Below are 72,089 nucleotides of genomic sequence, written 5' to 3' on the forward strand. Positions count from 1 at the left end.
GCAACAGGAAAAAGGCTGGTGCACTAACCAATGCATATGGCACTATTAGATACTCATACTGCCCGTGGCCATTTGAAATTCCAATTATCTGCCATCTTAATGTTTATTGCATTTTATATACTGTGCCACACATGTGTAATGAAGGACTTCCTCGAAGGCTCAGTCGAGGTATATAATAACCTGCTGAGACAAGAGGTTTTGCTGCCGCAAACGCTGTCATCCTCTTCCTTCCCCACATTGCCATGAAGCGACCCAGTGAAGGCCTTTAACCCCATCCCTTCTGATTCAGTTACCATAAAGCCCAGAATGTCCTGGAAGGAGGTGTCATTACTGGCTAGAGCAACCACAACTCCAATTCCATTTGTTCAATTCCATTACTTTCTTTAGTTTTTGTTTGATTTTGTTGTCCACAAACAATGAAAGGGACGACTTGGTTGGCACCACAAAATTGCCTTGTGTTTTCCAGACCTGTCATACCAGCACTCAGCCACAACTGCTGAAAGTTTTCTGAAAATTGTTTTTACTTGATTTCTTGAAGTTCAATTAAGGAGACAGTGAAATTATTTTGTGGCTCTTTAAATCGAAGCCATAAAATGAGTGCACAATCTCAGTGATTCTACCTTTCATTAAAAATTGACAAGATTTTCTTGTAATTATTTGCACTACTGCTTCATAGGTCCATCTCGTTCTGAGCTTTGCTGCCTTCCATCAATAATACACATGGACCACCCTTGTTCAAAACCTTAATTACTGTCTTGCAACACTACAATTATGTTCCATGCTCCAGCAGACCCCCGTGACCCTGTGTTCGGATTCAGCGGGTTGGAAAATGGATGGATGGATGGAAAGGAATCCTCATAACACATTTTCATGTGTTAGGCAACAAATATATTATTCATACAATTCTATAGAAGACTGTTGTTTTATATTCTGCATTGTGCAAGGGTCTTACTTGTTAATCCAATTTTCACAATATATCACAACTCAGCTAGCTTAGTTGCTTCCGCTGCTACCTGGCTCCCCTCTGTCATTTCATGGACAAGATTGTGATGAGCAATTAGAAAGCATAGAATTTCAAACCATATGACCAATGACCAGAGGAGGATTAAGTAACTTGGGGGCCCTTAGGCTGAGGTCAGCCTTGAGCCCCCTATGACTTTACTGCTAATACAAATGCCCCACCTCTGCCTTCAGGTAGTGATGCCTGAAGCATGAAATGCAAATCACTGTGTGGTCCCTGAAGCATATAAGCTTGTTTTTAACATACCAATGTAACATTATATTATAAACCATAAACATGTGCACTACAAAAGAACAATTTGGCTTTTACACCAACAATATATCAGCAAGAGTGACTGAAGGAATAAGCAGTGAGAATCAGTTGCAATGAACACAGTATGAGTAGCAAGGTCACTTCCACCAGTCTACACAGTGGCCTACTGCTGTCTGCCCAATTGACCCACAACATCCGCAGAATCCCAGGTGAATGCACAACACAACATATCATAACAGCAAAATACATTATACTGTATGTCCCTGCCTTATAACTTTTTCATTCTGGTGTTTTTTGTAACAAACTCCTTTATGATTCCTGTGAAATCCAGTTGTTGAAGGGACTGAGTTTTAATAGACATCAGAGTTAGACAGTTGAGTTCTTTCCTGTTGCACTACAGGCTTCAGTCTATTTTTTGATATTTATAAAAAAAATGAATGAGGGTCTAATATGAACAAAGTAAGGTTTTAGTCTGACCTAAACATCTGTTCATGGCTTACCAGCTAATGTTAACTCCATTTCACGCGTTTGAAAGTTGGCTTCCCCATAAATTAAAGGGTAAAACAGTTTAAATACTTCAAAAGAGAAATGTTCTGTCTATGGTGTTGTCTTATTAACACCAGATATTTTAATCTTTCTGGTTACCCTTTTCAGCTGTGGTCACTGATTATAAATTAGTTATTTTATATTAAGAATTTTCTGCATTGTATTTTTATCAACTGTTCTCAGGAGATGTTCAAGAATGAATGTCATTGTACTGATTGCTACACACTGACATATTGCTGTTCTTGTGATTAAATCACTAATTTGTTTATTTAATTAAAAAAATGACATTTTCTATCTGTGCTTGCCACTAATGCTGTTTTCTTATTTGCATCAGCATCAGTGTAGGCTGGATGAGATTTAGTATACAGTGATCCCCAGCCTATCGTGGAAGTTATGTTTCAGACCGACCCGCAATAGGTGAAAATCCACGATATAGAAAAACCACATTTTTTTTTATAGTTTAAGCCTTAAAATACCCCTCCCACATGTTTTAAACACATTTAAACTTATTAAAACACACTTTATAAACACATATGTTATGTGGAATGTTGGGCTAAGGATATGAGTAACATCTCTCTATTATAAAACATTTTAACGTCACGCAAGACAAGGCAGTGAGACAGAAGGACAGCTGCTGTACAGGCTTTTAAATGATTGACACGCAGAGCGACAAGCAGAACAAACATCTTGGCAGAAGCAGCACAAAGCCAGCACAAAGTCCACTTTTCCTTAGCGTGCATTCAGCTGCCCCCTTCACAACGTGAAGTGGCAGGAGCATAGCGTGCCTCCGTGGACCGGAAGGGGAGGGGGGGTTTGAGTGAAGCAATCGAGACCGGATCATCTCAGACAGACACTTTGATGACACGCCCTACTTACAAACAATTTAAAACAAATTCATTGACATCTAACCTAGCAGTTGTTGGAATGCTTTTGGCGAGAAGCAGAACACACAGCTTGCCAGCAGCAGCTGCAGAAACCGCAGCAGATGATCCAAGCACTTCTCCTTAGCGTGCATTCAGCCCTTCCCCCTCTTCCTCCTCCTTCTCCTTCAGAATGAGCAACAAGCAGAACAGGCATCTTGGTAGAAGCAGCACAAAGCCAGTAGCTGATCTGTCCACTTCTGCTTAGCGTGCGTTCAGCTCCCCCCCTTCACTAAGCGAATGGCAGAGACGCGAAGTGGCAAAAGGACAGCTGCTGTACAGGCTTTTAGGTGATTGACGGAAAAGCGCGACAAGCACAACACACAGCTGGCCAGCAGCAGCAGCAAGACACCAGCTGAACTGATCGCATCTCTTTAGCGTGTGTTCAGACCCCCCTTCACAACGCAAGCAGCGTTATAAGTGCCGCGAGAAAGAGATTTAACCATGCCTGGGGCAGGGAATAAAGGACAAATATTGTTTTTACAAAAGTTTTTAACATCCACTTAATGTTAGGTACACTTGTAAAATAACAAAAGTTCCATTTTCCTAAGTAGATATAGAACTACTATAGAGCTACTACTATAGAAATTTTAACTGGAGCTGTCACTGATATAATGGTTTGAAACTGTATGCATTCAAACCATTGATTTCAATCTTGATCACACATGCTTGCTGCATGGATTGGTAAACATGAAACAGTATGAATTTTTGGAAAAAAAGGAAAGAGCTTATGCCCACTCTACATGGTTGCTTTGCCACTGCCCCAGTCCAATGCTTTCTGTGCAAAAATTTTCTAATAAACAACTTACAAGAAACAAACGTGACTTAGACATGTTTAATATGCATATTCTTAGGACCATATACTGTATACTTTGTGGCATTATTCTATTTGTCTCTTAATATGTTCAGAAAATTTTCAGTTAAGGAAGACGAGTTTAAAGCTAAAATAGTTCTACTCATTAAGCATTGAGGTAGAGAGTGGTAAAATGTTACATGGTAATTTTCACTTGTAAGTAATTGCTAGTGTGCAGGGCAGGGCGGTAGAGGTTTAATGTGTGCAGGGCAATAACATTGGGGTTAAAGCGCATTACAGTGAGAAGTGTTTTTTTGAAAAGTAGTGAACTTATCATGGGTGGCAGATGAGAGTTTCATGTGTGCATGGTAATCTTAAGACACATTTGTGTTTTAAAATGCTGTGTATTGGCCAGGCACAGACTCAGACTGTCTGGAAACCTTGAATGCAGCTGAGTAGGGGGTGTTACATTGCTGGGTTTCACTTTCAGCATTAGTTTGCTGTAATTAGTATGTCATTCCAGTGTTTAGTGTCGATTATAAAACTTATTTTTCTGTACTTTTTTATTGTTCGTAATTAGCATTGATTTGCATATAGCATGGGTGGAAGCGCTACAAAGGACCTTGGAGGGTAAGTGGTAGGTCCCTAGATGAGGGAAATTAGGGTGATAATCAAACCTATTTTAAAAGGGTCTTAGGTGTAAGGAGAGGTGAGCTTTTTTTGTTTCTCATTGTCAGCTGATGGAATATGAAAAAAGATAGTGGGCTAGGTGCGTGTTGTGTGGGAGAGCACGTAAATCAGTACCATCTGAAGAATAGGAGGTTCAAATATTCTCCTATTAGACTTGATCTTCTTCTTCTTCTTTTGGCTGCTTCTGTTAGAGGTCGCCACAGCAGATCATCTTGTTCCATATCTTCTTGTCCTCTTTGTCTTGCTCTGTCACACCTACCACCTGCATGATCTCTCTCACCACATTCATAAACGTTCTCTTAGGCCTTCCTCTTTTCCTCTTGCCTGGCAGCTTCATCTCTAAAAAACTTCTCCCAATATACCCAGCATCTCTGCTTTGCACATGTCCAAGCCAGTGCAATCTCGCCTCTCTGGCTTTGTCTCCAAACCTTCCAACCTAAGCTGACTCTCTAATGTACTCATTCCTTCTCCTGTCCATCCTCATCACACCCAATGCAAACCTTAACATCTTTAACACTGCATACTCCAGATCTGTCTCCTGTCTTTTTGTCAGAGCCACTGTCTCCAACCCTTATAACATAGCTGGTCTCACTACCATCTTGTAGACCTTCCCTTTCACTCTTGCTGATACCCATCTGTCACAAATCTCTCCTGACACTCTTCTCCACCCACTCCACCCTGCCTGCACTCTCTTCTTCACTTCTCTTCCACACTCCCTGTTGCTCAGTACTGTTGATCCCAAGTATTTAAGATCATCAACATTTGCCAGCTCTACTCCCTGCATCCTCACCATTCCTCTGACCTCCCTCTCATTCACAAAGTTGTATTCTCTCTTGCTCCTACTGACCTTCAATCCTCTCCTCTCTAGAGCATATCTCCACCTCTCCATGGTCTCATCAACCTGCTCTCTACTCTCGTTACAGATCACAATATCATCTTCAAACATCATAGTCCACAGGTACTCCTGCCTAATCTCATCTGTCAACCATTGCAAATAAGAAAGGGCTCAGAGCCGATCCCTGATGTAATCCCACCTCCACCTTGAATGCATTCATCACTCCTACCACAGACCTCACCACAGTCACACTTCCCTCGTACATTTCCTGTACCAATCTTACATTCTTCTCTGCCACTCCCAACTTTCTTATGCAATACCACAACTCCTCTCTAGGCACCCTGTCAATTGCTTTCTCCACGTCCACAAAGACACAATGCAACTCCTTCTGGCCTTCTCTATACTTCTCTGTTAACATCCTCAGTGCAAACATTGCATGTGTAGTGCTCTTGCCCAGCATGAAACCATACTGCTGCTCACTAATCATCAAATGCCTTCTTAACCTAGCTTCCACTACTCTTTCCCATAACTTAATTCTGTGGCTGATTGTTTTTATCTCTTTGTAGTTACTGAAGTTCTGCACATCACTTTTCTTCTTAAAAATTGGTACCAGTACATTTCTTCTCCACTCCTCAGTCAGCCTCCAACTTTCCAAGATTGCATTAAACAATCTGGTTAAAAACTCCACTGCCATCTTTCCTAAACACCTCCATGCTTCTACAGGTATGTCATTTGCACCAACACCCTTCCAATTTTTCATCCTCTTCATAGCTGTCCTTATGTCCTCCTTGCTAATCCGTTGCACTTCCTGGTTCACTATCTCCATATCATTCAACCATCTCTCTCTCTCATTCTCTTCATTCATCAACCTCTCAAAGTACTCCTTCCGTCTGCTCAACACACCCTACTCACTTCTGAGTATGTTTCCATATTTATCCTTTATCACCCTAACCTGCTGTTCATCTTTTCCAGCTTGGTTCCTCTGTCTAGCCAATTGGTACAGGTCCTTTTCTTCCTCCTTAGTGTCAAACCTCTCATACAATTCATCATAAGCCTTTTCTTTAGTCTTCACCACCTCTCTCTTCACCTTACGCCTTCTTTCTTTGTACTCTTGTCTACTTTCTGCATCTCTTTCACTGTCCCACTTCTTCATCACCATGCTCTTTCTTTGTATACTCTCCTGTATTTCCCCATTTCACCATCAGGTTTCTTTGTCCTCCTTCCTCTGTCCAAGTGTCACACCAAGCACTCTTCTAGCTATCTCCCTTACCGCTTATGCTGTAGTTGCCCAACTATCTGGTAATCTGGTAACTCTTCACTACCATCTAGTGCCTGTCTCACTTCCTCCCTAAACTTTCAGTCTTCTTTTTTCAACTTCCACCATTTGATCATTGGCCCTGCTCTCACTCTTCTCCTCTTCTTGATCTCCAATGTCTCCCTGCAGACCACCATCCTATGCTACCTATCTACACTTTCCCTTGCCACCACTTTGTAGTCTCCAATCTCCTTCAGACTGACCCACCTGCATAGGATATAATCCACCTGTGAGCATCTTCTTCCAGTCTTGTACATCACCCTGTGTTCCTTTATGTTTGTATTAGACTTGATTCTCTTGAATATTTGGAGTAGAGGTGAACAGTGTTAGAGAGGGTTGCATTAGAGGCCAAATTGTTTTTTAAGGAAGAGAAAGTACCCAAGGACTAAGTCTGAAACTATTTAAGGGTCGTGGATTTTTGTTTTGCTTATTGCGTTTATTGTCTTGCCACACGGGAAAAATTATTTTCATTTCTATATACATTTTTCACTGGGAAATATTTTTTCACTGTAATCATTAATTGCCATCAGAATTGTGAATCCTTTGTGCTTTAAAGACTGTCGATTAAATCTACCTTTTTGAACATCTGTCATCTTTAACACCTTCGGCCCCTTTTTGTCCTGACTACTAGCAGGGCATCTGCATCCGCAGACAGCCTATGGCACTCTGTACACTTGACAAAAATTGCCATCTAAACCTCTAACTAGCTGTATAAGCAGAACTTTTCAAACACTGAAACAATGATATCTATGAATTGTGTTCCCTATGTAACGCAATTGCAATTGCTGCAGAGGGATGGTGACCTGTGACTGAAGTTCATGAAAAAAATGATGCAGCCTTTTTGCCCCAATCAGAGAATCATTCGGAGATTCACAGTATATGAGAGAACTGGAAAAGTGCTTTATAGGTTAATGCCACTTGGTCCTGTTCTGGTAAATTTTTACATTTTTGCTTGTAAAAAAATAGCTTTTTATCATTCTGTATTTTTTACTCATATACCTATAATATCTGAGGAAAAAGTACAGCCATAAATTGATTATAACAAAATACAATTCAACCACTAACTCATATTGAGTCTTACTCCTACTGTACAGTTGAGACTTCGGGCTATAATAAAATGCATACAGTATCTTCAGATACTAAAGACACTATCCATCCATCCATTATCCAACCTGCTATATCCTAACTAAAGGGTAACGGGGTCTGCTGGAGCCAATCCCAGCCAACACAGGGCACAAGGCAGGAAACAAACCCCGGGCAGGGTACCAGCCCACCAGAGACTAAAGACACTATTTGTAATAAAATATAATGTATAATGTATAAATATAATGTATAAAATATATATATTACTGCTTATGTACAGTATAACAAATATTGGTGATTATATAAACGGAAAAAAATAGTAAAATCTATGGAATGATTCTTGGATCAAATTTAAGAAATAAACAAAAAGGAGATATTTCAGGTATATTCAATGTTTATTAATCTAAAGAATACAGATGCCAACAAAGCATGTTCATAAATCTAAACATATGATGAAAGGAAACCACTTAGGTTACTAGCATTATTTGGAAAATTTCACCAACAACAAAGCATTATACACTGTTTTAAGTTATCAGCACTAACATTTTAAAGATTTGCCGAATGTATTCTTTGAAGAAATGTTTTTATAATATGTGCGATAATACAAAGAGAAACATTTAAATTTAATCTGGTAATCTTTTCTAATCTTGGCACTGGACAGCCCATACACAGGGGTTTCAAAGAGTAACAGTGAATTAGATTTTTTTTGTTTCTTTTTTACTAGGAACAGTTGGACATTATTGACAAGTTTGTCAAGTGATACTAAAGACTTTAAATTTATTTTGATTGATTAATTCGAAAATTGAAGGCAAGTTATAAAAGCATAAAATAAGGAATTAAACTCATCATGTAGTATATTACATTATCATTGCCTCCCATTTCTATTTGGATATTTAGAGTCTTGTTATACTTCCTTAAGGATTTAGTGAACAGAAAAATTTCAAGTGAAATAATCATATGTTCTAAGAATGGATGGGAGTAAGTGAAGGTTCTGAGTAGCTATTTTATATTTTGGAGACTCAACTATTTTTCATTATTTTCATTTCTTTGATTGTTGCCTGCACACTCTGCAGATGGGAGAGCTCCACCTTTGTTTCACATGAATGTAATTTCTGCTGCAATCTCTGTACCATACAGTATTAATACAGTGTGTTTAATGACTGACACTTGCCCAACAGTTAGTGATCCAAATTTGTGATGATGCCCCCATGTTAAGAACCCTTTAATACATAACTTTAATTTGCAGAAATAATACAAAACTTGCATCAGTTTAAAATGTTTTAATTTTAATGTGCAACAACCATTAAAAAATGTGAAGATTGCAGACTATTGCTCAGAGGTTTGTAATGATAGGAGCTTGGGTTGCCTTTCTTAGGAGCCTTTGTCGTTTTTTAGGTGCTGATAGTTTTTTGTTTGGGGAGGTTTAGCTGTTTTCAGAACCTTTGTTGCTGCTGGAACCTTTGTTTCCTTTGGACATTTGGTCATTGCTGGAGCTGTCTTTGGAGCCTTTGCTGTTTTGGGAGGTTTAGTTTTGTTTGGGAGGCTTTGGTTTTTTGGGAATCTTAGCTGTCACTGGTGCCTTGGTTGTTTTGGGTGATTTAGTTGTTTTGGGACGTTTAGTTGTTTTGGGACGTTTAGTTGTCATTGGAGTGTTGGTTGTCAGTGGAGTCGCTGTTGTTTCAGGAGGGCTAGTCGTTGGTTCTGGTTCTCCTTGATATAGTGTAGGAATTATTATGATTATTGGACTATCTGAAGGAGGGGATGAAGCAGGTAATGGTGGTGTGGCCATAGATTCAGGTATGATACGTGAGTCTATGATGGTTGATTCCGCAGGCAGGGAAGATTTATAAAATACTTCAGTAGGAACATTAGACGGAGGTAACATTTTTCCTGAAGGACTTGCAAAAGTTGAGGGTGGGAAACTTTGCGATGGAAACGTAAAATGTGGAGCAGGATTCTTAATGTTGACTGCTGGTTTGAATGGTGACAATACGTTTATTGGAGAAATCCTGAAAGCAGCAGGTTTAGAGAAAGAGCCAGAAGTAGATAATTTAAACATCATAGTTTCCAATCCAGTGGCAGAAGGTTGAGAAGGAAGCACAAAAACAAAAGGCAGTTGTCTGTGAGCCTTTAAAGGTGCAGGCTGAGCTGGTGAATTAGGTAGAATGGATTTTTGTTCATTATCCCCTCTCCTTGAATTCCAACTGGTTGAAAAAGGTGTAACAAGGAATCTTCTTGCAGGCCATTGTGCATTGAATGACTGAAAAGGGGATTGCTGAGATCCAGGAGTTAAAGATAAACTTTGCAAAGATACAGAGTGTGGGGTGAAGACCTTAATCTAGAAGAGGACATAAATCAGATTTTAAAAAGAAAAAATGTAATTAATATTATGTGCTGTACAAGTTATCTTTCTAGTCACTACATAATATCTGTCATAAGACTTTGACTTCATTGCCATATTTATTATTAGCATTTTTGTGTTATGTTATCCTTGAATAATTAAAAAAATGAATTTTATTCATGTACTAAAATGACATAGAAAAATGAAGATGATTTGAATTATTCTAAAATGCTAAAAAGAATAGCTAGAAAAAGTGTGCGTTAACTATATAATTTATTCATAATACTTAACATTTTATTGACATAGCTATCACTATAAATAGAATAATTACAAATAAGTAGTATCAGTGCAGTCATAAAATGTGAATATTGTATTACTATGAATTAGACACATGTTACAAATAAAAATAAAATAAAATAGCTCTTTACAATCATTGTATTATACTGTATATAGAGAATAGAAATGAAAGTAATACTTACAGGAGCAGCACAGGTTGAGCCCAGAAGGCATACAAATAAAAGGACTATCTTCATATTAAAAATGAGTAAGTGTTCACAGCTAAAGCTTATTTAAAGCTTAAAATCTGAAATAGCATTTACTGTAGGATTAATAATTGCTCGTGGTTAACAGTTAGTTACCATTTATAATATGTAGCTGTTACTCTTCTTGTAACACCAGAAATCAGATTAAAGAAATGTTCTTCACCACCTTTGTTATCTTGAGTAGGCGTAAACTGTTAGGAATTTACACTTCCCTATCCATCAATTATGTACTAACATTTCATCATCGTGATTTGCCTACTGGCACTGTTTACGTTATGTAATGCATATTTTTTATTCTTTCGAAAGTTGCACATGTAGGGAAAAGGAATTATGTTTCTATTGTATTATTTTCTCTGATGTTAACAAAATACATTTCCTGCTGAGAGTATACTGAAATTTCTTTTATTGTAAATGGCAACATCAGTTAAAACAGTAATAAGCAGACCAACAAACAGCTATTGTTCCAAAATGGTGTTCTATCTTATTCAGATAGATATTTCAAACTGGAAACCAAGTTTTCATGTGACGATTAGGCTAGTTGAATGTTGTACGATCTTGTAAATTTAGATTTCAAAGTCAAATTAGTGCTTGTTTTTACATGTTTTCTGTTCTACAAATCATATTTCTTTTCATTTTTTTGAATGCATTGCAATCTCATATTGCTTCCTGGGTTAAAGCAAACAGATTAATTCATGACAATGTTTATTGTCTAATTGATTGATTGATTAATTTTCTAGTGCACATTACTAATATTTTGGAAAAGTTTGCCCATTGTTTCTTTGTTTTGCCAGTAACATTTATGAATCTCATTTACAAAACAGCTAAAACATGTATTGTTCTTGTTTTCGTCAGTAATTAATGAAGACCCATGGTAAGTATTATGCCACTTGCTCCAAAATTATCCTTCCTTATTTTGCCTATACTAAATGGAGTGGAACATTGAGAAAACTGCAGACAAACATTTGGTATCCTTTATGAACTGCTCTGCCACAGATGTCAAACTGTCCAGCTCCGTGCCTACAACAGAGCTTGCCTTCCTCACGTTTGTCCAGGCATGAGGTGTCCCTCTTCTTTATGCTGCCTCCCCAGCACACCACTGCATAGAAGAGGGTGCTCACCACAACCATCTGATAGAACATCTGCAGCATCTTATTGCAGATGTTGAAGGATGCCAGCCTTCTAAGGAAGTATAGTCGGCTCTGTCCTTTCTTGCACAGAGCATCAGTATTGGCAGTCCAGTCCAATTTATCATCCAGCTGCACTCCCAGGTATTTATAGGTCTGTACCCTCTGCACACAGTCACCTCTGATAATCACAGGGTCTGGGAGGGGCCTGGTATTCAGGTGTAGGTGGTTTGAGTCGCACCATTTAACAAAGTCCTTGATTAGGTTCCTATACTCCTCCTTCTGCCCACTCCTGATGCTGCCCACGATAGCAGTGTCATCAGCGAACTTTTGCATGTGGCAGGACTCCGAGTTGTATTGGAAGTCCGATGTATATAGGCTGAACAAGACCGGAGAAAGAACAGTCCCATGCCGAGCTCCTGTGCTGCTGACCACAATGTCAGACCTGCAGTTCCCGAGACACACATACTGAGGTCTGTCTGTAAGATAGTCCACGATCCATGCCACCAGGTATGAATCTACTCCCATCTCTGTCAGCTTGTCACTAAGGAGCCGAGGTTGGATGGTTTTGAAGGCGCTAGAGAAGTCCAGAAACATAATTCTTACAGCACCACTGCCTCTGTCCAAGTGGGAGAGTGATCGGTGTAGCATATAGATGATGGCATCCTCCACTCCCACCTTCTCCTGGTATGCGAACTGCAGAGGGTCGAGGGCGTGGCCTCAGGTGGTGAAGCAGCAGCTTGTATGTATACAAGCTTTCAAGCAAAAGTTGATAGTAGAACTTGCATATATGCACAGGAACTCTGACTTATTCATTTACAACATTTTAGAGAAACTGGGAAGTGATGACACCCTTGATAAAGTAGGGAAGTGCAGCCAAACCGGCTAAATGAGGACTCACATGTATAATTCATATCTCTGAACCATTATTATAAGCTCAAAAGTGTTGAACATGATGTATAGACTGTTGTCACTTCTTGGGATTAGAAACTAAAGTGTAGTAAAAACAGGCGTGATTAACTTCCTGCATGCAGAAATCTCTAAATATCATGCCCTATAGCCAGTGTTGCTCAAAGTATTTAAATACTGAATACTGAATATACAGTCCTTAATGTATTCAAATTTGTCTTCCAATCGAATACTCAAAATATACAACTTATTATGAATACTTTATGAATTCTTTTCGAATGCTTTCAGGAACCTATATATAGTCTAGTCCATAAAAATGGTATAACAAGTTTAACATATTTAAATTAAATTATGACCTGAAAATGCACTTTAATCTCACATAAAGCACAATCTATGTTTTTGCTGTTCATCAAAAGCAACTTTTTCAGATACACTTGAATATTTGGAAAAAATTGCTGAAGCTTAGAGTGCGTCTTAGCCATTTTCAAATTATTGAGTTATTCTTTTATGGAACAAACTTAACAAACAAACAAAAAAACAAAGTCAAGTTATGCATTTTTCATGTGGCATACCTAACACTTAACTAACCTGACGACTAAATGATTCACTAAAATATTAGTATTTGCATATACCTTGCACGTTCAAATCAAGCGAAATGGCACTTTTTAAAAGATCTAAGATTCTTATCTTCTTGTTGATTACTTTGACTGCTTAATTGTTAATTTGAGCCATTTTTTTCACAGGAACTAAAAGTGCATATGTAACCCCTCTCTGGCATCTTCCTTAATAAGAAGCAAGCATGTGTGCGTGTAAATTCCAGATAAAGTGCTCTGCATTATGTAACTATGTTCTATCTGGCTAAGTCAAGTCAACCACAGATCAAAATTCAAGTCCTCTATTCACTTTATTGCCCATTTCAGTAGCACTAGGGTATTGTACCGTGTATGTAGTGAGAAGTCAAGCAAAATGACACCTTGCCCGTTTCAAGAAGTTAGGCTGAAGAGGCTGAAAAGCCAACACAATAGCTAGAATGAGCAGCATGTCACAAACCATTTTACATTTCCTCTACATGCTTCTTATACTTAAAACATCGATAATTACTTAAGTGCTACTCATTAAAGTGCAAACAAATATAAAGCAACAACACTTGACGAAGAGAATAAAATTTATGAAAGAGTTTACTTTCATCAAAAAAGCAAACCGAAAAAGAAAACATTTTGAACTCAGTTTGCGAATACTTGAAAATTAACATAACCAATTACACACACAGCACACGTACCAAAAGAATGAGACTTGAGGTGATTGATGCTCAAACAGCAAGTACTGGAGAGAGACTGAGGATCCGTGAAATTCCTGGAGGCTACAGCAGGGTCTGACTATACAGTACATGACTTCATATGGTTGCATTCAGCATGGTGTTCAGTGCATGGCAAATTAAAGTTTTGCTTTTTCAAGTTTTCTTTTTTCTTTTTTTTTTTTATTCACCGTTGATTGAATTCTGGGATATGGAGGGAGGCTGTACGAGATTTTTGGGAGATGTGGTTTAAAAGCATTCAGTATTAAATTTCATAAAGTAACGGTATGCATATTTACATAGTTTGACACTATATGGCTTGTTTGATGCTTAATCAAGAAAATGCAGATGGTTTTATATAAAGGAAAAGAGCATTTTGGGACCAGCAGGTTTTTTCTTTCAACAAATGACTGGCTTAAGAGCTGAGTTAGTAATTGGGGCAACTGACAGCACACATATTGCACTCATATTACAGTACAAGCTGTGTAAGCCCATGCTGTAAAATGCCTGGCCTCCTAGAAACTATTGAAATCATCAGAAAAAAAATTGAAATGCAGAGTCGGTGGTTTCACTTTGTAGACATTCTCGCTCCACTTGTCTATCAGCGGCTAAGCGAGTTTCTCTCTCGTTTGCCTTTCCTCGCAGCTTTCTTTCAGCTTCATGCTGTAGCCTCGTTCTTCTTTCTTCTTTCAACTCGTTAACTTGGGGCCCTCTTGCCAGCTCTTTGAACTTCATGCTATAGCCTCGTGCTTCTGGGCCACCTCGCAGTTCTGGGCCAGACAGACATATATATACACACACTTCCATGCATAGACATTTATATATAAGAAGGGCACCTAGCAAGAATGCTGATGCTTTTGTTAATCATAAGTAGTTACATTCCATTAACACACAAGTCATTTCTGATACCAGGCTGAGACTGACAAACATTGTGGCTCGGTGACCTGGGTCAGCCCAAGATTCACTTATTTTGAGGCAAAGTAGCTTTGGCTGACAAATTGCTGTTGGTGCTCTATGTGATGGCTGAATAACTGTCTGAACCCTCAGTCTTTGATATGCTCTACACTATTCATTGTAACAGCAATAATGTCATTGCACCTTTCAGATTGGTGACTACCTCCTCAGACACTGGTAACGTATGCCTTTTCCCAACTTCAGAGAGCAGAGGAGAGGAGCTACAATGCCATATGGAGTGCACCACAGGACTCCTCAAATGTAAGAGGCAGTATCTGGATGTATCAGGTGGGAGACTGCTCTGTTAGCCAATGAAGTTCTGCTGCATTGTGATGGCATAGTTATAAGGGTGATTAGCACAGTCCATATATGGTTGTTTCATGGAAACATTCAGGTGGGGTTTGAGGCATGTTCTCATATGCCCATTTATAAGATGATTGTTATTTATAAATTGTGTACAAATGTGCGTTTACCATGTTTTAAAAATCATATTTGCATATGCATTTTCTTGTTTTTCCACGCAAAGTTTTATAAATGAGATTGCTGGATGATGAACATAAGGGCTATGAAACAGACATTTCCTGAAGAATAAACTCTTTCTCTGCTGAAAGTAATAGTATGAATGTACCCTTATGTCAAAAATCTTGCAGCTAGGATTTGTGTAGCTTGTGTAGGCACAATTTTGCTGTAATGCCAAATGCCAAGCTGTACAATTTTTAAAATTGTTTATATATGATGATTCTACAGATGACATTCAAGGCCTACACAAAATCAATCCCATTTACAAATGCTGCTTGGATAAGGTCTAACACCTCATGACACTGCAGTAGATTCAGTAGATTTGAAAATGTATAGATGGATGGATGGATGGAAAAAATCAAAAGAGGTCAGTGAAATGCCTTTTATACTTTTATTAGAATTAGTCCTTTTTATTAATTTTTACTCTTTTCAAACTTATTAAGAGTGATATGAGAAGAGTAGGTGTAAAAATGGGCAAGGCAAACAATATAGTTTTGGTTCAAGGAAATGAGCTAAAAAGAGAAAGTGTAACCAAAAGTTTGCAGTAGCAGCACTCAAAGTGTTAGCTTCTGTTTGTGAGTCAGGAGAGTTTTTGAAAAAGTACAATTTGTAAAAAACACATTTCTTGCAGTAACTATCTCTTCAGAATTGGAAAAAGACCTTGACGGCATCAACTCTTGTAAGCAATGTCTGAGTGATTTATGTTTAGGGTGAACTCAAGTATATAGCTTAAAACAATGAGTAATGACTACAGAAATCATCCATATTACTAACCAAGAATGGTAAACCAGATGGCATGGACACAGGTACACGGCGATGGGACCATGAGACGTACTGCGCAGGTGCGTACAGCTCAACTAATGGAAATAGCAAATAAAAGAACCGCCATATTGTGAGTGGCACTACTGCGGAGTGAGTTTAGGAATAATGTGCTGCTTGGGATTGTACAAACTGCTGAACGCTTTACACCAAATTCAAACATAATACAGATCAACGATACACACATGAGCCCACCAGGATAAGATCAATGAATGCAGGCGCCTACAACAGGCGTCAGAAACTGCGGAAGCAAAGCAGGCACAGATTAAGACACTACGGGGTCCGCAAAGGTCCACAAAGATAGTACGGAATATATAAGAGCACACCGATCAAAAAAAAATCAATTGTGTAAAAGCACATAGTACACACAAATCATGTGCTCTCAGCGCATAGAAAGAGTATAAGGAGAATACGGAGAATAGAGACCCAAAGGCATTGGATAGAAAAAAAGGCAGATAAGAGATTATGAAAACAGTGGAATTCGAAAGGCTTAAACAAACGATGGCGCGATACACATGCAGACAAAGGTACAGAATATGGAAGCAGTAAAATTCAAAAGTATTGTAGCGTCCCACCCAGGTTGAGGGCTTTTTGGTTTTAAGTGACTGTTAGGTCCGATTGAGGGAAGGTGGAGTACAGCACGGAGGACTGATAGCGGGGTATTGATTTCATGCGGTAATAGGGGGGGGCATTGGAGAGGGTGCTAGAAAGTTGTGTTTGGGGTTAGGAACTCAGCGATTGTTCAGGTAAAACTTTTGTGACACTTTGTCATGTCAGTCACTACAGTATCAAAGAGAAGATAGAAACGATTGCATTACCGCAAACAAAAGGTGATTAATCATCAGAACCAGGTGTAATTGAAAAAATACCAGGCCAAATTGAGGTCTTAAAAAAAGAGTAGACAACAAAGTCTTTTCGCATTCGCATCATTCAATGAACAAAATGTGGATTTACACAATAATGGACCATATGCTATGAGAATCTGTGGTCCCACAACAGTTAAAGGAACGACAAGTTAAATTTCAAAGAGTACACAATTCGGTCGGGTGTATATTGATGATCTCGGAGAAGTGATGCAAATTTTAACAGGCAAAACAGAAAGGTGATGTATATATTCCGCGAGTGACATTACACACCAAAGGAGATCGTGATATGCCATTCGTAGTAAAATGTTTACAGTTTACCGTGAGAATAGCTTTTGCTATGACAATCAATAAATCACATGGACAAACAGAAAAACTCGAATTATTTATTACAGAAACAGAAACAGTATTATACGTTGCATTGTCACAATGTGTCTCCAGAAAATATTGTTTTTAATGAAGCTTTAAAGTAAAAGTGAAGATAATGAAGTTGAAAGAATTCCAACACACAAATCATGTGCTCTCAGCGCATAGAAAGCGTATAAGCACAATGCGGAGAATAGACACCCAAAGGCATTGGAGAGAAAAAAAGGCAGATAAGAGATTATGAAAGCAGTGGAATTCAAAAGGCTCAAACGAACGATGGCGCGATACACATGCAGACAAAGGTACACAATATGAAAGCAGTAAAATTAGAAAGTATTGTAGCGTCCCACCCAGGTTGACGGCTTTTTGGTTTTAAGTGCATCCACTATTAATGAACATTCATTAGGATTAATGAATATCATTTGCTATCATTGTCATTCACTTAACTTCCCTGAAGAAACAACTGGCAATACAACTAATGAGTTTACACGTTGTTGTCAAAGGGGTCAGGTTAGACTGCCTCCTTTAGATGAATATCCTTAATATCTACGGATGTTTCTAACTAACACTGTACCCGAAAGTAAAAATATTATGGACTGCATTAGATCCTACAATAGTTCATTTGCTTTTACATCTACCGGGGTAAATATCAGGCCACCAGCTGGCAATGGCCCATACTGCTTTACGCGTATGTAGACAAATATTGCATCGGATTGGAACAGTGCACCCTGAGCCAAATCACGAACGCAAATATGCACAGATCTACGTGTTAGATCCAGATGACACACTCTATCAACGATTTTACTACAAATGTTGTGTATAAAGAAGTATTCCAATAGATCCTTCTAATGTGCCATGCTATGGATTCTTTACTTCCTTTGTTTGTCATCTACACCTTTACAATTCGATATATCTCAGACATTCATCAATGTATTTCAGGTTACCCAACCCCGGGTGTAGGCGAGTGAAGCGAGCAGGGGGCGGAGCCCCCTTGTGACTACAGAAATCATAAAGGATCTAATAAGTGACTAGACTGGTTCCACCACTGTAAGGAATGAGCTATAAGGAAGAACTGCCATATTTGAACCATTTCAGCATAATCAAAGAGATGAAATGACTGAAGTGTTCAAAGTTATGCATAGATTTAGTGGATCCAAGCTTTTATTTTAAAGTGTTTCTACACCAAGTTCATTTGGAACAGCTTTTTGAACAGTGCAATGATTTCATCCATAGTCTGGATCATTTAGTTATGTGTAAACATAGCAAATACTACCCTGTTGTGGACCAAAGCAACAGAAATTAGATCCTTTAGAAATGTTTATCCATTAGAAACGTCAGCGTGGTACCAGGCAAACTCTGGAGTGGTTTGTATGAGGTATGAATGTCATCTGAAACAGGGTAAATATAACTAAAGGAAATACTGTACATTATAGACAAAATGTGTGTGTGCTGTAGTAGTCACTGTACACCATTGCTCTCAGAATAAAAACGAATACATACAAATTCACATAAAATAACTTACACAAGAAACAGTCTATCAAAACAAGGGTAACACCTGTTTCAGCCTCGGAGCTTTTGTTTCTTAAATAAATAGTACAAATGTTTCTTCATTTGTGGAGATCAAATATTAGAGCTTAAATTACTTTTAAGCTTAGAAGTGAGAGTTGGTGGAAACATTTTCAGCGATTTTTTTTTACATTTTTTTTTCTTGTTGGAGTATTGTAATTGGCCTTGTCAAAAATAAAGATGTTTTTCTGAGTAAATTTGTAGATATTGAGACAAAAAGCAAAATAATGGATGTAATACTCTGTGTGGTGAAGGTATGCCAATGGAAAGCGTTATCTCTGCTGTGCTTCTTACTGCCTCCCTGACCACCCAAACAATCTGTTTGATACCTGAGGCCTGTTGTCATCTTCTCCTCACTATACTCTTTCCTCTTTTCTCTCCTTCCTTATAACTATTACCACTTTCAGCCAGGTGTCTAGTGCTGTCTCAAACTTTTGATCAGAATCAGAGAAATCAAGCTACAGAGTTCCTTTTTTTGCCCTTGAAAACGAACTGCTGTTTTGGCTACCATTTGCTTTAATGGCAGGTCATAATATATTCCACAAGTGTCACAAATGCATCAATTAAATTACAACTATAGACTGATAATTATGTAGTACAAGCTCACCTGGGAAGAACCTCAGGTTTAGTTTTATTCATTAAAAGTCAAATAAGGAACTGCAACCTGCCTTATGCTGTGTTTAATTGCTCAAATCAGTTGTGTGTCAGGTAATCTGAAAGGAAGCTTAGTAGTGTTCATTGTTTTTTTTATCACATTCCTAAAAATTAAACACAGTTATTCAATTCACAGTCTCATCTATATAAATAGAATTGTAATAATGTCTGTATGTCTTTAGAATTTTTTTCAGTTTTGTTCAGTTTATAACCATGGTTCACCTCATTCTGTCTACCTCACACAACTGTATTTGACTTGTTCATCACACGCCTACCTGCACAATTACACTTTATACTTCTATTCTGTTTTTATACTTTATGTTGCCTCTGTTACTTATTATCTATCTGCTACTTATGATTTATGTTTATCTTTATACTGGTGTTGACAGCAAAGAAAGAATTTCATTGTACAGAGAAACATGTTTCCTTACTGTGCACATGACAATAAACTTTGAACTTGAACTTGATGTGATGTATTCATTTTCCACACTAAAGATGTCTGTTTGTTTGTTTACCACTTATGCAAGAATGGAAATTTTGTGATGTAGTCTTCTGCTGGTCCAGCTTTAAGTATATCAGATGTTTCAAACGTTTCATCCAGGAATGGGTTGTAATGGAGGACAACCAAAAAAATGCATATTATTCTAAAATGACTGAGTGGATCTGAGTGAAATTTTGCATGTATAATAATGTTGGACCAACTTAAAGTTCAGGGTACATGATGTTTCTGAAATGTAATGGGTAATGGTGGTTGTAATGGCTGTAGGGCACAAAAGAAGAGTCAAAGTTCATGAAATTTTGCATGCATATTACAGTTGATATAACTTAAAATCTAGACTTTATGGATTTTCAAAACTTCCATTGAGAAATTGGTTTCTAATGGTGGCTGCAAAACCAAAACCCCATTATCACGCCAAAGTGCTTCACATGATGATAATGAATGATCTGACATCCAGCTGTTTCTCTTATTGGAAGCTGTATGTGCTTTGTTCTTGGGACAGCAGCTGTAAGAATCTGTTCATATGTGCACTCAACCAAAAAAATAAAAAAATTGTCTTAAATGGAAACCTTAATGTGATTACAAATATTCCAACATTAGGAGGAAAGTACCATTCATACTATCATCATAATTCTCTCTTTATATATAAAGAGCCTTGCAAAGAAGATGCATGATGCAAACATATAGGAGGAAATTGTTATACCAGAACAAAATATTTTTTTGAACAAGAGTAATAAGAAATATCTTAAAATGATGATGATGGTGGGGAGCATGTGAATAACTCCAAGAATGGTTCTTCTCCACCTAGACTAAAAGAATGTGAGTAGCTTACAGTTTTTCTCAGTTGCTTTGGTGCATTTCTCACAACAGAATTGCAGTTCTCAAAACTGCTCGTTCAATTCCCACAACCTTTAGTCAGTTGTGCACATCATAACAGCAATTTCTGGGTGTTTTCGTCATTTTGCAATTGCTTTAGTTCACTCAGACAGATGCTTATGTGCAATTCTCAGCTATATCATGCATCAGCGGTTGCTTATGTCATGATGATCAAAATGCATTGTGTAGCCCTCTTTTGCACAGTCTTACACTCCAGACAAACTTGTCATTTTTTCATTGTGTAAGTCATTGCAGTCAAAAGTGTTCAACAAGATATCATTGGCTGTCAAGTGTATTTTATAGGTTTCTACAAAACTTTTTTTGGTTTGTATTCACAATACTAATGATTCCTGCACCACCTTAAATTGCTCTCAGGTGACACATTATTCGGGGCAGGTGTGAGATCTTAGATCAATCAAGCAACTAATCACTGAGCAGTCCCCTAAAATTGCTCCTGAACGTGCAGCTGGCAAGCATATAAAGACAAAGCACAATGCAGCGTGGAAGCACATCAAGGAGGACAACCTGAAAATGGAAGAACAGCAAGAAAATGAACAGGGCCAACAGCCCAGACCAAGAAGAGTAGGGGTGTGTGGTGTAAGGAAACAAAACAGAAGAGGTAGAAGAGGTTCAACACATAGGTCAGTTTCTGATGAAATAAGGGCCACAATTGTGGACCATGTTATAAATCAGGGCCTTTCAATGGCTGAAGCAGGTCAAAGGGTGCAGCCAAATTTGGGGAGCACAACCGTATCCTCGATTGTTCAGACATTTCGCAGAGAGAACAGGTGTGTAAATCAACGATTTTACTCTGTGTGTATTACTTTAAAATGTTACAGTTTCTCATATATTTACAATAGTCCACACTAGACAATATGTATGTTACTGTTGTCCATTCAGTGTTGTATTTTACTGTGACACATAGGACTTCCTGGAAGAGGTGGCAGGGGGCCTATTTGCACTCCTCGACAGGAAGAGGCTATTTGTGCTATGGTCATAGCAAATAATGCCATAAGACTCAAGGAAATACAAACTGCTATTATTGCTGACAACGATGTGTTTGAGAATGTCCAGTCTGTCAGCATCTCGACTATTGACAGAGTGCTGAGGAGAAACCAAATGAGTATGAAGCAGTTATATTATGTACCATTTGGAATAGTGAAGAAGTGAAGGAACGTTGGTACCAGTATGTGCAGGTAAGACTGAACATGTGCAGTAATACTGTAACTGTAATCTACTGTACAGCAAATGGTCCAACATTGTATATCGACATGCAGTACAGTTGATTTCACCTTGACACATTTGCTACCGCTGTGAAAGCAACATGAATATGTTAGATTTGACTCTATTGTCTCCAAAATGAAAATGCATTTTACAACAAACTTACTGTAGTATCTTGTTTGATACAGCGTATAATGGACCTGGAATCAAGTGAACCACCACATATTTTCATATACATGGATGAGGCTGGCTTCAACTTGGCCAAAGGAAGAAGACGTGGGCGTAATCTGATTGGACAGAGAGCTACTGTTGACGTGCCAGGCCAGTGGGCTGGGAACATCACTATGTGTGTGGCTATTTCGGACAATTGGGTCCACACTCATATTCCTCTTGTGGGGCCATACAACACCCAACATCTGCTGACCTTCCTGAACACCCTCTACAGGGATCTCATTCCTGAAGAGGAGATTGGTCAAGAAAATGTACCACAGTATGTGATCATTTGTGATAACGTGAGTTTTCATCACTCCAACCTAATCAGACAATGGTTTGCCAACCACCCCAGGATGCTGATGGAATTCCTACCTCCATATTCCCCATTCCTCAATCCAATTGAGGTGTTCTTCTCAGCTTGGAGGTGGAAGGTATATGAGCGTAACCCACACACACAAATGACACTGCTTGCTGCCATGGAAGCTGCGTGTGGGGATATAACAGCAGACGCCTGCAGAGGCTGGATAAGACATTCTAGGAGGTTCTTTCCACGCTGCATTGCAAAGGAAGATATCCGTTGTGATGTGGATGAAAACATGTGGTCCAATATACAGGATCAGCAGCGATTGTAGAGAGAATTTAGAGTTTCAGTATGTATATATTGTTTTCGATGTTGTAATTTTTTTTCCTTCATTTCATATGTTATGCATAAAGTATTGAAATGCATTTTTTTGCTAGACTCCAAGTGCAGTGCATGGTATGTCACCATATACCTGTGCAATCAATAAAATATTCTTCTTGGATCAATCTCCCGCAATCGGTGTTTTGTATTTTTGTTTCCTGCCCTTGTCATTCAGATGTTTTGTGCATCAGAAAATGTTTAGATTGTGCCAATTTTATATTGATAACATGACTTTACATTTTGGCTGTCATGTCCATGGACGATGATTCATGGACTTGGCATTTTGATGGCACTGACATATTCAGTGATGTAAATACTTGCTTTTGAGGCATGGATTAAGGATTTTGAAGAGGTTACCTGCTTTTGCTGGTCATCCATGATGTTTTGCCATTTGCACTAAGTGTTTTGAGAAATACACTTGCTGTTATGCAAATGTTAAGTCTGTTGTGAGAAATGCACCAAAGCAACTGAGAAAAACTGTAATAGGGTAATCTCTTACATTTACCTGTGAACATACAGAGATAGGTGATTCTCATTCCATTGAGTGATAGATCTGGATGAAGATGGCAAAGTGATTAAAGAAGAAACCACCTACAATGTTGACTGTGCTGCTAAAGCGTATGTCCAATTGATAATGCTTTGGGTTCAGAAAGTAACAGTGATGGGCTACACCTTGCAATCACAGCAAACTTAAACAATTTCCGTCTGGGCACACAAACTTAAAAATGCTTACAATACAATTGCATTTCAATGTCAAAGATGTGATTTTCAAGTTCTGTTTATTCTTGTGATAAAATTCAGAAAGACTCAAGCAACATCCATCCATCCATTTTCCAACCCGCTGATTCCAAACATAGGGTCACGGGGGTCTGCTGGAGCCAATCCCAGCCAACACAGGGCACAAGGCAGGAACCAATCCCGGGCAGGGTGCCAACCCACCGCAGGACACACACAAACACACCAAGCACACACTAGGGCCAATTTAGAATCACCAATCCACCTAACCTGCATGTCTTTGGACTGTGGGAAGAAACCGGAGCGCCCCGGACACGGGGAGAACATGCAAACTCCACACAGGGAGGACCCGGGAAGCGAACCCAGGTCCCCAGATCTCCCAACTGCGAGGCAGCAGCGCTACCCACTGCGCCACCGTGCCGCCTCAAGCAACAAAAAACCTAAATTTATTTCATATATGTCAGTTTTAGTTTCTGGTGGTCAATTGCACAGAATGTAGCATTATCTACAATGTAGAACACCTTTTTGTGACATGCTGATGCCAAGCAGGTTATACTGATAGACATACAAGCATACATACATATACATAGATAGGAAACACGACGGACAGATTGACAGATAGATAGATAGATAGATGTCAGTTAACCTGACTCCTTGCCATTGGACTATAATAAAACTAGTGATAAATATTTAACTTATTTAATGATTTAGTAAGGTGTTTATTATTTTAACAGGTTATGCTGTATTATCAGACTACTTACAATATTTATATTTGTTAACTGTATTAGTATAAATTCAGGCATAATTACAATAATTACCTTCAGGTCAGGTTCAGGTCAGTTCAGGTCAGGTTAACTCTTTATTGTAATAACTTTCTTTTTAGAGGTTGAGTAATATTGTAAGTCTTAACCGCTAGTGCCAACATTTATATTATTTTATTATTTGCTTTCTTAGCTTTCAAACAGTCTTTAACAAGTCTTACTTGTTACCTTCAGGCTTTAAAGATTGACCTTTTGGCAGCTGTTACACAGGAGTTCATTATTAAAATTATCAAGATTAAAAATGACAGACAAATGCAAATAGCAAACATTGAAAAACAATAGTTTAATTTTGAGACTTTGAAGTAGTACTAGGGTGTTATACCGTGTTAGCCATTATGGATGTAATGAGAAGTCAAGCAAAATGACACCTTTTATTGGCTAACTAAAACGATTACAATATGCAAGCTTTCGAGGCAACTCAGGTCCCCCCTTCAGGTAAGATGTAGACTTTGAAGTTAAATTTTCAGTTATGTTTGTGTTTAATCCTCTGTTTTTGTGTTTTTCAGCTTCATTTCATATCCTTATACCATAGCTTTTATTGTCTCCTGATGTTTCTGTAAAATAAAAAAAAGAATTCCTAAATAAAGGTGTTCACCATTTAGTTTTATGTAATAAATTAACAATGTAAACAGGGTTGCTGTATAATTCCTGTTAAAACATCTAGCCTGACTATACCATGCCATTTTCTAAGTCTGCTTAATCCTGAGCTGGGTTGTGGATGTCTGGAGCCCATCCAGTAAGATCAAGGCACAAATCAGGAGTAATCCCCTGGGCATTGCAGAATAAACACACACACACATGTGCCAGTTTAGCATCACCAATCCACCTAAACTGCATATCTTTGGACTGTGGGAGTAAAAACCAGAGCATATGAAGAAAACCTAGGAAGACTCAGGGAGAACATACAGACTCCATGCAGGAAGGATCTGGGACATGATCTCACTGGTCTCTTTACTCTTTTAGCCACTATGCCACCAAGCACAACTATATTAAAAATAAAGTATATTTGTTTAATTGACATTACTAACAAAGACCCAGACTGACATAGGAAGAATGCACAAAATACTCTTAGGCCCAGGGTCTGAGCCCAAGACTATGCAGTGGTGAGGCTGCAGCAATGACTACTACATCACCATGCCACATCTGTATAAGAGCATATTTGTTGTAAATATAGAGTGTAATACCATACCATATCATTTTCCAACCCCACTTAGGTTTGTGGTGTGCTGAGGCCTAACCCAGCAAGCACAGGGTGCAAGGCAGGAACAAGCACTGGACAGTCCATTGCAGGGTGAAAACAAACACACATTAGGGATAATTTAGTGTTGCCAGTCCACCCAACCTGCATGTCTTTGAAATGTGGGAGGAAACCACAGAATACATAGGAAACAAACACAGCGAGAGCATGCAAACTCAATGCAGGATGTGAGGCGGCAGTGCTACCACTATGCATTCCAAATATTTATTCTAAAATATATCAAAATGTGAAGCGTATGTGATCAATACATTATTATTTCTTTACAAAGATTTACAGTAACTAATCTAAATGCTTTTTGAAATCATTAAAGAAGCTGAATAGAAAAAAAAAAACTGTGTGTGGGTTGTCACACACATGCGCATCGCAGGCAGCTAAAGGGTTTGAAAGATGGTAATACCACGGACCAGGGCTTGAGGGGTAGCATGTACTAACCCTTCCTCTTTTTCACCTGCCAACTACCCGAGGGAAATTCTGCATGGGCCTGTCAACATCACTTCTGTTTCTGGACCAATTATCGTTATTCTGGTTCTGGACCTGATGATGCCACTTCCAATTCTGGACCAAATAATGTCACTTCCGGTTCTGGGTCTGATCACGTCGCTTCCTCCACCCAACTTTAAAAATGCCATTGTGTTAGCCATGAATGAGTTCTGTTTTGGACTCAAGTCTGTAAAGACCTATTGATGATTTTTTGCACCTTTTCCAGCCAGATCTAGGAAGTATATGGGGTGGCTACCCCAAACCCTTTTCTGTGGTCTTGTACTCACAGGATGCATAAGTGAATGTAATTTACAATGGACTGGCACCCTGCTCAGGGTTGGTTCCTGCCTCGTGAATGATGCTGCCTTGAAAGGTGAAGCTTTCTGCAACCCAGACCTAGATTAAGCAGCTTTAATAATTGGTGGTAATACGACTTTCCCTCTTCTAAATCCCGTGGCTTTAATATACCATTTGAGAGAAATATCCCATTCTCAATGTATCTTAGTAGTAAGGTTTTTTCGTTCTACAAGATCTCTTAGGATTAGAATGAGCCTCTGAGTCTTTGATCAATTGTACTTTAGTTTGGGTACTGCCCAAATGCATGTATTACTCATATACTATTATGTAACAAGATCTCGACAAAGGCTTCTTTTGGTTTTTCTGACACTCATAATACATCAGGAAAGTGTTTCTTGTCTTTGTTGAAGTGAGGCATATTAAAAGGTTCTTATACCCTAGTAAATTTACTTGTGAATATGAATGCTTTACAGGTCTTATACTGATGTATACAATATCAAGAGAAATATGTCTCACTGCCGGCATGGTGGCGCAATGGGTAGCGCTGCTGCATCGCGGTTAGGAGACCTGGGTTCGCTTCCCGGGTCCTCCCTACGTGGAGTTTGCCTTTTCTCCCCATGTCTGCGTGGGTTTGCTCCGGTTTCATCCCACAGTCCAAAGACAATGCAGGTTTGGTGCATTTGCGATCCTAAATTGTCCCTAGTGTGTGCTTAGTGTGGGTGTGTGCCCTGCGGTGGGCTGGCGCCCTGCCTGGGGTTTGTTTCCTGCCTTGTGCCCTGTGTTGGCTGGGATTGGCTCCAGCAGACCCCCGTGACCCTGTAGTTAGGATATAGCGGGTTGGATAATGGATGGATGGATATGTCTCACTTAAGTAACTTCAGACCATTACAAAGTGATGTTACTTTAGCAGGCCACATTGCAGAGATGCATAACCACTTTAGTGGTGTTTTGTAAGTGCTATTAAGAGTGAAAGAAGCCTTTTTAAAGGTGTTGCTGTATAACAGTATATGACTAACAGATGCATTTTTTGCAGTACCTAAACTAAAGTGTTACCAATCAAAGGACATGTGACTCAGCCATAGCACTGTGCAGCTGCAATAGAAGGCAATGCTGAAGCTGGGGCCTTAAATTTACCAGTCAGTCTATGTCACGATTCTCAATCAGATGAAATATTGGAAAGATAAGTACAACCAGACAAAAGTAAGTTGCATCAGGCAGTTGTAAGGCTTAAGCCTCATCCAAACTACTATGTTTTCATTAAAAAACGTAGACATTGGTCTTCATTTCTGTCTTTTGTCCATACTACTACTCCGACGTTTTTAACCCCTGAAAAGAAACACTTTCAAAAACTCTCACCAGAGCCATATATTTCAGCATGGACTGATGAGAACTCTGTGCTTTTTTTTCCTTTCTAAAAATGCAGACTCTAACCACATTCTGATTTGCTTGTGCTTATCCTGATTGGATCATGCTTATTTAATGACAATATCTCATTCAGTGACTGGTCACCTTTCACAGCAGAAAACCATATTCCAACACGGCAGGCATAGAAGACTTGTGTTGCTTACTTGCAGGTATCTAAATTATGTTTTGTTGAATGCTACATACATGCACAAAAGTCAAATCATTTACCAGTTGCTACTGCTTTGTGATAGGTTCCATGGCCGGTGGCGATACCACCACAACAAAGATTTTTTCGTTGATGCAGATAAACCCAGCATAGGTGAACATCTATGTCTTAGGCATTTGCTGTTATTACATTTCATGGTTGGAGGCGTTACCATACCTACCAGGATTTTTCAGCTGGTGCATGTATGCCCAGTGTAGGTGAACGTCTGTGTCATATGCGTTTTTGGTCATTTTTGTGTGGAGATACCCACATAAACAATTTGAAAATGCTGTATGATCAGAGATCATTTTGGTTTTAATACCCATTCTTAAATTAAATCATAGTAATGTGGATATAACCTAAATCTCCATGTCAGAGTAAAGACTTGGACAATACTAGTAGACATGGAGTAAATCTGCTTATTTAAATTGAAAAAACCTTTGGATGTAGTTTGAGAAATGATAAAAAATTAACTCGGTGTGCATTTTTCTTATCTAGAAGAACTAGAACAAGTATTCAATTAATAAAGTATACTCTGTGTCAATAAAGCTGTCTTCTTAAATAAGAATCTGACTTCATATTAAAATTTAAAAGGATAAATTCTAAATCAACTGATGACTGATGATATTGAATATTTCCTACAGATATTTCAGGAAAGAACCACAATAAAAATGTATTAAAGTTTACATACCTGCTTTTAGTTAAGAGTTGATGAGAAGATTTGTATGCTCTCTGGGATTGTGGCGCCTTTAAATATTCAATAGGAATTACTGGATACTGTTCATTGTTTGGCCCTGTGTAAACATTATTACCATTACCATTATTATCACCATTTGGAAATATAAAAATTGGTGACTGTGCACCTGGATGCCCAGCTGATTTTGGGGGATCAAGTGCAGGAAAGTGCACAGGTCTCTGTGAAGATGCATCAGACTCTGATGTAGGAAAGATGAATATTGGTGGTGAGGGAACAGGGGAAGGAGGAAGTGGTTGAGGTGTGGCAGGAGGAGAATGTGCAGAATGGGAAGAATCAGAATCTGTTGGAAATATAAATATTGGTGGAGCTGGGAAATGTGGAGGTGAAGCCGGTGGCACTGCAGGAGGAAATGATACTGGTTTATGTGGCTCAGCTTCTGGGGGAAAAATAAATATTGATGGAGGTGGAGGTGGGAGTGAAGGTGGAGGAGGCGGTTTAGCATCTGTAGGCATCATGGTTGAAGGTGTTTGTGCTGGAGACATACCACCATCAGAAGGAAAAATAAATATTGGTGGTCCTGGAGCCGGTGGTATTACAGGAGGTGGAAATTGTGCCCCAGGATGTGGGCCAGTCTCTGGTGGAAAAATAAATATTGATGGAGGTTGGGATGGAGGTGGAGGAGGAGGTGGTTTGTCATCTCTAGGCATCATGGTTGAAGGTGTTTGTGCTGGAGACATACCACCATCAGAAGGAAAAATAAAAATTGGTGGTCCTTGAGCTGGTGATATTGGAGGAGCTGGATACTGTGCCCCAGGATATGGCCCAGTCTCTGGTGGAAAAATAAATATTGACGGTGGACTTGGTAGCTGTGGTGAAACAGAATTATCACCTGGTTTAGCGGCATCCGAGGCTGGTGGAAATATAAGTATTGGTGGACCTGGAACAGGTGAAGGTTTTTCCGGTGGTGCTGGAGAATCAGGTGGTTGTCTAGAATTTGGAGGAAAAATGAATACTGGAGGTATTGGAACTCCAGAAGATGAGGGAGGGGCAGGAGGTCTAGGTGGAAATACAGGAGGTGGGAATATTAGTATTGGAGAAGATGAGCCAGGTGTACCTGCAGGTTTTTCTGTTGGGGCAGGTGAAGGTACAAGCTTTTCTGCTGAGGCAGGTGAAGGAGGTGGAAATATGAATATAGATTGTGGTGAGGCTGGAGGAGCTCCAGAAAGAGTAGCAGGAGAAAGAGGTGGTTGTCCTGGTAAGATACCTGGAGGATATTGTGGTGTTTCTTTTGGTGTAGAAGGAAATATAAATATTGGAGAAGATGGAATGGGTGGTGGTGAAGGTGGGAAAGATGGTGTAGCAGGTAAAGAAGGATACTGTTTTTCAGGAGGAGCAGGAGGAAATATAAATATTGGCTGTGGTGGTGGCGCTGGAGCTGGCTGTGAAGCAGGTGCTGGCTGGGGGGTGGCAGGTGGTGCAGAATCAGATTCTTTTTCTGGTGGGGGTGGTGGGAATATAAATATTGGTGGAGCTGGAGCTGGTGGTGCAGGAGGTGGTGGTTGTGGAAATGAGGGCTGTTGAGGAGGCTGGGCAGAACCAGGACTTGTTTCTGGTGGTGATGGAGGAAATATGAATATTGACGGTGCTGAACCTGGCTGTGGAGGAGAACTTGGAGGCTGCATGTCTTCTTTTCGTTGTGATGAAGAGTCCCCTGGAAAATGACCATTTGGGGACACTGGTGGTGGAAATATAAAGACTGGTGGAGGGGATGGAGCAGCTTGTGGTGGATATGGTGGGAATGGCCCTTTTTCAGCAGGTGGTGGAAATATAAAAATCGGGGCAGGAGGAGAGGCAGGCTGAGATTCAGCCTTTTCTGGTGCTGGAGATGGTTTAGAAGATGTGGATGCTTCTTTTTCTGATGGAAATATGAAAATTGATGGGGCTGGTGCTGGTATTGGTGGTACAGGTGATGGTGGAGAAGCAGGAGAAGGTGTGGCAGGGGGTGATGGTGGAGACTGTGGTGGTGCAGGAGGAAAAATAAAAATGGGGGCAGGAGGTAGGGGAGGAGGTGCAGCTGGAGCAACTTGGTCAGGCTGTTTGGAAGCAGACTCTTTTTCAGGTGGAGATGACGCTGGGGGAAATATTATAATTGATGGTGCAGGGGCAGGAGCTGGTAGTGGAAAACCATTATGATCTTGCCCTGGCCCTCGTTGTCCAGATGCTGGAGAAGGAGGTGGTGGTGTGGCTGGTGGGGGCTGAGGAGCCGGAGGAGGAAAAATAAGAATAGAAGGAGGTGCAGCAGCAACTGGAGGGGATGGAGGCATCATTGATGTCTCTTGAGTTGGCTTCTCTGAAGGTGGTGCTGGAGCAGGTGGAGGAAAAATAAATATTGGTGGTCCTGAAGCAGAAGCTGGTGTGGAAGGAGGAGATGGAGATGCAGCAGGAGTTGGTGATGGAGGGAAGACTGGAGGAGGTGGTGGAGGAGGAAATACAAAAATAGGCTGAGGAGGTGCGGGAGATGGTGAGAAAGGGAAAAAGGGTGGTGCTGGAGAAGGTGGAGGTGAAGGGGGTGGTGAGGGTGGTAAAATAAAGATAGGCTGTGAATGAGCAGGAGTTTGTGGTGCTGATGGAGGTAAGGCTGCAGGAGGTTGCTGAGATGCAGGTGAAGGAGATTCTTTCTGGGGAGCAGGAGGAGGAAATATGAAGATTGGAGCAGTGGGAGCAGGTGCTGGTGCAGGGGAAGCTGGGGCAGAAAGTGGAGGTTCAGGCTGGGCAGGAGAACGTGGTTTTTTAAATATAAAAATTGGTGGAGCAGGACTTGGGGCCCTCTCTCCAGGTAAAAATGGTGGAATTAAAGGCACAGTTGAAGGCCCTGGGGGTGATGCAGGTGGTGGGAAAATGAAGATTGATGGAGCAGGAGGAGCAGCTGGAATAAAAGTTTGAGCAGGAGCTACAGGAGGTGCTGCACCTGCAGATGGTCTTAATTTTAAACCTGGAGATGATGAAGGTTTAGCAGGTGGCTGTGCAATTGGAGAAGGGGGAGGAAATATGAATACAGGTGGTACCATAGGAACTGATCGAGAAGATCCACGAGAAGCACTGTGCTGAGGTGGTGAGGAGGTTCGGGTACGAGCAGAACGTCCTGCTGCTGGAGGTGGAAATATGAAAAATGATGCTGGGGGTGCAGGTGCTGGTGCTGGCAGGGATACTGTGGCAGATGGTGCCAGGGGTATCGATGATGATGCTGGTATGGATGGTGCAGGTGCTGCAGCAGGTGGTGGAAAAATATAAACAGGCTGGGGTACTGGTGCACTACTAGAAGAAGTTTGACTGTTTATAGCAGTCTGCTTTACAGAAGGCAGGTAAGCAGGAAATGGCTGAGCAACAGCAGATGAAATGGCTGTTCTTGTTTTTTTTTTAGGTGGAAGAAGGAGAATTGTAGGAGAGGATGGAGAAGCAGGCTGAGGTGGAAAAGAAGGATATGCTGGGGATTGTGAGGGGGCCATTGGATTTGGCCTGTTAACTCCTCGAGAAGCATAGGATATAGGAAAGGTAAACACTGGTGGAAGAGCTGAACGTGATGGAGCTTTAGCTTGGAGGCTCTGACTGTTGCGCTGCAGCAGAGGTTTTCGGAAATAATTCATTGCATTTATTGCAGCAGGAGACCACTGGCGGTTGCTCAGTTGATACGGCCGTTGAACAATTTGGCTTTCCACATGCTTCATAATCTGCGAACACAAAGATTTATAGAATACATTAGGGGGAAAGAATAAAGAGAAAGAATATAACACATTATTTTCATTTAACATTACTGATCCATAATTAAAACTAAACTATCTTAGATTGTGGATTAATTCTTGCCTGCCATTTAACAATCAATATTTGTCAACATTTTCATTTACATTTTCCCAATTATAATATGTTTGTACAGTAATTTCTCTTTACTTACCTATTTCAATATTATGTTACAATGTAATGTCAAATAGGAAATAACAATTAAAAATGTTTAAGAAGACAATAAATCAAACAGTACACTGTAATGAGAAAGATCCAAACTAAAGTTTGGCCAAAAACCACACACATGCTCTTTTCTATTCATTCTGAGGTTGTGATGTCTTTTGTGAGAAGTTTCATCTTTCTCAATGTGTTTTCATGGGCTTCCCTTCAAGGTACTGAGTTCCTTAAATAATTTAAAGACAATCTGTAACTCAAATTAAGTTTCTTAATATCGTAAATGTGTGAGAATGGATTGAGTGCAAGTGTGGCTTTCAAGGAGGGTTAGTCACCAACAAACCTCTTTTATCAACCCAAAAAAGAAATATCACTAGGAGAGAATCAAAGTAACCAGATGATTTATTACAAAAAAGCTGTGTTTCTAAATCAGATTAAAAAAAATAAAAACACAAAGTTAAAAGAAAGTTTTAATAAAATAAAATCTTAAACCCACTTAATCCAATTTAGGGGCTCAGGGGTCTAAGAGTCAATCTTGGAAACATAGGCTGCAAGATGGGAACCAGCCCTGCCCATAAAGCAGTTCACTGCAGTGCCCATTCATACTCACTGCCACTGGTCAAGCTAAGAGCCAACAATTAACCTAACCTGCACATCTCTGGAGATGAAAAACCATAGTATACTGGAGTAAAACACATGCAGACACATGTGAACCAGAGCACGGCACAAGTGAACATGCAGGCTCCACACAGACAATGACCTGGGCCTCATGTATAAATGGTGCGTACGCACAGAAATGTTGCGTAAGAACGTTTCCACGTTCAAATCGTGATGTATAAAACCTACACTTGGCGTAAAGCCACGCACTTTTCCACGGTACCTCATACCCTGTCGTACGCAAGTTCTCTGCTCGGTTTTGCAGAGTGGCGGCACCCAGCGTCAAAGCAGTGCTACTGTTCCTGTGTGGTTACCCTTTCTTAGATCCACATCCACGACGGTGGCTTTATCAAATACACTGAAATTAACCGCATATCGTTCATAAATTTAATGCATCTGATTGTAATTAACCTGTAACAATATAATTGTCCACAGAATGGTCAAACTATTATTCTAAATACCATAACTGCTTTAGCATTGTTACTCTCACTTCACCTTCTTCTTCTTCTGTCAGCTGCTCCCGTTAAGGGTTGCCACAGCGGATCATCTTTTTCCATATTACTTGGACTGCACCACTCGGAGTATTTATATCACTGTATCTGAGTGTGAATCACAGATCTACAGCGATTGGAAAGAGAATTATCGGTATACAGCATCAAGCACTCTCTGCCTCAGCCATTTGCTATTTGAACTGCTCTCATCCGACCAACGCTTCACAGCCTTTTCTGTTCAGACCTCGCGGTTCACAAACAGTTTCATCCCAAGAACTATAAACACACTCAATCAGTCCATCAAGTGCTCCTTATAGAACTGTTTGTACTTGCAAGTTACCGTGAGGTAATTGTACTTAGGATACTGTTATAATATTGCACAACCTGATTCACTTTATAAAGCGCGTACAGTATTTACATATGATGACGATATAATTTTTAAGATGAAATGCAGCAAAATATGTTGATTATATTATACAGATAAAACTTTAACTTTAACTACATGGTGCCGCAGTGCTAGCAAGGAGAAGGCTCTCCATTCACGGATTGTTCCTGCCTCGCGCTGTTTTCATGCTGTGGCTGGCGCGACACTGGAAGGATAAATGGATAGAATAATGAAACATTACGAAGATATTTTGATGTTCCTTAAAAGTTTTGAAAAATCGGCGTTCTAAGCTTACAGATGGCTTAACGTCTATTAAAGAGCTGATTGTGTGGCGATTGGGTATTTGGAGAAAGAAAAGTAAGGACAGGAATTGGGTGTTAGTACGTTTGAAAAAGACAGTACTTCTGTAATAAAGCATTTCATTGAAGGTCGCGCATGGAACACCAAGCATCTTGTTGCTGTAAGACATGAACAATCACTGCATCACCGTGTTCCCATGTTTAATACCATGCTTTAATGCATATCATCATGAAAATGATATCACGTATACTTCTCAGTATTTGAATTACTCAGAGAGCTGTAATATTACGAACGTAATGGATTCTGTGTCCTGTCGGAGGAAGAGCACGTAGTGATTCAGGTACATAGAGCACATATAAGATCAAATACAGTGCACAACAAAGCATTTAACGTGCTACTTTAGTTACGATGGGATTTGAGAAACTAGTAAATTAAACAATTTTAAGATGAAGTTTATGATGTTCTATTTTAATGACAAAATAAACTACATGATTAAAGTGGAAATTTCGAGATTAAAGTTGACATTTCATGCTTTTTTTACACTGTGTGCCTTTTTTTTCACTGTACCCTAATAAGCTTTCATATGACACTCAGACGGTGGGCTACGAATCACCTTTTCACGCCGACTTTGATATCTGACAACTTTTTTACTTCGGGCACTGTGCAACTTTGTGAACTTGAGCTTTTGAGTTTCTCTGACACGCTATGTCACTCGATCAACTTACTTTTATTGCTTATATAACTGTTTAAACAACAAATAATATGTTTTTCTTTGCCTCCATTTGGTATTCGCTGAATTTCTTCTATTTTTCCTCGTACGTTTGTCATTGCCTTTTCACAGAACACTGGGCTCAAGGGCTATTTATATTGATTTGCATATTCAAAGAGGCATAATTCTGGGAGGAGTTGGGGCGGGACAGCAAGCGCGTGCACATGCGTTTATTTCCACGCTGAGTGGGATTTATGTAGCGGAAGAACGCGGAAGTTGGCGAACGCACAGATTCCTGCATCTGGATTTTTCTGTGCGTAAGCACATTTCGGCTTTTGTGCTTATGTCATGTTATAGTGCGAATTCTATGCACGGCGTTATGCATGAGGCCCCTGGAGTGGGATGTGAACCAGAAACGCTGGATCTATGATGCAGCAGTGTGTACTAATGCAAATCTCTGATAGTTATTAAAATATATTTTGTGACTAATACATTGTGACTTGTTATACTCTAAGTATTGTATTTTATTGTAAAATTATTTAATTGAGAAAGCAGTATAATTTATGAATGTATTTTGTTCTGTTTATCAGAAAACCTTTGCAGAATGTGGAAGTAATTGAAATATATCTGGCATGTTATCAGCAAGCAAGTGTCCATGTGTGTAGGTAGGTAACTTTGTCAAGAAGGATGTAACAGGATTAAGTGTTGACCAATCACAGAATTAGTACTCAGTATATGTCTAATTCACTTTCACAAAGGACAAACATTCACTGGCACCTTGTTTTGCATTAGTACTTTGAGAGCAAAAGTGTTTCACATTCTTTTATTAATATTTTCAGTTTTTGTTTTTTTACTTGTGCTATTTTTTTTGCCAGGGGCAGCACAGTGTTGCAAGAGTAAGGAGGCCGTGTATGGAGTTTGCATGTTCTCCCAGTGTCTCCCACTACCCAAAAACATGCAGGTTAGGTGAATTGGAAAAGTTAAAGTGGCCATTTGGCACTCTGTCCATGGTTTGTTCCTGCTTTGCACCTTATGTTGGCTGGCAAAAGCTCAAACACTCCCGCGACCCTTTCCTGAAATTAGGCAGGTTAGATAATGATATGACATTTTTTTACCATTTGAGCAAACTCACCAAACCAGCTCTGCATGACATTTTGCTAATGTAGTCTAGTATGATTAGGGTACAGTAAGAAAAATATAAATATAACAACTCAAACAATGAAGCTGAAACTCAGTTTTTAGGGCAGCTGTCCACCAGATCCCTGTTTCTACTTCAAAATCCTTGATCATTGGTAATGGACGTTTTTTTATGAAATTAGCATTATGATTAATTGTTTTGCACTGTTTCAACAGAAACCCATTGTCCTGGATATAAATCCTCCACCCAGTGACTTTTTGTGTTGGGTCTTCATGTTCACCAGATCCTCAACTTTTCCAAAATTCCCAAACCATGCATGTTAAAATAATTGGTGACTTTAAAAAGGCTCTGTGTGCATTTGTGTATGTGTATGAGTCTGTAAGCTAATCCTAGTCCAGAATTGGTTCTTGGTTTGCATCCAGTTCTGTCAAAGTATTCTCTTAAACAACCCCTATCACCTCCTTGTATTGCATTAAGTGAGTCTGTCCATGGAACGAATAGCTAAAGTCAGTCTTTTTAAGACAGTTTAAAAATACTCGAACCTTCACTTCATACTTCACCTTGTACTTCAATAACTTGCACTGTTAGCGTTTCATTGCAAACACTATGAAAAGTTTAATGATGGCCAAGGCAGACTCCATTATACTTTTTAATGCCTTTACATAATGTAATAATTTCTTCAAATTCTAAATATTTACAAAACTTTTTATATACAGGCATACAAAAAATACCCCTCTGATTTTTGATATTTTCTTTAATTTTAAGTTATTCTAATTCCCTAAATTTTCCTTGAGTTTACATAGATCCCCTAAATTATAATACAATCAATAAAATAAATGCTTAGCTATATTAATCTCCAACTCCAGCATTACTATAATACTTTTAGCATTTAAACAATGTACCGAGAAATCAAGCAAAATGACACCATTTATTGGCTAACTAAAAAAATTATAATATGCATACTTTCGAGGAAACACAGGCCCCTTCTTCACACAAGATGTAAACTTCTGATGTGACTTCTCACTACATCCTTAATGGCTAACATGGTACAACACTCTAGTACTACAGCATTTAAACAAGATACAGTTATGTTACTGTTGCTTTTTTCTGTTCTTTTTGCAAACATTTCCCCAATTATTCTTGTTTTATATTGTCTGGTGAGGGGTGAATTCTTTCATAGTTATTAACTAGTTCTGTTACCCTGCTTCACCTGGGAAATTTCCCAAGACATTGGACATTGGTTATAGTGCTGCTAATTGGATGTATTAGAAGTACTATGTAACTATGTACTTTTCTGTATACGACATTTGTCATTTTTTACCAGGGGCCAATATTATTAGTTCACTGGAGCTCCTTATTCTTGAACATGCTACAATTGCCTAGAGTAAAACATTTGTGTCATAGATCAGTTCTTGCTTTTACTAGTGACTGAGCTTGGCTTTTGTCGATGGTCATTGAAAAAATGCAATTTTACATAAAACATTACTCTTTTCTGACATTTCTTATATTTTTATTTTATTAATTTTCATTGTAATCATTCCATACAAATAGATCAATTTATAACACAACAAAATTGAAGACAAATCAAACCCCACCCCTGAGAAGGAGAGCTTAGCTAAAGGAAAATTGCTTAAGGCTTTTTAATAAGGCAACATTAAATAAAGGAAAGGGAGAAGTAAATATATATGTAAATAAGAGATGGAGAAGGGAGTTAAATGCGGTAATAGTTATTTCTCTTATTCTAAAATAATATTGATTAAATCCTGCCAGGTTTTGAAAAAATTTTGTACAGATCCTCTAACTGAGAATTTGATTTTTTCCAATTTCAAATAATATAAAACATCGGTTTCCCACTGACTTATAAGAGGAGAATTAGGATTCTTCCAATTTAACAAAATAAGTCTGCGTGCCAAAAGTGTAGTGAATGCAATCACCGTTTGCTTGTCCTTCTCCAATTCAAGTCCATCTGGAAGAACACCGAACACAGCTGTTAATGGGTTAGGAGGGATTGTGATACCAAGGCTGTCTGAGAGGCACTTAAAAACGTTTGTCCAAAATGATGTTAGTTTGGTGCAGGCCCAGAACATGTGACCCAGTGAGGCAGGAGCTTGGTTGCAGCGTTCGCAGGTTGGATCCTGCCCTGGAAACATTTTGGACAGTTTTAAGCGAGATAGATGAGCTCGATATATAATTTTTAGTTGAATAATTCTATGCTTTGCGCATATAGAACTCGAGTGAATTCTCTGCTTTGCTACCTTCCACTCCTTTTCTGATATATTGATTAAGAGATCTTCTTCCCAATGTCCTCTTGGATCTTTGAAAGGTAGGGACTCTAATAAGATTTTATAATATCTTAATATTATATTTTATATTTTATATATTTTATAATATTATATTTTATAATATCTTAATATTATATAAATATATAATATTTATAAAATAATAATAGTGTTTAATTCCTCGAAATTGAGCAGTATTTTTTCCAGCATTGTGGAGGGTGCAAGGTGGGGGAAATCGGGCAATTTCCATTTAACAAAATTTCTAATTTGAAGATACTAAAAGAAATGTGTAGCTGGGAGGTTGAATTTTGAACGTAATTGTTCAAAAGATGTAAATATGTTGTCTATATAAAGATCTCTGAGCATTTTAATCCCAAAACTTTTCCAGGTATTAAAAACTGGATATACTTGCGAAGGTTGAAAGAGGTGGTTCTCTTGCAGAGATGCCACTGATAAAAGATTTTCCATCTTAAAATGCTTTCTAATTTGGTTCCATATTCTGAGTGAGTAAAGCACAATTGGGTTATTAGTATATTTGCGATAACTTGCATTTATTGGAGAGCAAAGCAGGGTATATAAAGAAGTACTACAGGATTTTACTTCTATTGCGGACCAAGCTTGTATATTTGCTGCCCAGTAATAAAACTGAAAATTAGGTAAAGCCATGCCACCTTCTGCCTGAGGTCTTTGTAGGGTCGCTCTTCGGATACGTGGGTGTTTTGAGTTCCAAATGAATGAGGTTATTGTTGAATCTAACTGTTTAAAAAAACGATTTATTGATACATATTGGAATGTTTTGAAATAAAAAGAGAAGTTTAGGAAGGATATTCATCTCAACAATGTTAATTCTTCCGGCTAGAGTGAGATGAAGGGTTGACCATCTATGCAAGTCTTGCTTAATTTTTTCCATACAGACGCCAAAATTTTGTTGATAAAGAGCTTTATGTTTACTTGTGATATTTACCCCTAGGTATTTAAACTGATCTGCTATGGTAAAAGGTAGGGTGTCTAATCTAATATTATATGCTTGTGAATTCACTGGAAAGAGTATACTTTTATTCAGATTAATTCTAAGACCAGATATCTTTTGAAATTCTGTTAGTGCTGTTAAAACAGCAGGGACAGTGTTTTCTGGGTCTGATATATATAAGACCATATCATCTGCATATAGAGAAATTTTCTGTTCCAGTCCTTCTCTGACAATCCCCTTTATCTGATAAGAATTTCGGCAGTGAACCGCCAGTGGTTCAATAGCGATTGCAAACAACAGTGGCGACAAGGGACATCCTTGTCTGGTACCACGTTCTAGTTTAAAGTAGTCTGAGCAAATGTTATTAATACAAACTGAAGCTTCTGGATTGGTATACAGTAGTTTGATCCATGCACAAATATTCGGGCCAAACCCAAATTTCTCCAATGCAGTGAAAAGGTAATTCCATTCAATCATATCAAATGCTTTTTCTGCGTCTAATTATAGTAATACTCTTTTCTATTGTTGTACCTAGTGCATGATGTAAGCTGGTACACTGTAGTGGACATTCACTATTTCTGCTTTGCGAACAGGCAGCTGGCATCAGGGGACAACCCAGTTCTCTGCAGTATTTAATGCATTTCACCACCAAGGGCCCGTCATCTCTCCGTAGTTTGAAGAGTATGTCCATGGGAGACAACCCCCCTTTTTGATTTTTGTATATGTTTTATATCATATTACACTGAGTAAGAAGAAGCTGCTAGAATATGAAGTACTCTGTGTACCCAATGAGGCAGATTATTAAACATGTCTACTTTAAGCTTCACAGAACTTTTGTCCTTCCCTTTCACCAGTCAATCAGTTTGATTAAATTTGCATTTAATATATATTTAAAATTTAATCTGCTTTACTTTTTAAATAGCTTAGCCTGACCTGTCATAAAATACGTACGTTTTAATTACATCAGTCCCTATAAACATCTTATGCTACTGTCTATAAGATACAAGTCCCATCTCTTCCAAAACAAGTCCCTAAATCTTGCTGTGAGCATAAACCAACAAGTGAGTTCTTTGCTGATCTTATATCTCCTATTCCTAGTATTACACAGAAAGCCCTAGAACAAGTCAGGAGTTAATATCAGCAACACATACTAAGGATTACATTTATGATCTTTGTGAAAAAATGGCTGTGAAAGTGAATGTTGGAGAAGAAGATTTGGTTAGTTATAGGTCATTCAGTGGAGCTCTATTTAGAAGGAAAAGTTGGTGAAGAGATATTTCTCCTATTGTGGAATTCAATGGTTGTTGATATGAGAGAAGAATAAGAAGAGACAGATGAAAATCAATGCTTTTTAACTGTTTGTTACATTTTCAGTATTAGAGAAAGGTAGAAGTAGCATAATTTGCAATTCATCTAGATAACGGCTTTCTCTTCTCTCTTTTTGATTTGTTACTCTATATTTGGCCTTGGCACGGTGTTTGGTAGTGGTTATGGAGGAATGCCATTTTGTGCTCGAGTTGCTTGACTGTAGCCATGTATATGCCAATAAATGCCTGTAGGCTTCCACGTGGCTGCTGCTACTGTATACGCATTACTTCATCATGAAATCTCTATATAAGGTGGTGCTGATGTAACTCAAATATCCAAGTATTAGATTTAATTAAAAATAAAACCTTCAAAAAAAATTTCTTAAAAATAAGTAGGGACAATTAAAAAAATAGTATTGGAACCTCTGGCATAAGTATGTTTACTTTGAGTTTAATTTTGTGTTTCTAGTTTTGTCTTTAGTATTGTGTTTGGTTCCCCTGGTATCTGATTCTTGCATGCTTTTGATAATGCTCCAATCTGCTTCATTTAGAACCATTGCCTGGCTGACTTATTGCAGGTTGCCTGAAGGCATTTCTTTTAGGATCCTAACTTAATCGACAGCAAAGAAGACATTTTGGTCCATAGTTACTGTAAGAAATCATTCCTTTTATCATTTTTAGACATCATTATAGGTTGTTATATACCTCTAAAATATATTGATCAGTCACAACTTTAAAAACACCTGCCTAATATTGTGCAAGCACCCCTTTTGTTGCCGAAACAGATCTAATCTGTTGAGGCATGGACTCCATAAGATCTCTGAAGGTGTCCTATGGTATATGGCACCAAGACATTAGCATCATGTTTCCAGCACATCCTATAGATGTTCAAATGGACTGAAATCTGTGGAATTTGGAGGCAAGTCAACACCTTGAAATCTTTGTCATGTTCCTCAGTCCATTTAAGAACATTATTTCAGTGCATTATCCTGTTAAACAGGCCACTGCTATCAGAGAATACCATTGCCTTGAAGGGGTGTCTGTAGTCTACAACAGTGGTTTCCAAACTCAGTCCTGGGTTTGACACTGAAAATGTTGCAGCCTTTCATCATTCTATGTTGTTTGCCCTGGATGTCTATTTGCTTATTTTAAATTGTCAGTATTAGGATATAATGAAGAAAGCAGATTACACAGAATAAGAGAAAAATAACAGGAAAACAACATAAAAGAGTTAAACATGTAAAGCTATAGCAAAAAATAGAAAAAATTCTAAATGTCTTATAATGCACACAATATTACTACTGTGCTTTTCTGAATGCAGAATAAGAGAAGACCAGCTAACTAAATAAGATCAATTATTGTCAATTATTATCACTTATTGTGAATATGGTTGGAACAAAAATGTGCAGCCACAGGGGGTCCCACTGGTCTACAATAATTCTCAGGTAGGTGGTACATGTCAGAATAACACAAATGAATGCCAGGGTCCAAGGTTTCCAGGCAGAATATTGCCCAGAGCATCACACTGCCTCCACTGGCTTGACTTCTTCCCATAGTGAATCTTCCTGCCATTTCTTTGCAAAGTAAACAACGCACTCACACCTGTCCATCCATATGATATAAAAGAAAATGTGATTCATCTGACCAGGCCACATTCTTCCATTGCTCCATGATCCAGTTCTGATGCTCATGTGCCTATTGTAGGCATTTTTGCCGGTAGGCAGAGGTCAGCATGGGCACTCTGACCAGTCTGCAGCTACGCAGCCTCATACACATCAAGCTGCAATGCACTGTGTGTTCTGACACCTTTCTCTCATGGCCTGCATCAAGTTTTTCTGCAATTTGTGCTTCAATAACTCTTCTATGGGATCGGACAAAATGGGCTACCGTTTACTCCCCAAGTACATCAATGAGGCTTGGATGCCCATGAGCCTGTTGCCAGTCCACCAGTTGTCCTTCCTTGGACCACTTTTGGTGATTCTAACTACTGCATACTGGGAACACCTCACAACACCTGTCATTTTGGAGATGCTCTGACCCAGTCGTCGAGCCACCTCAATGTGGTCCTTATCAAAGTCGCTCAGATCCTTACGCTTACCCATTTTTCCTGCTTTCAACACACCACCTTCAAGACATCACTGTTTTCTTGCTGCCTAATAAATCATATCCCTTGACTGACACCATTGTAATGAGATAATTAATTTAATTCACTTCACCTGTCCATGTTTTTAATGTTGTGGCCAATCGGTGTATATTGTAAATACTCTCATTATGACGCAGCCTACATTCTTGTGTATGTAAGAAATCATCACATATTTACAAATGATACTTTACAGACCTGCCTCATCACCTGCATGTTGTCCATTGCTCTGGCCACTCTTTCATCTGCACTACCAAATTGAGTATGTTTAAAGCAAGGCTCACATAGTCATTGTTTTGTCAGTGATCAATAGTGTAATAGTTCCTTTAAAAATAATGGGAGAGGATGGTTCATTTAGAATGCTAATTAATATTATGGTCTTTAATATTTAAATATGTAAAACAAAAAACATACTAATATCAAAACAAGAAAACACTCATTGTTAAATGGATGCATATTTTGAAACACTAAAAACAATTTTATCTATTTTTTTTCTGGCTGTCAACACAGAATTCATCTTCTCTTACCTTTAGCCAGGTTCAGAAAAGAAAACACCGACTTTTCTGCTTACAGTACATGCCAAATAGCCCCCATAATCATTTGCAAACATGTACTTTTGTGTGTGTGGTATGAGGCACACACTATGTTATGTCAATTGTCTGCTAGTATATCACTCACCAATGATATTTCCATCACATAAATGTAGAAACTCAAAAAAGTCCATCAAATAAATGAATATTACATTTATATCAGTAAAATTATAAACAACACGGAAAGGCATGTAATTCTATTCAAATCCTGAAACCCACAAATTGTCAGTTCTTTCCCCGCTTAAATAGTAACTTGCACACTTTGTTGGATGGGCATTTTTTGCCTAACTATAGGACAAATATTTTCCCCAGTCCTCACACTTTTGGATTAATGGAGCTTCTCTGGTCCTTGCAGTCTAAATTTGGTAATCTGGAGGACATCCAACACCCAGTGAATAACATCTAATTAATCTCTTGAGCTGGAATAAGATCATGCTGGCTTTTGTGGGCAGAAAACCTTCTATTTCCAGAGCCACAAACAGCACCTAGGAGATCAACATTTCAGAAGTGGGCATGTTACTCTGTAATATTTATGAAGAAAATTGACTTTATTTTAATATTATAAAGGAAGTGGCTGCTTTTGCTTGACTATTGACTTAACATCTGCATGACAGTAGTCATTTCATTGCTCAGAATTATACAGAGTTTCTGTAACACAAAAAATACTGCACAGTATGTTATAATAAAAAAAATGTCACATAATGTGTACTTACAGATGAAGCGAGTGCCAACACAAAAATGTATCCTGTCAAAAGAGACGTCATTTTCTACTCCTTTCTAAACAACCTTTTGAGAAAGATAACATACCACTGTTAAAAGTGCCTCATGTGATGAAAAAACCTAATAATAATCACCACCTAATCTGTGATTGTATATCACATATAAAATACTAATGACCTAGCATTTAACTGTTCACAAATGAAAGCCAGTTACACTCCAGTTCACACATTTTATCTACAGTAAGGCAAACTAACTGACAAAATAGAAAATGATTGAAAATGTAATACTATTTTAAAACTTCATTAATCCATTTGTACATAACTCTACATGTAACTTGAAAATAACTAAAAGCATAACTATCAAATGAAGTTTATCTTTAGTGTTAATTTGTCAGTTATGGTCTTCAGTGTTAAAATTCAGCATTAAAATACTTACCCTAGTAAATTTTAATGCATATCTTTACAAAATGCATACAATATACTGTAGTTTAAGTTGTTTGACTATTAGTCCTAATTTAATACCACAAAATACAACTTTAAGTATAAAAACATAAAATTATGAATATTACTATTTAAGTTAAGATTATTATCTTTACATTGTGGTAACTGTGATCAGTTAGTGAGAAGAAAATTAATTTACTTTCAATGTCTTTAAATAAGACTTTTTTATTCTTACTATAATACCACAAAATGCAAATTTAAACATAAATAAATAGATTTTGTGAGTCATATTATTTATGCTTAGGATATTTTCTTTATTTTATGAATTTTTACATCGATCAGCTACTGAGAAGAAAATGTATTTACCTTCAACATCTTGTTAAAAAAATATATATTGTTGTCTTTAATATCAGATAGCAAAATATAAAAGAAAAAAAAGAGTTCTTCTACTTTCTTTCTGTTTGCTTCTGCATCTGTGACCTGCATATAGTGAAGCAATTTATGGTTAAACATGCCTGAATAACAGCCAATCAACAAACAAAGTGTGCATGAGTAATAAAATACCACATATATTCTCTAGAATAAGTACTTACAAACATCCCAATTACACAACACACTTTTGCTTTACAAGTGACTTTTTATGGAATGCTGGTATCAATTTCTCTTTTTCTTTGCTAATTCTATGACTGTTGTCTTTAACACACTTGCAGTCTGAGGGGATTCAGTGTGATGCACTAAGGAGAATTTGTGAATTGCTTTGACTGCCAATAAAAGTAAATTTTTATAAAGAGAAAGAAGTAATTTACCATTGACTTCTTCTATGTTTAAATACCTTTACAGTAAGACCCATTAAAATGAAGATAATTTTTTTTTAAATTTACTTCAAAAATCATTTATTATATTGCTGTAATTTATTAAACCTTTAATGAATCCTGGAAAAGTGTAAAGAAGATAGTTTGTATTTTAGATGTGTGTTTTTTTTGGTTCTCATTTTGTTTTATCAGTTTATTATTAAATTGAGCAATAGAAATGACAAACCAAATTAATAATGTCTTCTGCATTGTCCTCAATTTAGATAAGATTGAATTGTTTGAAAATATACAGTGACTTGAGCTCTTTTGCTACTGGTATATGCTTACTTCAGCTTAACTGAGTTTCAGTAGCTTTTATTCATAGAATGTCTTTATAAAAAATGCATCTCTTTTTAAAACACAAATCATAATACTGCACATAATGGTTATGTGAAGACATGAGTTAATATAATATAGGAGAAAACAAAAGTAAAATTCGATTCTTCTTTGGCAATTGAATGGAAAAAAGTTTGAATGAATTCAGCCTTATCATTTAAGACTCATTCCTTGACTCCTCAATCATTTGTAAGTGGTGTTTTTGGTTGTATTTTCCTTTTATTATTCAACATTAAGTAAACCCACACCTTTATCTTTCATGAAACATGGTAGAATTTAAAGTGTTGAAATAAATTAATGTTATTTCACACTGAAAAATCCAAATAGATTGACATTTTGAGCTCCTAAGATTACAGAATTTAGGATGATCTAATAAAATACTGAAGTACAAAAGCACATAAAATTAAAGGACACAAGAAAAGTAGGGGAGTTAAGATAATGAAAAGAGAAAAAGAGACATTTAAAAATTAGTTGGCTATTCATTGGTGGACATAAAGAGCAGACAAAATTAAAATGAGCTTAGCTTCTTCAGTTTTTGACGTGATCACTTGCTTACCTATCAGTGACTGGAACAGGCTGGTTTTATGCCTATGAAATCTACCATCGACAGCATCCTGGCACTGAGGGTACTCAGTGAGCACAAATACAAATATCAGCAGTTTGTTTGCAGCCTTTGTCCATTTTCATAAAGCATTCGACTCAGTTGATTGAGCTGCCATTTGGGTCATCCTGAGACTTTGCAGGATCCCCCTGAAGTTGCTGGATGTCATGGACATCCTGTACACTGGTACTGTGAGTGCTGTGCAGAGTGGAGGCAAAACCTCTGCATTCTTCCCATTTGATTCTGGGGTTCATCAGGGGTGTGTTCTTGCTCCTAATCTGTTCAGTTTTTGCATGGCCTAGGGGTTGGGCAGGGTTGTGGGGTCCAGCTACTGTGGGGCATCTGTTGGTGAAGAAAGATTCACTGATCTTGACTTTGCTGAAGATACTGTGATCTTTGCGGAGTCAATGACAGCTCTAATCAGGGTTCTTGAGAAACTGGGAGAGGAGTCTAAATATGTATCTTGGATAAAAACCAAGAAACAGTACAGACATTTTATGACCTCTTGGGCACAGCCATCAGCACTGTGTCTGTCTGTGGAGAGAATGTCAACCTTTTTACTTGCCTCGGCAGCAACGTTAATGACTATGGTGACTCTTTGTATAAAATCAGTAGACGGATTTCTGTTTATTGTTAAAGCATTCGCTGGAAAGGGGTATATGGCGCTCCCGATATCTCTGCAAAAGGACAAAGGTCCAAGTCTTTAGAGTTCTGGTGTTTTCTGTTTTGCTATATAATTCCAGTGACTTGAGATGAAGACTGGACTCCTTCAGTTCTGTGTCTCTTCAGTGAGTCCTTGGGTACCACTGGTTTGACTTTGTGTTTAATGAGCAGTTCCTCATGGAGTCCTAATGAGGCACATTATCTGCATTGTGAGGGAGTGTCAGTTATGGCACTACGGCCATGTCGCGCAAATCCCCAAGGGAGATCCGGCTCATTGTTGAGGACCCGAGCATCTGGAGCAGGCCAAGGGGATGCCCATGTAACACCTTGCTGCGGCAGATAGATGGTCATCTGTGGAGGATCCTGAACTGTTTCGTTGTATGGTGAATGCAGAAATGTGCTGTACCAGTGCATGCTTCCCAACCTGACCTGACCTGACCTGGTGTACATATATTGTTGTCAATAAACAAAAATAGACCGATCAATGTAGGTATAGCATGGCATAAATAGTTACATTTAGTATTATGGACTTGAAAAGGTCTACTGCTTATTAGAGTTAGTCAGCACCCTTATTGTTTTGACTTTCTATATATATACTGTCACAAGAATAGTCCAAAGACATCGAGAAAGGTTTGGGGCAGCCACCTGTATACTGTGCACTGGCTGCAAATGGGAAATTTATGTTGAGATGTTTACTGGTCTGAGTCCAAAACAGAACTGACTTAAATGTTGTAAATATGGCAGCTTTAAGGGCTGTGACAGGAAGTAGTCATTGGGACTGGAAGTGACATCATCCATGGGGCCGGAAACAGAAGTGACTTCACCCACAGGGCTGGAACCGTGCAGGATATCCTGTGGATGGTCTGAAGAGGATTTAGAGAGAAAGTTAGTGCAGCTCGCCACCCCTGGTCTGACATGGAACTACTATTATTCAGGCTTTTTAGCTGCCTCCTACTCGCACATGTGTGACAATATATATATACTAGTCATTTAGCCCGTTACAATAACGGGCGCTAGAACACTAGTGCATAAACATTAGTAGGAACAGTCTGTATTAAATGGCAAGGGACTTTGACCTCATTCTTTTTGTTGGTCGTATTTTTCTTTCTTTCAGCCTTTCTTTTGTTGATGTTTACTTGCTGAACTGACCGTTCTTCGTGGGCTGCCGCCGTGTATTGTGTGTCTAATTTTCTGTGACAGTAATACTGTCTTGTACGGCTCTATTCAATAAGGGCGCGCACAAAAAGGCGAGCCTCAAAAGGGCGACCTCAATCACCTTTTTGTGCGCGACCTTATTGAAGGATACCGTCTTGTATGTCCACTGGCTTGTACGTCCGTAATATACCTTTAATTTTCTCTGGCGGTAATACAGGCGTGCGCGTCGGTAATATGCCTTTAATTTCATCTGACAGTAATACTGGCTTGTATGTGGCTGTAATATGCGTCACTGTATTGTGTACCTTTAATTTCCTCTCGCAGTAATACTGGTTTGTATTTCTGTAAAACGCCTCTAACTTTCTCTGACAGTAATATCGCGAGTCGCACCGTGCCCCGCATATGCGCACTTCATCAGACGACACCCACACACGGACACCTGGACGCACATAGGGATTTTATATATATATATATATATATATATATATATATATATATATATATATATATATATATTCACGGCATTCGTAGTCAGTGTCACAATCTGATTGTAAGGGTGGTTACCTACCAGGTAACGCTTGTGGTTGGCCAGCAATCTGCTAACATCCGCCACGGTGCCCTCAGTTTGTGAGGAGCAGATCATAGAATGGTTGAAATAGTTTACTGTCAAATAAATGCAAAGAGTACACGACACGTGTTTCGCCCTCATTCTGGGCTCATCAGGTGTACACACTCCACTGCACTCCCTCTTGGGAATCGAACCTCGGACGTCAGCGGTGATGCCCCTAACGTTGTGCCACGGCGTGTGGTTCGTTTATTTGACAGCATGTAGATCGGGGTAATTACATTCATGGCATTCGTAGTCTGTGTCACAATCACAATCTGTGTCACAATCTGATTGTATGGGTGGTTACCTACCAGGTAACGCTTGTGGTTGGCCAGCAATCTGCTAACATCCGCCACGGTGCCCTCAGTTTGTGAGGAGCAGATCATAGAATGGTTGAAATAGTTTACTGTCAAATAAATGCAAAGAGTACACGACACGTGTTTCGCCCTCATTCTGGGCTCATCAGGTGTACACACTCCACTGCACTCCCTCTTGGGAATCGAACCTCGGACATCAGCGTCAGAGGCGATGCCCCTAACATTGCGTCGTTTATTTGACAGCATGTAGATCGGTATATATATATATATATATATATATATATATATATATATATATATATATATATATATATATACTGTATATATATATATATCCTGCGTAAACCTCTGCTGGTTGAGTTCACTATTACTTTTGGCGACACTAGTTAGATTAACCCTTTGTTCACTCCTGGACCTATCATTACAATGAGATTTAAATAAATAAGGCTGAAGGATTTATGATTAATGTTCATTTTACTTTTTGTAAAATATACAGTCTACTAATTATTATTGTATAATTGTACTGGAGAGTTGGATATCAATGGAGAATATGAGGAAAGACACATCCTGGACTGATATTATCTGGCAGGGATACCAAACAAAAAGATTTTCAAATGAAGATGTGTTCTAATTCTGTTGCCATGTACAATGTTTTCATAGAGGCTGTTGTGAAGTGTGGTCTCTGTGAGAGTAGTGGTGACCTGCAACTGTTTCTCATCTGCCTGAAGTGGCACTAGAAATATTCCTTGGACTTGTATTGTGGACGAGGAAAGCTGGGGAGAAGAAATGAGAGCTGTAGCTGTACACTCAAGTAGACGGCTCTGAAAAGTAAAGTATAGGGGCATAGAATCTATTATTTTATTCACCCTTTTTATGTTGTATTATCCTTTCCATCACCCTAATCCTGTATAACTTGTGTTATTTAAAAACTGCCTATTCCTATCATTCATCAGAACGGACTTGATGCCAAATTGCAGTGTCATCTGCAACGGTGAAAAGATAACTCCAGGATGCTGGCCTTAGAAGCAGAGTTTCAAAGAGAAAGTCATATATCTGGAGGAGGAGGAGGTTGGGAGCATGCCCTTAAACAGCTCATTGTCGTATCCACCCCGACACCTCGGCTGATACATAAAAAGAACAAGTTAAATGGGCAAAAGTTTAGAATCTATTTTTTTGCTCTTTTTCCCATTTAATCTTTTCTTTTTACTGTTGCAGATGACATTGGTATTTGGTGTATACCATGGGTGGGCAGATTCAGTCCTTGAGGGCCGCAGTGGTTGCAGGTTTTTGTTCCAACCCAATTGCTTAATTAAAAACCAATCCTTGTCAATTATTTAATTTCATGGCTTTTTAGGGCTTTAACTCTGCCATGTGAAGTACTTCTCATATCCTAGATTTTTTTTTCTTTTCTAAGGATATCATCCAAATGCTTTGAAGTCTAAAACAGGAGTTATTCTCAGTGCTTCACTTTTTTCTCTTTGTTTTCCTTCCAAGTATTTAATTAAACCCAATAGTGCATGATCACAACAACAACAACATTTATTTATATAGCACATTTTCATACAAAAAGTAGCTCAAAGTGCTTTACATAATGAAGAAAAGAAGAATAAAAGACAAATAAGAAATTAAAATAAGACAACATTAGTTAACATAGAAAGGAGTAAGGTCCGATGGCCAGGGTGGACAGAAAAAACAAAAAAAAAACTCCAGAAGGCTGGAGAAAAAAATAAAATCTGTAGGGGTTCCAGGCCACGAGACCGCCCAGTCCCCTTTGGGCATTCTACCTAACATAAATGAAATAGATGAAATAGATAAATACACACAGGTGTCAATGGAAACAAGCTAAATGGAGAAACGCTGGTTTCTTTTGTCATTTGCATCTAATTGCTAATAAGGAGCAATTAAAAACCAAGCCTACAGCTGTTTAAGACTAAAATAAGCAATAAGGGTTCAAAATCTTAACGAGTGAGACCACTAAAGTGAAGCAAAAGTGTTACTTGAGCAATAAGTGCTTCTTATTTAGCAATTGGGTTGGAACAAAAACCTGTAGCCTCTGCGGCCCTCCAGGACTGAATCTGCCCACCCCTGAGTGTATACTATTTAAGGAAGCAGCTAACTGAGGCCCTGTAACTTGTGTGTTTCTTAAACTACATACTGATTCACATATCCTCTTGTGGAGTTGTAGACCTGGGCCTTCCCCTTTTTTTTCTGTCCTGGTTAAATTCAGCTTGCACTATTCTCTCAAGAATAATAGTAAGCACCTATGTATACCATTTTCAGTTTCATGGCATGAAACATCAATAAACTTACATGTTTCTTGAGAAAGTTCTTTTGTTTTGGGAATTTCGGAACCTAGATCTTTAGGAATGTCAGGACCTTGAAACAATGCAATGAAAGGTGATTTACCTGCTTTATTGAATAGAACAATAGGTTTCACTGTTAGAGAGGTTTTTCTAATACCCAATTAGAATTTACACACAATTAATTAAGGAGGAGCTAAGAGAGTTTGCCACTGGATTAGCAGCTACTGAAAATAGTGCTTTTCAGTCACATGTGAATAATAAAATAAGTCATTTCGAGCAGCAATAGCCATTTGCAACATTAACACTACAATCCCTGAAGCCTACGAAAAAACTTGTAATTCCGGCCCACCTTAAATTCTTTCACACCTCTCCATCAGCGTCTTTTGTTTTGTAAATTTGCCGATCATCACAAGCAGTAAGCAGCCTGCTATCCCATCCCAGCCCTTGAACTCGGACAAAAAGTTCTCCCTGCTCAAGGCTCCTTATCTGCATGTGAGGTGCCCTGACTTGTTTAGGGTAAATAATACTGCATATCGTTATTTGGAATACATGCATTTCATGTGTGTCTACAAAGATCTGGGTAAGTGTAGGATGAAAGGAAATGTGAACACATACCTAAACCAGAAAGTTTTTCCATGTTATACTATTAATGACATAAAGTGTATAATGTGTGAAAGAAGAAGCCTTTGATTTCAGTCTGTAACAGCTGGTGTAAAGTTTTGCTACCTGTAAAAGAAATCATTGAAGGGATATAAGCAGACACAGAAACGCTGGTGAATCATGTCTTCTGGGTATCTTGTTGTCACTTGAATTTTTTGTTATTCAGTTTTATTCTTGATTAAAAGCACACCTATTTTGTTATCCCTTTGCGAAAGTGTTTATTTTATACTAGCTGTGTAACCCCTGCTGTAAAAAGCCTGGGTCCTAGAAACTACTGAAATCCAGTGGCGTAGTGTAGTGGGGGCGGCAGGGGCGGCCTGCCCCGGGCGGCACTTTTAGGGGGCAGCAAAATTTCACAATAAATAATAATAATATCTTGTAAAAATTTGAACCATACCTAAATAAGGGGGCGGCAGAATTTTCCTCCGCCCTGGGCGGCTGACACCCACGCTACGCTACTGCTGAAATCATCAAAAAAATTTGAAATGTAGAGATGTCAGGTAATTGAAATGAACTACTCTGGGCGTCTCTCTCCTAGGTTTCGTTGTGCTGACGTGCTTGCCTCGATTGTGTATTAGTGGCGGGAGGAAAAGTAAAAGGGATACTATTTTGCTGATGTGCTTGTCCCGCTTGCTTAAGAGTTTCTCTCTTTTCTCAGTAATTTTACTTTGGCAACAGAGTCGCTTTCTTCTTCCAACTCGTTAACTTGGGGCTGCCTTGTCGGCTCTCTGAGCTTCATGCTGTAGTAGCCTCGCACTTCCGGGCCGGACAAACAGGCACATACACTTCCATGTGTAGACGTTTATGTATAAGATTCAAGTAACCACTTGAATGAGATAAAATCTGTGTCTGCCTCTCTCATGCATGCACACACACATTCATACATGAAAACATTTCTATTTGAAAATGCTACGCCATTTGAACATGAGTTGTCATTTGAGCATGTTTTTTTTTTCAATCTTCCCTGTACTCCATGCTATGGTGCATGGAACTGAAAATGCAGACAGACCTCTTCTTTGCGCAAACACTGTCAGCATGGCACTTCCAGATTCTAACACTAGCGTGGTGAATTGTTCACGTAAAAAAGTAAATTTTGCTGCAAGTGGAAGTCCTATTTTACTTATGGTGCCAAGCAGAGTTGCATTGCGGTGCAGAAGTCTATTAGCCACTGAAAACGCTGTGAAGAAGCTGTCTGTTACGGTTCTGCCTTTGTCCAGTCTGATATTGGACATTGTATCTTTGATTGATGGTACAACAAATAGTTCTGAGCAGGCATCAAGCACAGCAGCAACTGTTGTCATTGCTTCTCTTGTGAAAAGAATGGAGATAAACAGCATCAACTCAGAGAGGGAGAGGCAAGTTCATTGTACCACATGAATGTCACTGAGAGAATAAAACTGAATTATAAAAAAGCGCTAACTTTTACAAGTAGTCAAAATTTGCACCAGGTGTTACAGACTCAAATCAAATGTATGTTTTTATTATATTATAGTAATAATAATAATAGCGGTCACTACTCAAAATGCCTGGACTCAAAATGGCAACCTTTTGGTTTTAAGATAGCAGTTCTTACCTCTGCACCATCCAAGAATACATATTAGCTTCTGATTTTTTTTTTTTACTTTGGTTATATTCTTGAGTAAAAGCGCACATGTTTATTTAATATTTGGACTAAAGTCATCACACATTATACACTTCACGTCATTAATAGTATAACATGCAAAAAGTTTCTGCTTTAGGTATGAATTTTATATGGCAACACATTATATCACTGGGTGAACTTTGGTCTCTGACATAGTGTTTGTTTCAGGTTCTTCCTGTGTATAAAAAAGACAAGGTTGAATGTACAAGGGGAGGATAAATAATTCTGGCTTCTGGAATACATGCATTTCTGCCATTCGTTTTTCCACCATTTTTAACTTTAATATATTCTGTTACTGTATATAATTTTGAGTTTGCAATTAATGACACAGTTGTCAGTTATTAAAAGATCTGACTAGATATCATTGTAGTGAGAAGTCAAGCAAAATTACAACTTTTATTGGCTAACTAAAAAGATTACAATATGCAAGCTTTCGAGGCAACTCAGGCCCCTTCTTCAGACAAGAAGTAATCACACATACCAGATATCATTGTAATTAATGCTGAAAAAGTATAACCCTTTTTCTGTGGACAGATGTTGAAACCCATGCTCTATGTTATACATATTTGGTGACCATTCTTTACTATTTAGGCTTTGAACTATATAAATCATTTATTATAAAGCTCATGCTAGTTACACAGTGCTTAACCACTGAAGTTGCAAGGAAAAACTGACTTAAGCCATAGCTGTATTATTTTCTAAAAATCTATAACTGCTTAGCATTGTAAGTAATAGCAAATCATGCTAACTCAGATACTATGGTAATGTATAACTAATTCCTTTCATGACAAAATTGGTCTTTGTATCCTAAAAGCAGAGACACGAATTGAGCCGAGAAGGTTAAAATCTGTCTAAACTCATACCTAGGTAAAATGTCTATGCATCCTTTACAACAGTGGGCCATCATGCCACCTCCAATATCCTTAGTAAGGTCTTCAACCTTCCCAAATGGCCACTGAAAAGGCTGTCATGATAATACTGGAGTAAATCAGACACATAACATACAGGTACTACAAGCTGGTATTTAGTCCTTTCTGTCATTGGAATAGACTGATACAGTAGGTCCTGAAGCTCCTGAAAGTGAATGCAAACAGATATTGGTTTACCAGGCTCTTGCCACGACCGCTGATATGCAGATACATTAAAAACATGACCCCATCCTAAGCCCCACTGATGAAAAATCTGATCAGTGCTCACTGTAACTTTAAATTCTAAACAGAGCAATGTCTGATTTATGAAACTTTCCTAGAAAAGTAGGCAGTTGCTCAGTGTAATCATGATAACATAAGCATAAAAAGATCACAGACAATTTCACAAAGGTTTCACAAGGAGCAAACATTCTAAGTTTCAACCACTGGAAACCACTCACCTTTGAAACACAGATAAAACCTTTTGGCTGGTGCAAATCTGTTTTTTTAATCATAACAGAAAGTACAGTATTGCTTATCCTTTTTCCACTCCTCTCTATCCTTCTTCCTCTTCCTTTAACTTATCTTCTGACTTCCATATGTGACATTTCCTTCCATTCAGCTTTGTGTTATTGTGGCAACCCTAGACTCCAACTCATCTGGGAATTCACAATTGCCTTGAAGGTGCATCATCACTATTCACCCACCACCTGTCTGACTTGAAATGCACAAAGATCACCAAATGAATGAAGCCTCACAGACCAGAGCTACAGCTATGTTACAGTGTTGCAAGTCTTAACTTAATTTTCAACATTCTGTCACTATTGCTTTTTAATTTTCTTTAATATCTTTCTCCTTTTGCATATATGGATAACGTTTTCATTTTCAGTCCAAGCATGTCCACATTATACCTTTCCATTCTTTATTCTTGTTATTGTTTTACTTGTTTCTTGTAATGACTAAATTGTGATATTATTTCCAAAGCATAATGACTTTAGAGGCCATCCTTGATCCCTTTCTAAACTCAACATCCATATTTTACTTCATAATCCTGTCAATGTCATGCTGTAGGTGATGCATAGTTTTAGTTGCATTTAAAACAAAAAGCTGAAATTGTTTCTTCTTGCTTTCTAAACATTCTGTGTTGCGTCTTTGAAACATGAATGCAGTAGTTTTTCTTACCAGAATGTTGCAAACACATTTGTGGTCATGCAGCCTTTTAGGACGGCTCTGAGAAAGTGTGTTGAAAATGATTATGATCATGGTTTGATTATGCCCCTAAATGCAGTTTAAACCACTTCTGTAATAGTGTGTCTTCCATTTACAGAAAAAAATGGCAGCACTGGATGCAGGAGTTGTCATGTTGTCTGTTAGGTCAAAATCACTAAGATTTTTATTCCCCCATTTACAGTCTGGTGAGTTTGTTTGGCATTGTAGACAAGTGTCATATCTGATTACAGCAGATTAATTACGCATAATGAAATCAATGTTGTATAAGGTTTCTAACAGCCATACTTAAGTAAAAGTAGAGAAACCTTTCTGGAAAGTCACTAAAGTAAAAGTAAAATTTTCCCATGAACAAACTACCCTGGTAGAAGTTCTAAAGTATCTAATATTATGTGTACTTAAGTATCAAACTCCCAAGTACATCTTGCTGCAGCCATATAGATGATCAGATGTTAGCACCAGTGACACAAATTTGATTCTTCATATAAATTTTCCTAAAGCAGAGAAAACCTTTATTTTAGATACTGTACGTGAAAGAGTGAAGTTTTCCTGGTGAATATTTCAGTAATGAATGTGTCTAGCAAAGCAGCAGAAATCCTTTTGCTTCCTTAACTGACTAAAAACATTTGAGATATAAAATTAGTCAAATTTCTTTTGCCCCTCCATGGACACAGGAAATGAAGTTAATTGCCGATGATCACACAGTGAACACCACAAGACTTTGGCCTACAACCTAAGGTTTTGTAGTCCAAAGACGTAACAGCTGTACCCCTCTAAGAATATGAAAGTTTTAGAAAACGTAGTTTAGTAAAAGTGGAAGTAGAAAAAAATTATACCTAAGTAAAGGACAAATATTCTCAGGTACAATAACTAAGTATTTTTACTTCATTAGCATACAACACTTGTTCAAACCAGAAAAAAGTTCATTTTATTTTACCCCACACCCCTTTACATTTGAATATTTATTTCCCTTTGGAATTGTCTATTTAAGCCACGTCTGAAAATAAACAAAGCAGACCCACAGAAAAAAAAATATGGAGACTACTATATCAAAGCCAATAGCTATTTGAGATTTAATGAATGACGCTATGTGTAGTGGTATTGCACATCTTTATAGAAACAGGTAATTAATTGATGGATAGTTGGATCTTATTTAATATTTAACTTTTTCTCTTGTAAGCATTGTCTCTGTTCTAAGATCTATAGTTTACTTCAGAATTAACTGAATGAACCAGTAAATCCTAAGAAAGAACCCCCCACCAATCATGCAAGTTATGCTCAACAAGATATGACTCTCTGTTAAACTGTAATGGTAAAAACAGGTCCACATTATTGATGGTGTGGCAGACAACCAGGTATCTTGCCTCACGGGAACGCCTGGAAGAAGGACGAATCGGGAGAGGGGCACTAGCTTTCCCTGGGCGCAAGAGAACAGCCACCCTGGGTGGTATTGGGGCCACAATCGTGGAACACGATGGGCTCCGTGGCCACCGACTTGGGGAGTGGAACGACATAACGAGCCAGTTTGGGCTGTGATGGAGCCACACCTGGAAGTGCAGCCTAATTAGGCTAATTACCTCCTGAAGCACTTCCGGGTGGGCTATAAGAGGAGCCTGCAGCCACCACTCAAGGAGCCGGAGTCGGGTGGAAGAAGATGGAGTTTACAAGAAAGGAGTGGAGGCGGCCTGAAGAAAGAGAAAGGACTGAGTAGAGTAGAGTAGAGTAGAGTAGGTGTTGTGTGTCTGGTCTGTAAATAAACGGTGTATGTTTTGTACATTTAGAGTTTTTTATTTTATTTAAATAAAAATGTACACTTCATATTTTAATACACTTGACTGCACTTAACACTTTCTGACCTCTACTTACAGAATTGTTTGATTTGCACTAATCAGCCACAACATGGAAACCACTGTCATGTGAAGTGATTAAAATTGATTACCTTGTTACAGTCAGTAGCACCAGTGAAGGGGTAGGATATGTTAGGCAGCAAGTGACCAGTCAGTTCTTGAAGGTGGAATGAGGGAAAATGGTTAAGCATAAGGGATTGAGCTACTTTAACAAACTGCCAAATTGTGATGGCTCGATGGCTGATTCAGAACATTCCTGACCCAGAGTTGCCCAGTGCAGTGCTTTGTACCTATCAAAAGTGGTCCAACAAAGGACAACTGGTAAACCGATGACAAAGTCAAACGTGCCCCAAGGCCATTGATGTGCACTGCAATTGAAGGCTAGTCCATCCGATTCAATCCTGCAGAAGAGCTACTGTAGCACAAACTGCTGAAAAACTAACTGCTGGCCATGACAGAAAGGCGATAAGACAATGGTACATTGCATCCGAGTATGGAGCTGTGCAGCTGCAGACTGGTCGGAGTGGAAGGCAGGAAAAAACAACTGAAGTTATACAAGAGTGAAAACCTGTAAAATTAAAAAAAAAAACGTTGTCACAATTTATATTTGTTTTCTTTTGTGTACTGTATGAATAAGTATTTTTTACCATGTGCGGTTAGAAAAGAGCACTGACTGCAAAATGCAGATGCTTTTTCCAAATTGAAGTCATCACATTTTTTAATCTGGTGAGTCTGATTAACCAGATATGAAAAGCAGTAACAGATAATTGAAAAGAGGCATGCTGCAACATAGCAGGAACTGATACATTTTGGAATTCAACCTTTGTGGCCAAAACACTGTAGTCTGGGGCTACTGATGTCAACTTTCCAAAAAGAGATTATTTTGACAAGTTCCCACAGACCTCTTTCTATACTCAAAGTGTCATGTTATTCTGCATTTTCATTATCTCATAATAATATGATTTAAATACCTCATGTTCTTTTTTAAGTACAATTCTAAGTAAATGATTGTGTATATTTACAATTCTCAATTTCAAAACTAAAGTTAACTGTTATGATCACAACCCACTACATAAAAAATGTTCAATAGTCAAATGATCTTTCTCTTGTTTTAGAGAGACAGATTCCTTTGACATCTATCTTGCAGTTCATTCATTCATTTTCTATATCCACTTGTTCTAAAACAATGCAGGGGACACTTTCTGAATAACAAATAGGAACCAGCACGAGAATGGGTTTAGGATTCACTCACTCACCCTTATGCTCACCCCCATGAGGCCATCTTATACTGTACTTACAAGTTAATGTAAGTCTTTGTGAAGTGGAGAGAAACTAAAGAAAACCCCTGGGGTCACAGGTACACTGAACTAGGACAGTGGGCCAACTTGTGTGACTTGCAAATGTGAGACTTTGTAATATCTGGGTCTAGTAAAGAAGGGGCCCGAGTTGCCTCAAAAGCTTGCATATTGTAATTTTTTTTTAGTTAGCCAATAAAAGGTGTAATTTTGCTTGACTTCTCACTACATCCATAATGGCTAACACAGTACGACACCCTAGTACTAATACCTGGGTCAAAATTTTATAAAGCAGCCAAGATGTAGTCACACAAACCATTTATAACTGAAAAGATCAATAAACAGTTTTTACCTATATTGTAAAATTTTGTTTTTCTTTTGGTTGCAGGTACATAAATTCTTGAATAGTGATGAATAAAATTAAGTTTTGATTTGCATACTGTTTCATGAAATCTCTCTATATATACAGTGGTACCTCTGGTCACGACCGTAGTTCATTCCAAAACTCTGGACGCGACCCAATTTGGTCGCAACCTGAACGTAATTTCCCCATAAAATTGTATGTAAATACAATTGATCTTTTCCAGACCGTACAAACTGTATGTGGGCGGCACGGTGGCGCAGTGGGTAGCACTGTTGCCTCGCAGTTGGGAGACCTGGGGACCCGGGTTTGCTTCCCGGGCCTTCCCTGTGTGGAGTTTGCATGTTCTCCCTGTGTCTGGTTAGGTGGATTGGCGATTCTAAATTGGCCCTAGTGTGTGCTTGGTGTGTGGGTGTGTTTGTGTGTGTCCTTTGTGGGTTGGCACCCTGCCCGGGATTGGTTCCTGCCTTGTGCCCTGTGTTGGCTGGGATTGGCTCCAGCAGACCCCCGTGACCCTGTGTTTGGATTCAGCGGGTTGGAAAATGGATGGATGGATGGACAAACTGTATGTAAATATATATTTTTTAAGCACATAAATAGTTAATTATACCATAGAATGTACAGTGTAATAGTAAACTAAATGTAAAAATATTGAATAACACTGAGAAAATCTTGAACAACAGAGTTAACTAACATTGTAAGAGTTTGCGCTAGACCCTTATGAACCACTCACTGTAAACACTTTTTTTATGAGTTTTAAGCACAGGGAAAAAAATTAAATGCCACTTCCCTTGCAAAACATTTCAAACCATCCTCTACTGGCTTTAAATTCCTCACCTTCGCCACTCGAAGAAGGATTTTTTTCAGGAAATCACCATGAATCTTCCTGGCTTTCTCGCATATGATCGGCTCGCTTACGCTATCCCGTTCAACCACACTAGCAACAGTTTTTCCACCTCTTCCAGCACTTGAGGCCTCTGCTTGGCTAACATTGTAACTACTTTTGCAACATCAGCTGCTTTTTTAGGCCCTGTATACGCAAACAAAAGAAAACTGGAAACAGAGAATGGAAAATCATTGGTGCATACGAACGGATAGGGAAACTGGCCGCCAGTGTTTTTGTTTGCCACCAGAGCATGTGGTCGTGAACAGATGCAAAATTTTGGCAAACTTTTTCATCGTAACCCAATTTGTATGTGTTCGGAAACGTTCGTGACCAGAGGTTCTACTGTATATAAAATACAACATCTGTCTGTCCGCTTTTCATGAGAGAACTACTTAACGGATTTAGATTGTGTTTTTTTCTATAATTTTCTATCATTGCACTAAGTATCATAGTTTGGTTGGGGTACAGATTTTTTTGTGCAAATCCGAGGGAAAGGCTGCGGGCCGAGGGGAGGGGGAAGCAGGACCTCAGGAGTAGGGAGCCGGGTGGGGCCATCCTCACTCATGCATCAGTCTCCGTTCAACCTTTCTGTAATATTCTTTAGGTTGAAGTAGTGACACACTCAGAATAACGTTTCGAATGCTGTTTATTTTTAACCCTGTTTAACCAACTCTCCAGCGTGTTTTTTAAACCACACCCTTCCCTATGACTTCTTCTCTTGACTCAGTTTCTTCACTATTACTTCAATTACATGAACTGGCACTGGCCCTGTAATAAAAAATAATAACAGGTCTTTTTGTACTGGCATTACAGCAATAGCTTCAAGCAGGTAGTTATCAAAGCTCAATTAAACAAGCATTCTCTTTATTACTGTCAGTTCTCAAATTATAGATTCTTTTCCAGCTTACCTTTTTGTCCAGGACTTTGGAATATGTGGCTTTCACTCAACTGGAGTATCATCTGAGCATTTATAGAAGTGAGTCATTGAAATATGGTTTTTGAAAAAAAAAAATACTCTTGTCAGACTAATAAATGATCGTTTGAGGACAACAGATTCTGTCTGTTAGTTTGAATTGCTTTGCTTAATTTTAAAGAAGCTTTTCATATGGTTTATTGCAGTGTTTTCCTGACAAGGTTTGCCTGCCTGGCAATGAGACTTATACAATAAATTTATATAGAACATTTTTTAAATAAGTAAAAAAATTAAAACACATTTAACTAACGTTTACATTAGCCAGTTTAATGAAAAATCATAGAATCACGCATGTCAGAAACTGAAGTAATTAAACCATAGTTTAATGAAGGAAAGAATATTATTAAACAATAAAAACAATCCTGAAAAGAAAAGGAGTTGGCAATAATCCAATGCACTTTGTCAGTTAAGGTGTCATGAAAGCTGAAGACCTTATCAAATTTCATGTCTTCTAGTGTAAAAGAAGAAAGTGTGGTTGTACTGGGCTGAAGAACTTAAATGGTAGACATGGAATGATTTGAAAAATATCAGATACTATTAGTAGAGTTTCTTTTTTAGATACGTTCACAAGTAATGTGCAAAGTACCTATTTTGTGACAGCCATGTCTGTCTATCCGCATGAAACAACTTGGCCTTCGTGGATGAATTTTGTTGAAATGTGGCAGACTTATTCCTCAAGGAAATTTTTCAAGACAGTTTAATTTTCTTTGAGATATCTTGAACAGATTGCACTGTACACAGTTTTAAAATTTCAAAATCTTGCATTAAAAAGCATTGGTGAATTTGCAAACTCGTCTATCTTAAAATGAAGAAACATTCTGTGTGACTTCAACTACAAATTGATTAACTGTTTCAATTTTATCTTGACTGCAGTTACACCAACTTGTATATTTTTTATATTTTCCTCTTTTCCACCTCCGATAGTCAGTACTGATGCAAGCAGATCTCCAATACAGTAATCCCTCCTCCATCGCGGGGGTTGCGTTCCAGAACCCCCCACGAAAGGTGAAAATCCGCGAAGTAGAAACCATATGTTTATATGGTTATTTTTATATTGTCATGCTTGGGTCACAGATTTGCACAGAAACACAGGAGGTTGTAGAGAGACAGGAACGTTATTCAAACACTGCAAACAAACATTTGTCTCTTTTTCAAAAGTTTAAACTGTGCTCCATGACAAGACAGAGATGACAGTTCCGTCTCACAATTAAAAGAATGCAAACATATCTTCCTCTTCAAAGGAGTGCGCGTCAGGAGCAGATAATGTCAGAGAGAGAGAGAAAAGCAAACAAATCAATAGGGCTGTTTGGCTTTTAAGTATGCGAAGCACCGCGGCACAAAGCTGTTGAAGGTGGCAGCTCACACCCCCTCCGTCAGGAGCAGAGAAAGAGAGAGAGAGAGAGAGAGAGAGACAGATAAAAACAAACAATCAAAAATCAATACGTGCCCTTTGTGCTTTTAAATATGCGAAGCACCATGCAGCATGTCGCTTCACGAAGCAGCTGCACAGAAGGGAGCAATGTGAAGATAATCTTTCAGCATTTTTAGACGAGCGTCCCTATCGTCTAGGTGTGCGAACAGCCCCCCTGCTCAATCCCCCTACGTCAGGATCAGAGAATGTCAGCACAAGAGAGAGAGAGAGAAAAGTAAGTTGGGTAGCTTCTCAGCCATCTGCCAATAGCATCCCTTGTATGAAATCAACTGGGCAAACCAACTGAGGAAGCATGTACCAGAAATTAAAAGACCCATTGTCCACAGAAATCCGCGAACCAGCAAAAAATCTGCGATATATATTTAAATATGCTTACATATAAAATCCGCGATAGAGTGAAGCCGTGAAAGGCGAAGCGCGATATAGCGAGGGATTACTGTACAAGTTAATGAAGCATCAGCATACTGCATGCACAGATAGGAAGTCACTTTCTCTGGCTGTTTGCACGGACAGGCAGGCAGGCAATTATCTATTATCTATCATCTATTATCTATTATTATGCTTCATGAACATGAACCTCTGCATCATCGTTTATATTATGTTAATCATCAATTGCAAATGGTAGTGTGTGTGTGTTTGTGTTTTGGTACATGTGTGAGTGAGAATAGTAACTGTGATGCACTATAGTCATATCCAGGCCCATTTTCAGTCTTTTGCTCATTCCTGGTGAAATAGCCTTTGGACCCCACAACCCTGAAAATTAGTTGAGAAGGTTCTGGAACTTTTTGTCCATTGAGGGCTACAGTGCCTGTGCAGTCCTTATATGCATGGTGTAATACCTAGACATTACACCTTGCGTACATTTTCTAACTTGTTTAAATATTAGAGGTAATGGCCATGCAAGGTTTACAAAAGGAACACTGATAATGATTTTCTCCAGTCAATCAGTATGCAATAGATAACAAAATCAGCTTCATTGATTCAATTCATTTCCATTTATTATTATTATATTCTATAATACAAAAATAGCTGTTACAGTATTCTGTAGGTCTACTATCAGGTTCAGTAGTTCTATTATAATACATAATATCAGGATTATGACAGCAGACTCGTGATATGGTGTCATGGTCTATTAAAATACAGCATAGTAATAGCTTCCATCACACTCAAATCATAGGCCAGACATGTATATAAGAAAATACACATGCTGAGTGAGACAGTGAGAATGTACGGGAGAAGGACAACTTGATGCTTCTTGCATTATACAAGAAGAAAATTTACCACCATATGCCGCACCAATATTTAATCTTTACAGTAACATCAAGAGTTTTGATTGCTATAAAGTACACACTGTGTAGTGCTATTCGTTTTCTGTTATACCTTCTGTATACTGTGTGTTATGTACTTTTTAGTACTTTTTAGATAGTAAATCATTAATAAGTAGAGTAACAAGTTAGAAAATGTTGTTCTGAGTGTACCGTTGAGGTGTGTTAGGGGAATTAGTTAATTGAGTTGAAAGTTGGAGCATTTTACTTTTTTTAAATTACTTCATCAAAAAGTCAGTTATTCAATTTTTGTTTAGGAAATATTTTTGTATAAGTGAGGCATATTCATAAAAAATAACGACAATAAAATTCAATTACATGAATTAGTAGAATTCATTAAATACATGCCTGTAAACAGAACTGCACAATATTATGTACAGTATTTAAAAACATTGTCCAAATTGGCTTGTGGTGGTCAATAGCTTTCACAGCAAGCAGATTCCAGGTCAAGAGATGTAAAAATGACCTACATAATTCCTTTCCTCTTACATTTATTTCTAGATAATTGTTTTATTTATGTTTAACTTTTATGGTTAACATACCTCAAATAACAGGACAAGGGAATGTGTACAAGTGTATATGCACGGTTTTCCCAGCATTTCACTGACTTGAATTGGGGATCCATTGTGCCATCAGGAACAACTTTTGGATAAGTAAAAGAGAAAAGAATACAAAATATACTAACTGGGCTGGCCCCACTCAAGATAAATCTAAAAAAGTAGAACTAATCTGTAATTGAAATCACACAGAATGCTTCCCTGTGTTAAGACACAGTAAACGACTTTGCAAATTTGCTTTTCTGTGGGAGGTTTTGACATTTCAAAACTTGGTCCAATGTGCTGTATTCAAGACATCTAAAAAAATTCAACTTTCCTAAGAAATTTCCTTTAAGAATAAAAACAAAATAGGTCCCATGGGAGCATCTTATTTTTTTCAGTGAGTCCTACAGCATTTATGATTAATTAGAAAATTTCTGATTATTAGTCTAAGAGCAAGAATTTTATTTTAATGCTCTATGTCTTAAAATAATATTTAATAATTATTCACTTAGAATATAATCATCATTTACTAAATCACACATAATAAGTTTTCTGAACTCGATAGCACTTTTTGAAGGTTTCCTATACTTTGTTTATTCCCTATCAGATGTGGTCATTTGCGTAACCTTACATAGACTAAATTAAAGGAGACACAGGGAAACAGAGTTATGTATCCATCCATCCATCCATTATCTATCCTGCTATATCCCAACTACAGGGTCATGTGGGTCTGCTGGAGCCAATCCCAGCCAACACAGGGCTCAAGGCAGAAAACAAACCCCGGGCAGGGCGCCAGCCCACCGCAGGGCACACATAGACACACATACACTAGGGACAATTTAGATTCGCCAATGCACCTAATCTGCATGTCTTTGGACTGTGGGAGGAAACCGGAGTACCCGGACGAAACCCACACAGACACAGGGAGAACATGCAAACTCAGGAAGTGAACCCAGGTCTCCTAACTGCGAGGCAGCAGTGCTACTCACTCTGCCATCATGCCGCCCGTTATGTATCCCAGAGGTGTAATATTTTTGTGTGTTCTCACCACAAAGTGGCAGCTTTTAACCCAAATGAAGAACAGTGAATCCAGACAGACTCCATCCTTTCTTATGGAACTGTTTTATACGATTAAAGATTATCATTGCAATCTACACTGTCTCCAAATAAGTCGAAAAATCTGCAAACAAGGCTACCTGTACAACTCATAGCTGGCAATGTACTACTTCACTCCTCAAACACATCTAAATAAATAGAAGCCTGCTTAGAATCCCAACTCTTCTTATGACTATTTGGTTGTCTTTTTAATGCCAATTCCAATAGAAGTATTGAGAAATGATCGAGTAGCAGCTGACATTGATGAAATGTTAGGTGGATGAGAAGCATGTCTGCAAACAGAATTGCAATTCCTGCTGGAAAATTCAACTCTTCATTGCTCTACTGCCAGCTAATCATTTTTATTATCCTTTTCTTCCTCATTCACATTTTTCTTGTGTTCTTAAAAGGTTACAAATATATGTTTTAAATAATTAAATGAAAACATATTAAACAAACAAAACATGTATGAGTACAGCAATGAACTTTACTCTAAAGTTAAGGTAGTTCAACAAAAACATAAATGAATATTTCAAGTAATTGTGCTCGTAATATTCCTTTATGTTCTTTTATTCTTCTACGGGTCAGCCCATACACAAGTGTCCAGGTTTGGTCACCCTTAAGTAAAGGTAATGACTACCTGATATTTTTACCCTACTGCCTTTTGAAGTTAACTACAGAGTTTGAAGATGATTGCTCTAGTCTCCTTGACAGAGTTCAATTTTAAAAACAGTACAAGACCAAAATATAAAACCACTCCAAGAATAAGTGAGGGATTGAGAATGGGGATATTTAGTACTGAACTCAGGCAATGGTGAAGAGCTTTACAGAACAAGGAATCAGAGTACAGCAGTGTGTATGGATCACCAGCTGGAGACACTGGACAATAAAAACAGTTTATTAAAATGTGAGATGATACATATTTATCTTAATAATATGCCAAATTCTAATTACAGTGATGATCATGAGTAAGAAGTGAAATAAACCACAGACAGCAGACAGAAATTGTAACCTCAGGGAACTGAAATGAAATAAAGCTTGATATGACATGTTAAACGAACGAAGATTACAAACAAAACATTTAATAATTTACATTACATTGAAAAAAAGAACAAATAAAAGCATCAAGGCCTGAAAAAACAATGTGGCTTTCAGGGACACAACAAAAATGATGGTCATAAATACAGTTTCAAATGAATTGTATTTACTAGTGAGGAGAAATAAAAAACATTCTTTAAGGTACAAAGAAGGACGCCTAAAAGTGCTTGCAAGGCCACCTTGCATCCATCCATTACCAGCCCTGTTTGCTCCAGTATAGAGGGGCTAAGGATATGCAATATACAATGATTTGGGGTTTTAAGTTTGCAGAACCCATTTCTGTACATATTTTGCACATCGATCATTATTTTCTATCATCATTTTATGACTTTTGTAATTTGTTTTTGATTGTGGGCACCGCCGTTTTGTATTTTTTTGAAACTGTTGCAGTTGTTTTGCTGCTAGAGACAGGGCTTTGTTGCTACCAAATGTCAGTCAGAGGTTCTGTCATGTGATGTCATCTGACAGATGCTGTTTATGATGCTGTCCAAGTTGTTAGAGTTTTTTGTTTGCCCACTTTGATATACTGTAGTTCTTTTCTGGCTTTAGACCCATATTTGTTTCAGAGCACGAATCTTGAATACATCATTTCCTGGTCCTTTTTAGTTTGTTTGAGTTGTTTTGCCTTTTTCCACTGGTAGGACACATACACAACCATAGGTTCACATTTGATTTTCCTGTTAATTAAACCACATACTGTATTGTTTAACCCCACATACTGTAGAGAAAAACACACACAAACACTGGGAGAATGTACAGCAGTGCTATCTTACCACTTGCATCAGCTACAAAGTAACTTTTATCAGCATTGCTTATTATTCTTTCCTAAAGCAGCACTAGTTGTCTTTATAGTATCTAGAGTATCTGAAAAATCAGTAGTATATGAATTTTGCGGTAAGCACATGGTGACTAAATGGTTTCTAAAAACCAATGTAATGGAGGTGTGGAATGTCCTGCCACATGGACATTCCTCCTGTCCTGGAAATGCTTTACCTGATGAAGTACGCCAGGTCTGGCTTGAAACTGAACTGACAGGGGGACAATATTCACCTGGAAAGGAAGGAGTGCAGAACAGAAAATCATAGAGGGTATTGTATTTATTCTACAGGTCGTATCTTCTGAAGTGCTTGGAGCCTGAGGAGAAAGCATTGTGCATTGGTTTTTGGGACTTAAACCAGTGTCTGGTGCATTTGTATTTGGGATTTAAGGTGCAAGAATGGTCACACCAGGTTTTTTTTTTATCTTGAACCTAATATTAGGCCAAAACACCCATACAAACCTTAAATCAGATAGTTGAGGACAAAACATGCTAAGCTAAGCTTAGCTAATGTTGATGTAACGTTTAGAAACAAATAACTATAAAGGCACTAAATCAAGTTAATCAAGCAAGAGTTTTTTGCTACAGTGGGGCTAGTTTCTGGTCTGTCATTGAGATTCCTTGGCTCTTCATCTGTGCTTAGGTGACTTGCTTTGCTGATAAGATCCAAAGGCTGGATGACATGATGACTTCCATCAAGGCAACCCTGAGATTTTGACTCATGATGATGCAAAAAGTATCAGCCCTCCATTTAGCTTTGCAATCTATATGTTTACATTTCAAAAAGTCTTATTTTTCTGCTCATATATAAGTACAAGAAAAAATAATTTTACATGTGCTTGTTAATGTTATGTAAATCTATGTGTAAAATGTGGATATCTCTATATATATAAAATCCAACGTCTGTCAGTCTGTATGTGTGTCTGCTTTTCATGAGAAAATAAGTAAGGCCAGCTATATTTATAAAAAATTAGGACCTGTAAATTATCATGTTTAGTGGGATTCGGGACAGGAAACTTAAAGAGATTCCATACATTTGGCAAATGTTAAGCCCTATTTTACTACCTTACAGTGTCTGAGAGTGGGGATTATATAGCAGTATCACTAATATGGTTTGCCAGCCGAATGTTTTCTCTGTATTTTCCTGGGGTTTTTAAATATGTACTGTATAATATACCTTGATGGCTGCCTATGACCATAAGGGAATTACCCAGCATTATTTGGGGAAGGTCCTGAGTGCACTGATTAATGGAATGCTAAAAACAACAAGGAACTGCCTGATAGAGAAGAGGAAAAAGTAAGGAAATCAGCGAGGAGCTGGCTGATATTGTGACAGATAGAGGCACTGTCGACCCCTTGAACCCTTAGACCAGACGTCAGACACCAGATAAAAGTCCAAAATGAATATTTATTATAATAATAAAGTGCACAAAGCACCATCCACTCCACTATACTCATAAATAAACAAATCAATAATCAATAACAATCCTCCACACTCCCAGACGCATTGCCACCCTTCCACCCAGCTCAGCTCAACATCTGGGATTTCCCACAATCCTTTTATAGTCCTTGACCCGGAAGTGGTTCTGTCCCTCAGTCCATGTGACTTTCTATCACTTCCGGGTCAGGTAAAAACTCCTTTTCTTCACCCCAAAAGTATATAATTTCTTCCGTTCCCGTGACTTGGAAATACTTCCGGGCTATACGGAAAGCATAAATCCCTGGGCCTCCCTGCAGCGACTCCTGGCGGCTCCCATGGTATCCAGCAGGGCTGTGAAGAAAAACTCCAAGGTCCATGATTCTCTGCTGGCATTCGGGGCAAGGAGTGCTGCAAGGAGGGCTCCATCTATCTATCTATCTGGCGGCTTGGAGGTGTTGGCCAGAATATATGGCCGGCAATCCCTCACAATATACAAGTCTATCTGGAAGAATCAAAGAGGCCTGAAGAAATGGGAATGCATTAAAAGGCGGGAAAAGTGGAAGAAAGGGGACTTGTGATCTTTCCTTTTAAAAGAAGTGCCTGTTTGGACGCTTGTACAAAAGCCTGTGTTTGACTGTCTGGTAGGCAAATAACTTTATTCTTTTGCTGGGGACTTGTTACGCCAGAGCACTTCCAATTTATTATTTTTCATATTCTTCTTATTGCCATTTCTGTTTTTCATATTTTGGTTTATGATTTAGCTGTCAGGGTTGGGAAGCATTATTTTGATGTCTTGCAAGAATATCAAATTTATGTTCTTTAATAAAATACTGTTTATTATAAGATTTTATGGTGAATGTGTTATCTTTCTCAGGTTCATTGTTCAGAATAATTAAGGGCTTAATATTCACTGCCTGAATCTGTTCCATCCATCCATCCATCCATTTTCCAACCCGCTGAATCCGAACACAGGGTCACGGGGGTCTGCTGGAGCCAATCCCAGCCAACACAGGGCACAAGGCAGGGAACCAATCCCAGGCAGGGTGCCAACCCACCGCAGGACACACACAAACACACCCACACACCAAGCACACACTAGGGCCAATTTAGAATCGCCAATCCACCTAACCTGCATGTCTTTGGACTGTGGGAGGAAACCGGAGCTCCCGGAGGAAACCCACGCAGACACAGGGAGAACATGCAAACTACACGCAGGGAGGACCCGGGAAGTGAACCCGGGTCCCCAGATCTCCCAACTGCGAGGCAGCAGCGCTACCCACTGCGCCACCGTGCCGCCCATCTGTTCCCAAATCTTTTAAAAAAAATAATATATCGGCATTAATTGTCAGTGACGCTTTCTAGGTTAGCCAGTTACACTGGGGCATTACAAGTGTGTTTGAATGAGCACCTCCTGCAGTATTTCTTCCTGTTTTCCTGAATTCAACAGGAACCTTGTATCCAGTGCTGACAGGACAGATTCTGGCTGTCAACAACCCCAATAAATAAAAGATGGGCGGGCAGATCAAAAAAAAAAAATCATTGAAAGGGAAGCACCATGTTTAATACTGCTGAGTAGTGTTGCATTGATACTAAAATTTTGACTTCTGTACCGATACCAGCTTTTGTACCTCAATACCGATAGCAAAACAATAATGAAAGAAATAACTTCATATTTTTCACAAAATAAAATTCAAAATTAATGCCTCCCCAACAAAAAAGTACTGACAAAACTGAACTCCAACTGTAGTAACAGAATAGTGGTGTATTTAATATATTTTAAATATTGTAACAAAGACAACCAAGCAGGGAAACGTACAAACCCTTTGGTAAAGATCGAGAGTGATGTGTTTTTCTTTATGGTTGCTTTCTGACCTGACTGACTTTCCTGTACAGTCTGTTTGCCACTTTAGTGTCATGGCCCGGCAGCATGCCGTTCATTCCATCCCTCTCTCTTCTCTTGAACTCAAAAGTATTGCTTCCACACACCACGCTGTTTCACTTCTGCTGTGCTGTTACTGCATTCCAGCAAATTCTTATTCTCTTCATCAAAAGGTTTATGATTCCTCTGAGATAAATCCTCTACTTTTGTGCACCTTCCACAAACCAAACCATCCTGAACTCCTGTGCTCCTTCCACTTCTTTCTGCCAACCCCTTCTCTCTGCTCCCTAAAGCTCACTGGGATGCTTCATTTACCTAACCCCCCGCTCCTTAAGAGTTACCAGCCTGGTCATTACAATACATTTAGTATCTGAAATTTTTCAATATAAGAATTTTTCATAGAAATAAGCAATATATAGCTGGGAATTTTTTCGTATCACTTTAAACTCAAATGTACAGAAGCTAATACGCTTCCGTAGAAATATCCTTTGATGCTAATAAATATCATTAGTGAAATGTGTATTAATTAAAACAATGTGTGCAATGCATAGAACTACATTTGAGATTAATGCTAGTATGGTGTTTTGCTTTGCATGTTACAGAATCTCAATGATTGAGCTTGAAATAGTTTGTGTTTGTATCAGTTCATCAAACAAGCTTGGGAAAGACTTCTTTGTGAAATTACAGTATATGAAATTGCTGCACCAGTGTACTCTAATATACATTAATCTCAACATTTCTTATTTTTACTGTCAGTATCATTTTACATCTGTGAAGTTCTCATCCCCTGGAAGATCTTGGGATGAGCAAATGATAAATGCTTGGAAAGATCTGATATGTTGACTCCTTTGGGGAAACAAGCCTTATAACACCATTACAGAAACTATAATATGTTCAGCTTCATTTGTCTTATGAGCAAAGTATTGCAGCATAAAGCAATTTTAGTCCCATTTTCATGTAATAAGATTACCAAAATTTGCA

General features: G+C 38.4%; 2 protein-coding genes across 2 annotated transcripts; both read right to left on the reverse strand.

The window, feature by feature from the left end:
* Window positions 1-24,771: 24,771 nt before the first annotated feature.
* LOC127527947 (uncharacterized) lies at window positions 24,772-29,378 on the reverse strand. The gene is made up of 2 exons (XM_051928319.1): window positions 28,789-29,378; window positions 24,772-25,007 (listed from the first exon to the last, which is right to left on the reverse strand). Exons 1-2 carry the CDS (start codon window positions 29,334-29,336, stop codon window positions 24,989-24,991), a joined length of 567 nt encoding a protein of 188 aa, XP_051784279.1. The 5' UTR covers window positions 29,337-29,378; the 3' UTR covers window positions 24,772-24,988.
* LOC114652839 (basic proline-rich protein-like) lies at window positions 29,364-32,519 on the reverse strand (the record flags this gene model as incomplete). Its single annotated transcript, XM_051928563.1, has 1 exon — window positions 29,364-32,519. A coding segment is annotated over exon 1 (3,156 nt), but the record flags the coding sequence as incomplete, so codon positions are not given.
* Between the last annotated feature and the right edge of the window lie 39,570 nt (window positions 32,520-72,089).

The sequence above is a fragment of the Erpetoichthys calabaricus genome, chromosome 5 (genome assembly GCF_900747795.2).
Source record: "Erpetoichthys calabaricus chromosome 5, fErpCal1.3, whole genome shotgun sequence".
Lineage (NCBI taxonomy): Eukaryota > Metazoa > Chordata > Cladistia > Polypteriformes > Polypteridae > Erpetoichthys > Erpetoichthys calabaricus.

What these genes read in the sequence shown, in the direction of transcription:
- LOC127527947 (XM_051928319.1), bottom strand. Translation starts at nt 29,336, where the DNA reads ATGTCTCCAGCACAAACACCTTCAACCATGATGCCTACAGATGCTAAA.